Source organism: Sinocyclocheilus grahami, unplaced genomic scaffold (assembly GCF_001515645.1).
Source record: "Sinocyclocheilus grahami isolate Dianchi unplaced genomic scaffold, SAMN03320097.WGS_v1.1 scaffold681.1, whole genome shotgun sequence".
Lineage (NCBI taxonomy): Eukaryota > Metazoa > Chordata > Actinopteri > Cypriniformes > Cyprinidae > Sinocyclocheilus > Sinocyclocheilus grahami.
Genome location: NW_015505860.1, coordinates 2153 through 69731, shown reverse-complemented (window position 1 = coordinate 69731; position 67579 = coordinate 2153). Strand labels below are relative to the sequence as shown.

General features: G+C 36.7%; 2 protein-coding genes and 1 long non-coding RNA gene across 3 annotated transcripts in view; 2 read left to right on the top strand and 1 right to left on the bottom strand.

Annotated features, from left to right (window-relative positions):
- LOC107559309 (vinculin-like) overlaps window positions 1-30934 on the top strand; it is a 46738-nt gene extending 15804 nt beyond the window's left edge. The window contains exons 5-21 of the mRNA XM_016243078.1: window positions 5458-5580; window positions 5961-6121; window positions 13627-13720; window positions 14712-14859; window positions 15372-15525; window positions 16409-16584; window positions 17243-17429; window positions 19631-19759; window positions 23360-23509; window positions 25136-25244; window positions 25325-25627; window positions 25714-25838; window positions 25931-26116; window positions 28558-28758; window positions 30082-30285; window positions 30388-30492; window positions 30574-30934. Of these exons, the coding sequence (XP_016098564.1) occupies window positions 5458-5580; window positions 5961-6121; window positions 13627-13720; window positions 14712-14859; window positions 15372-15525; window positions 16409-16584; window positions 17243-17429; window positions 19631-19759; window positions 23360-23509; window positions 25136-25244; window positions 25325-25627; window positions 25714-25838; window positions 25931-26116; window positions 28558-28758; window positions 30082-30285; window positions 30388-30492; window positions 30574-30720 (2702 nt within the window). The 3' untranslated portion in view covers window positions 30721-30934. The remainder of the gene's footprint in view (window positions 1-5457; window positions 5581-5960; window positions 6122-13626; window positions 13721-14711; window positions 14860-15371; window positions 15526-16408; window positions 16585-17242; window positions 17430-19630; window positions 19760-23359; window positions 23510-25135; window positions 25245-25324; window positions 25628-25713; window positions 25839-25930; window positions 26117-28557; window positions 28759-30081; window positions 30286-30387; window positions 30493-30573) is intronic.
- Window positions 30935-32866: 1932 nt separating this feature from the next.
- On the bottom strand, window positions 32867-37997 carry LOC107559324 (AP-3 complex subunit mu-1). Its single transcript, XM_016243095.1, has 9 exons — window positions 37705-37997; window positions 36551-36831; window positions 36188-36359; window positions 35975-36112; window positions 35767-35852; window positions 35078-35211; window positions 34769-34976; window positions 34488-34632; window positions 32867-33834 (listed from the first exon to the last, which is right to left on the bottom strand). Exons 2-9 carry the CDS (start codon window positions 36821-36823, stop codon window positions 33734-33736), a joined length of 1257 nt encoding a protein of 418 aa, XP_016098581.1. The 5' UTR covers window positions 36824-36831; window positions 37705-37997; the 3' UTR covers window positions 32867-33733.
- Window positions 37998-39826: 1829 nt separating this feature from the next.
- On the top strand, window positions 39827-62800 carry LOC107559316 (uncharacterized). Its single transcript, XR_001605609.1, has 4 exons — window positions 39827-39948; window positions 48344-48418; window positions 51752-51805; window positions 62109-62800. It is a non-coding gene; the product is annotated as an uncharacterized lncRNA (long non-coding RNA).
- Window positions 62801-67579: the final 4779 nt, after the last annotated feature.

Below are 67579 nucleotides of genomic sequence, written 5' to 3'. Positions count from 1 at the left end.
TAGGGTGACCATACGTGCCATTTTCCCAGGACGCATCAAAATACCATACAGACGGTTCCTTATGCTTTCAAAATGCTCTCGAGGTATTTTGATGTCATACACCGATCGGTCTGCACACGCAAACAAAGCCAAAACCTAGATATTTTAGGCAATATAGAAATCCTGGCCAGGACGCTTCCTGGGAAAATGGCACGTATGGTCACCCTACTGTTCTCATTTCTGGGAATTAAGTGTTTAGATTATCTTGATTTGTAATTTAGTGGGCCATTGATTTAATTGCAATTAAATCAATTAGTAATGTCACCTCCTATTTGAGTCAAATGCATAGTTTTTCTTTTTGCACTGAATATTGCATTTATTTAGTATTGAACATTTTAATAGTGCAAGCCATTACAGATTTGTATAGATTCATACAGTATGACTTATCTATCTATCTATCTATACTAGGATATTCATATTAGTTTTTTTTTGTTTGTTTCTCAGGGTGGAGAATGCCTGTGCAAAGCTGGTGGAAGCAGCTCATATGCTGAGGACAGACCCCTACTCTGTCCCGGCCCGTGATTACCTCATTGATGGCTCGCGGGGCATCTTGTCAGGCACTTCCGACCTGCTTCTGACCTTTGACGAGGCAGAGGTATGAATGGGAATGGGGACTGTCTTGATGATGAAGTCAAGGATAGGGTTGCAAAGGGGTGGAAAATTTCCGGAAACTTTCCAAAATTTCTGGAATATTTCTGAAATTTACTGGAAATTTTCCACCTTTTTGCAACCCTAGTCAAGGATGATGATTAATGTTTTAATAAAAATATTTGAGATTAATGATTTGTTTTGTTCATGTCTTTTACAGTGTAGCCTAATCCTAATACACATTCAAAAGAAACTCAGTATTCAGCGAGAATGCACTGAATTGACCAAAAGTGACAGTAAAGATATTTATAATGTATATGTTACAAAAGATTGCTGTTTCAAATAAAAGCTATTCCATTGTTTCTATTCATCTAAGAATCACGAAAAAATTTATTATGGTCTCATCAAAAATATTAATCACCGCAACTGTTTTCAGCATTAATAGTAATAAAAAATGTTTATTGAGCAGCAAATCAGAGTCATGTGACACTGAAAATTGTAGTAATGGCTGCTGAAAATTCAGCTTTGCATTGCAGAAAAAAATATTTTATTAAAATAGAAAACAGTTGTTTTAAATTGTAAAAATATTTCACAAAATTACTGTTTTTACTGTATTTTTGATCAAATAAATGCAGCCTTGTTGAGCATAAGGAATTTCTTTGAAAAAACGTACTGACCCCAAACCTTTGAATAGTATTGTACACCTGCAGAAGTCATTTACTGACATTAAACTCGGAATCATACAATAAAACCTTATTTTCTTGGCTTTGTGAACAAATAGATCACAGTGATAGAAAGACATAATGTTTTAAATAAATATTAAAAGCGAAGTGTTTTAAATATTACTCTTTGGTATTCCTCTTTTAACTCCCGACCATTTCATGGCATTTTTATATTCACTTTCAAATTTAGTGCTGTTTGGATGGCGATGTGTGATTGTAAAGTGCACAGTAATCTTTTTTTATTTAAAATTTGGCAATTTTTCAGATGCTTTGCTATTAATGTGAAACTGGCAGTCGACAGTGACACAATATATTCTCCACCAAAGCCCTGCTTTGTGAAACTGACAAACCTAACATTTTTTTTTGTGTGTGTACATTGATGAGATTAGATATCATACCTTTTTCTCTGGGAAATGTCATATTACATTTTGAAAGAGGGTTTTGACTGAAAGCAAGATTGTTATCTTAACCAAGCAATTTCCTTGTGAAGAGTGATTTATGTACTGTTGATTATTTGACAGTTGGATGTGAATATTGCATGTGGGCTTTCTTTTTGAACCTCATTAGACACGTGAAAGATCCTGTGTAAAATACTCATATAGTCTGAAATTGAATTAAACAAATTGGATTTGTAAAATATTTCTGTCTTTCTGCTGAATAATAATCAGTTCTTTGAATTCTTTGGATCTTTACAAAAAAAGGCTTTTCTTCTGGCCTAACGATATTAAACACATAGTGCCTTATCATGCATTGTAACTTGTGGTTTTAATGTGCCGTGCTCCACATATCCTGTGAGCACATGATCTGAGTGAGCCACCTTGCACACAATGTGTCTTCTATCAGTGGGAGTTACTTTTGAAGTTTCTGCTTCTGCGGGTCACAAGATTTCTCATCACAAGACCAGATATGAACCCAGCAGCACAGTGTAAACGAGCTTGTATTAAAACCAAAAATGCTCCTTTTAACGAGTGAGAACATATGCATATTTAGTGCCAATGACTGCCTTACTATTATACAATAATAATAAAAAACCCTATTCTATTATGTATAATAAAAAGAAACATTTCCAAGAGAGCACAGTTTGTGTGGTGTGCATGTTCATCTACCGGCAAGATATTAGATCATCGGTTTGTGCTGAAAGCTAACTCTGAGCTTTATTAAAGGGGTCATATGATGCTGCTAAAAAGAACATTATTTTGTGTATTTGGTGTAATGAAATGTTTATGCGGTTTAAGGTTCAAAAAACATTATTTTCCACATACTGTACATTATTGTTGCTCCTCTATGCCCCGCCTTTCTGAAACGCGTCGATTTTTACAAAGCTCATCGATCTGAAAAGCGAGGTGTGCTCTGATTGGCCAGCTATCCAGTGTGTTGTGATTGGCCGAATAGCTCAAGTGTGTGACGGAAATGTTATGCCCCTTACCATACTATGATGCCGTGTGCTATCATCTTTCTCAAGGAGCTGTGTTGTTCACAGGGCACTGAGTAAGCATGATGTTATGGTACTATATCTTGAGGGTCTGTCTGTTTGTGGCAGAGACCTGCAAAATAAAACATTAGTCCACTGGGATCCCTGTAGCCCAAATGGTAGAGCATGGCACTAGCAATGTAAAGGTTTGATTCCCTGGAAATACTGATAAAATTCGTATTTTTGTATCTTCTTAAGGTGCGTAAAATTATCCGGGTGTGTAAAGGGATTCTGGAGTACCTGACCGTTGCAGAGGTTGTGGAAACCATGGAGGACTTGATCACTTATACTAAAAACCTCGGACCAGGTACATTTGATAATTTGTTTTATTTCTCTGTTACTTCCTTTTGAAGAGGTTTCATTTATTTCTGATTTGAATTTAAAGTTGACACTGTTGACATCTGGCTCATGCAAGTGGACAGTTGGCAGAGACTTTTTGCATGAATGGAATCCATTGTTATTATGGTTGAATTATTATTTTCAGATGCTTTTGTTACTTTTTTTGTTTTTTTAAAGATTACTCTCTTTGAATGATGGTATGACCATGAAAAACTGTTTATTTGTTATATATCTCCTCTTCAACTGTTTTTATTAGGTGGTATGTTGTTTGTTTTCCTCACTTAAATTAAAATTTCCTGATAATTTACTCACCCATGTTTCATCCAAAATGTCTGTCTTTCTTTCTTCAGTCAAAAAGAAATTAAGGTTTTGGAGGAAAACATTCCAGGATTTTTCTCCATATACTGGACTTCCATGGGGATCAGCGGGCTGAAGGTCCAAATTGTAGTTTCAATGCAGCTTCAAAGGGCTTCACATGATCCCAGCCGAGGAATAAGGGTCTTATCCAGTGAAACGATCTGTCATTTTCTACCGTTTCGACCGATCATTTCACTGGATAAGACCCTTATTCCTCGGCTGGGATCGTGTGGAGCCCTTTGAAGCTGCATTAAAGGGGTCATATGATGCGATTTCAATTTTTCCTTTCTCTTTGGAGTGTTACAAGCTCTTGGTGCATAAAGAAGATCTGTAAAGTTGCAAAGACTAAAGTCTCAAATCCGAAGAGATATTCTTTATAAAAGTTCAGAGTCAGCCACACCTACCTAAAACGGCTCGTTCTAACACGCCCCCACATATCTACCTCACTATGTGGGAAGATTTGCATAACACCGCCCAAATGTTCACGCAAAGAAAGAAGGCGTAACTTTTATTCTCGCTGTAGTATTGTTGACGCTGCAGCCATGTCGTGAAGACGCTGTGTGCTTCGTTGTGAAAGTGAAACTACTGTGTTTGGTCTTCCAAAAGAGGACATGACTACAAATCAGTGGTTAAGTTGTATTTACAACACTGTTCCAGAACAGTTTAACCCAAATATCCAGATGTGTGCAGTGCATTTTATGGAGGACTGTTTACTGATCCTGGGAGAGTAATGTTAGACTAAAATGCCGGCAGTTCTGACTCACGTAAGTACGTTTTCATTTAAAGGATTTGCCACTGATGATTCAAACGTGAGTTTTGGGTTATGTTATGTTATGTTTACGCGGCGCAATGCAATGCAATGCAACGCAACGCATAAAAAGACAGTATAAGTCATTATAATCAGTAATTATGTCCCCACTGGATGCAACAAATGCCTCGTTTGTAATGGGTTTTAATGTTTTTGTCTCGTCGCTCCGGCCGGGACACGGCATCAACAGTATGTGAGGGGCGTAACATTTCCGTCTCATGCTTGAGGTATTCGGCCAATCACAACGCATTGGATAGCTGGCCAAACACAGCACACCTCGCTTTTTCAGACCGATGAGCTTTGTAAAAATCGACACGTTTCAAAAAGGCGAGGCATAGAGGAGAAACAATAATGTACAGTATGTGGAAAATAATGTGTTTTTTTTTACTTTAAACCGCATAAACGCATTTCATCACACTAAATACACAAAATAATGTTATTTTTAGCAGCATCATATGACCCCTTTAAAACTGCAATTTGGACCTTCAGCCTGTTGATCCCCACTGTCCACTATATGGAGACAAATCCTGGAATGTTTTCCTAAAAAACCTTAATTTCTTTTGGACTGAAGAAAGAAAGACATAAACATATTGGATGATATGGGAGTGAGTAAATTATCAAGAAATTTTAATTCTGGAGTGAACTAATCCTATCAGCAGCACAACTGTCTTCAACACTGATTGATGATAATAATAAGAAATGGCTGCTGAAAATTCAGCTTTGCCATCACAGGGGTGAATTACATTTTAAAATATAATAAAATGTAAAACAGTTATTTTAAGTTGTAATAATATTTCACAATATGATTGTGTTTTTTTTTTTATCAAATAAATGCAGCCTAAGTGAGCATAAGAGACGTTTTTCAAAGACATTTAAAAATCTTACCGACCCCAAACATTTGAACACTGTATATTTTTTGATTTTGATACTGGATATACATGTATCGACTTGGATGTTTAATTGTTCATGCTTATTTTTACATAGATTACCCTTGTTGTCATCATGCTCACTTAAAGTTAATCTTTAAAAATCTAATATAATTACACTGTTAAATGTAATCTTTGGCAAATCACAAAATGAACATCTATTTTTGACCTCTACATCATCACTGTATTGATGTATGAATTTGTTAGGCATGACAAAAATGGCAAAGATGATTGACGAGAGGCAACAGGAGCTGACACACCAGGAGCACCGTGTGATGCTGGTCACCTCCATGAACACAGTGAAGGAACTGCTGCCTGTGCTTATATCAGGTGAGAGACAGCGAACTGCTGTGTGTGTGTGTGTGTGTGTGTGTGTGTGTGGTCTTTGTGTGCCAGCTCGTTGATATGGCAACACTGATAATTGGAGCCATTTAACCGTCTTGCGGGGAGGGATAGATTTTTCCCTTCATCCAGTTGGCTTTCTGCTGTTGGCTCAGCAATAAATAGCCAGGTTGATGGCAGCTCATCTGCACATGCAGAAAGGCTTTTAATGCCGATGTTTGCAAATTTGTCTACTCATATGGTGATAATTAGTTGCTTGATTTTTGGACACATCAGATATAAACCACACTCTCATCTTTATCTGTACAACGGTTTTAGATAGCCCATGAAAGGGAGGACTAACAAAATTGTTTTTTGATACCCATCAGCCATTAAAATCTTTGTGACAACCAAGTGCACCAAGAGTCATGGTGTGGAGGAGGCCTTGAAGAACAGAAACTACACGTTTGAGAAGATGAGCGCTGAAATCAATGAGATAATCAGAGTGCTGCAACTCACTTCATGGGACGAGGATGCCTGGGCCAACAAAGTATGAGCTTTATCATGTACATACATACATACATAGACTCCTTTCTAAAACCCCACCTTAAACAGTTACAGTAAGCTATGTTGGCTTCCCTGGGTTAGACAACTAATGTCTTGCAGTCCCTGGGCAAGTTACAAATAAATACATTTTATATAAATAAATAAATAAAGTTATTGTACTGTGTTTACAAAAGACGTGTCAGTGGCAGTGGTAGAGAGAAGTCAAAATCTCATACATTTCTTCCATAGAGAAATTTACTTTTAGGGATAATGTGTCAATCTTTCGGTGTGATTTTTACATTTTAATAAAAAAAAACAAAATAAAAATCTGTAAAGTCACTGATATTGTGAGATGGTCCTTACTGCAGAACACAAGATCCAGGGGGCATGGTTGGATTCAGATCCAACTCCTCCCACCTTACATACACCTAAACCTACCCGTCTCCACCCCCTAATCCCTAAACCCACCCATCTCCACCCCTAAACCTACCAATCTCCACCCCCTAGATGTGGATCCAACCACACCCCCTGGATCTTGTGTTCTGCAGTGAGGGGCTACTGGATATTGCGGAAATAGTAATGGTGGCAAAATATCTTGGCGTTGATCACCTACTTCGAAAGCATTGCAAATGATGTAGCCGAGTCAGTCTCCCTAGTGGCAAACTATTTGTGAGTGTATATATATATATATATATATATATATGCACAACATTTTTTTATTTTACCAAAATAAGAGGGATCATACAAAATGCGTGTTATTTTTTTATTTAGTACTGACTTGAATAAGATATTTCACATAAAAGACGTTTACAAATAGTCTACAAGAGAAAATAATAGCTGAATTTATAAAAATGACCCGTTAAAAAGTTTACATATATGCTTGATTCCTAATACTGTGTTGTTACCTGGATGACCCACAGCTGTTTTTCGTTTTGTTTTGTGATAGTTGTTCACGAGTCCCTTGTTTGTCCTGAACAGTTAAACTGCCCACTGTTCTTCAGAAAAATCCATCAGGTCCCACAAATTCTTTGGTTTCCAGCATATTTTGCATATTTGCACCCTTTCCAACAATGACTGTATGATTTTGAGATACATCTTTTCACACTGAAGCAAAATATCTTGGCGTTGATCACCTACTTCGAAAGCATTGCAAATGATGTAGCCGAGTCAGTCTCCCTAGTGGCAAACTATTTGTGAGTGTATATATATATATATATATATATATATATATGCACAACATTTTTTTATTTTACCAAAATAAGAGGGATCATACAAAATGCGTGTTATTTTTTTATTTAGTACTGACTTGAATAAGATATTTCACATAAAAGACGTTTACAAATAGTCTACAAGAGAAAATAATAGCTGAATTTATAAAAATGACCCGTTAAAAAGTTTACATATATGCTTGATTCCTAATACTGTGTTGTTACCTGGATGACCCACAGCTGTTTTTCGTTTTGTTTTGTGATAGTTGTTCACGAGTCCCTTGTTTGTCCTGAACAGTTAAACTGCCCACTGTTCTTCAGAAAAATCCATCAGGTCCCACAAATTCTTTGGTTTCCAGCATATTTTGCATATTTGCACCCTTTCCAACAATGACTGTATGATTTTGAGATACATCTTTTCACACTGAAGACAACTGAGGGACTCATACGCAACTATTACAGAAGGTTCAAACGTTCACTGATGCTCCAGAAGGAAAAACCATGCATTAAGAGCCTGGGGTGTAAACTTTTGACTTGAATGAATGTGTACATTTTCCTTATTTTACCTAAATATCTTTTTTTTTTCCATTTAGTACTGCCCTTCAGAAGCTACAGAAGATACTTACATGTTTCACCGAAGACAAAATAAGTTTAATAAATTTACCCTGATCTTCAAATCAAAAAGTTTTCGCCTCCAGGCTCTTAATGCATCGTTTTTATATGAATATAATAAATTGACAGAAATAATACATGGCCACTTCAAAAGTGGGCAGTCACTGCTGCGCTCTATTGAGACCCCTTGGTGTATCTTTGTTTTTCTCCCTGAATGAATGTGACACTCCCTTCCTGCTAATGTAATAATCTGTTCCATTTCCCAACACTGTTCACAGTCAGGCTCAGAATTCACTGACTATATGATATAAAAACACAGGCCTGATAACCAGCATAGGTGGAAAAATATCACCATATACTGTACACATGGCATCAGTGTTTAACAGTAAGATTAATGATCTGCGTTTCAATATTTCATGAAGCCTACTGAATCATTTGATCCCTCGCTGACTGATGACACCCTGCTTGCTGAGCATGCATATTAAATATTTCCATAAGAAATCACTCTACTCTGAAAATCAGTTTCCTAAGCTTTCATTTACTTTGCTGTCACCTCTGTTTTTCTGTTTGCCCTGGTATAACTCTGTAAAAATGCCTCTTTCTTTTTGCTCTTTCTTTTCTGTGTTCTTCCATTTTTTCCTTTCCTATAGAAGGTAAGCTCTCCTCTCTCCTGCTCTGTAATGCGACAAACTGCATGCCAGATCATTGTGTTGCTAACAGTATGTGTGTGTGTTAGTATATTCATTCTTGTTTTTTTCCTGCATGATGTTTGATAGAAGCCTTTTTTTCCTCAGCCTGGCTTGCCATTTTTATATGCTTTATCCCTGTATACAGCAGAAACACAGTACCAAAACAAAACAATAAATAGCAATTAGAGGGTTTGTTTTCAGATGTGTCGTAGAATGACACTGTGCCATCACTCACCCTCCACTTCCATATTTACTTCAGTCTCACTTCATCCCTCATTTGGACACTCCTGATACACAGCTATTCCCACTTTTAAAGACCCAATGAAGTGGCTTGACGATTGCAGTTTGCTTTCGTGTTTACGTATTTCCTGTTAAAATAGGAAATTACAGTGGGATATATTGGACCTCTTTTTATTAAAATAGCCAATAGCCTATATTTTACCTTTTAGTTTAGCAATTTCAAGTGGTTAATTTTTGAGCTGTGCAATTAATTGAAATACAGTTTTGATTTCGACCTCCAACGATTATGTAAATACATGTCATAGCAACCTCATTTACAGAAAATATATATTTGATATATATCGCTATCTTTAAATGAATCACTCGTATAAAATTTTGGTCATGTGGCCCACTCATAATCGTGTTAAAAAATCATGATTACAATATTGACCAAAATAATCGTGATTATGATTTTTGCCATATTAGAGCAGACCTAGTTTAGTCACGAGGCACTGGCTATTGCTAGTTGGAGGAATGTGATTTTCATGTTAAAGTAACATTTTTGAGAGGATTTTAATGGTCACCAAAAATGTAACAAAAAAGTATGCACATCTAGCAGGCAAAGAAGTGCAGTGTGGGTGCTCAATTACAAAAAATAACAAGCTAGGAAGAAAACAAGTTGGCACAGCATAGCTCCAAAAGTAGAAAAAATATTTATAGCAAGTTCTCACAAAAAGTTATGTTTCAAGCCATGTGGCTCTTCATCAGACAACGGCCCATTTTAATGGACCAAAAATGGATTTTAATGGACCACATTTTTTTTATACGCCTCTGAGTGCAAGAAGAATAATCAATATTTTTGTTCATTCTCCCTGAAAAGAAATAATGTACATTTTAAATGTACTAATTTGCATGTACTAAGAGTTCATCTGTTTTTTTAGGAGTATAGCATATCAAAACTTTGATTTTGCGTGAGCCTAAATTTCCTTTGTAAGAAAATACATATCTGAGATATACAGAGACCATTTGGTGATAAATGGTTAGCTAATCTACTAATCATTCTGATGCAGTACATTTTCAATCTTTTGAATGTAGCATACATTTAGCATTGGACCTACTTGCTTTTGTCTTAAGGCAAAATTGAATTGATACTCAATTCTGACTCTGGGCTCCCTTGTGCCTTATGACTGACAACATGAAAGATGGATTGACGTAGTTATTGCTCTTCAGCTCCCTCATTCACACAACACAAAGTCCATTTGCGGGGAATGAATTATGGAAGAAAAATCCAATGCATAGATTCATTTATTGTTTCACTCAAAACCGTAATCAGAAAATTACTTTCACTTCTTTCCTAATTCAGTAATATAAATTTTGCATTTATTTGAAATTCTCTATATAACAATTTCGAAGCTTTTGTCAGCCAATAACCTTAGTACAGTTGGCCCAAATCTTTCTTGACATTATTTACTCTGTTAGCTAAAGGGAGACAGATGTTGTCAGCCAGCTTAATAATGTTTCAGCTTTCCAGTGTCTTATTCTTGAAGAGTAAGTTCATCATTGTAACTCAGCAACAGTCTACTTCCATATTGTAATTCTCCACAGCTTGAGATATCCGTCATGAGATCAAGCACATAAGCAGAATGCATATTCAAGTGGAGATTGTTCAAACAGGCCGTCTGACTCCATCATGAAATATTGATCAGGTTTAGACGTCCTGGCCTATTTCTGAACTCTTTGCTTGTTATACAGTATGTGAAATACTAATGCAACATTAAATTCTAAAGCAAGAATTAGGTTCATTTTTATACATTTTACATGTAAATATATGTGACCCTGGACCACAAAACCAGTCTTTAGTCGCTGGGGTATATTTGTAGCAATAGCCAAAAATACACTGTATATGTCAAAATTATAGATTTTTCTTTTATGCCAAAAATCATTAGGATATTAAGTAAAGATCATGTTCCATGAAGATATTTTGTAATTTTCCTACTGTAAATATATTAAAACTTAATTTTTGATTAGTAATCTGCATTGCTAATAACTTCATTTGGACAAATTTAAAGGCGATTTTCTCAATATTTAGATTTTTTTGCACCCTCAAATTCCGGATTTTCCAGAATAGCTGTATCTCGGCCAAATATTGTCCTGTCCTAACAAACCATACATCAATGGAAAGCTTATGTATTCAGCTTTTAGATGATGCATAAATCTCAATTTCGAGAAATTGACCCTTATGACTGGTTTTGTGGTCCAGGGTCACATATAATGTAAATTTTTTCTATACACTAACGGTCAGTTTGGGGTTGTTTTTTTGTTTTTATAAGTAGTCTCTGTTAATGGCTACATTTATTTGATCAAAAATACAGTAAATATTGTACAGTAATATTGTGAATTTTTATTTAAAAAATACAGCATAAATTGTAATGCATTTCTGTGATGGCAAAGCTGAATTTTCAGCAGTCATTACTCCAGTCTTCAGTGTCACATGATCCTTCAGATATCATTCTAATATGCTGATTTGGTGCTCAAGAAACATTTCTTATCATTATCAATGTTGAAAACTGTTGTTCTTGTTTGTGAGGAAACTGAGAAACATTTTTCAGGATTCTTTTATGAATAGAAAGTTCAACAGCATTTATTTGAAATATAAATCGTCTGTAAAATTGTAAAAGTCTTTACAGTCACTTTTGGATCCTTCCTAAGTAAAAGTTAAAAGTAAAAATGATTGAAAAAAGAAGTAAAAAAATCTGACTGACCCTAAACATTTGAAATGCATTTACTACATTGAATTGTTTTTTTCTGCAATAATATCTGAAGTAAAAAGAACTATAAAAACCCGAATGAAACCCAACCATGAGCTGAATCTATCCAATAATGCACACAAATAGGAAATGACACATCAACTTAGAAATAATGTGATCTGTCTTGCTAGATGCTGAACGGTTGGCTTGAAAGCAGCAGTTACTGGATAGCAGGCAGGCAAAGCAGGCAAAGGAAATGGATTGGGTGGATAATTCGTTTTAGCTGAGAGAAGACTCATCGGTTATACTTGTGCTTCAATTCTGCTTCAGGATAACCACAAACTATATTCAGGCTTTTTTATATGGATTTATAAAAGCTGGCTGACATGAATCTAGCTGCATATTTTAGAGAAATTGTAATATACAGTATTTTACCGGTGAGATGGAGTGTAATAGACAGCATGCGCAGGTGTGAAGGGTTAATTTCCTGCCAGAAACTGCTGCTTCAGCTGCCAGAGTGTCTCCTGCTGGAAAGGCCACAAGCACAATTCTAAGTCTTTTTAAAGGTCCATTATTGTCTTGTCTTGTTGAATTAAAGACAACAAAGCAAAACTAGATCTGTAGATTTTCAGATCAGTATCTTGAGTGGTGCTTGCCACAAAACTTGTGGCCAGAATGTGTGCTGCACCAAGTCAAAAGAATGTCTTAATGATATATTAGTAGAAAGACTGAGACCCTCAGGGGCCAGCGGGGCCCCACGTGGGGCCTCAAAACACTGCCACAAGTCAAAAGATATAAAGATGCAAATATGGCGGAAGTACACTGAAAACATTTTTAGTTTTATTAATATTTTTAATCATTTAAATTTTTATATTTTTCATTTTTATTTTAAAGTTTTAGTAACTTTGCTGTGTGTTTTTGTCATTTTTAGTAGTGTATATGTCTGTATAGTTTCTATAAATTTTTACTTTTTTATTTTTTTTTATTTTTTTATTTTAGTACATCAAGTTATTGTGAAATTATAAAATGAGAAATGTTGGCAACTAGCCAAAATTATGTTTTTCTTTTTTTCTTTTTAAATTTGATTTCAAATAACATTAGGGTTATGGTTTTATTTATTTATTTATTTATTTATTTATTTTGTTCATAACGTAATTGTTATGGTTTTAGTTTTAGTTAACTATAATAACTTTGCAAGTAACACATTAAATTTAAATTCAAGAAGTAAAAGTTTTTTAACCTACTCCAGTAATCTTTGTTTTATTTAAAACTTTGTAAAATAATGCATTACGCATGTTTTCAATTGCTAAGGTGTTATCAATGGATGCTCAGGTTTTGTTAGGGTATTAAAGTCAACGTGTTTGAGAGAGGCGGGGCATAGAGGACCTACAATAATGTACAGTATTTGAAAAATAATGTGTTTTTTGAACATTAAAGCATGTCAACATATTCTGTTACACCAAATACACAAAATAATGATCTTTAAAATAGCATCATATGACCCCTTTAATAATTGCCACCAAGCAAAAGTTATAAGTCTGATTGCTTAGAAAATTCATAGCACGCATTTCCTCAATAACCCTTAATATTTTGAGGCATCAATATTGAAGGCATGACCTTGATACTTGTCCTGAACCTAATTTCACACCCATGCCCTTCATTTGTCTTTCAGTGTTGTGCTCTTGATATGAATGCATTGCCTGTGCAGATGACTATTGCTTTAGACTGCAGTAGAGAGGAGTGCCATACGCACGGCTGAGTTACCGAACCAGACGGGCTTTTCTTCAAATGTGTGCGTGGTGATTATATGGGCCGCTCTCGCACTTTGTGTGTGTGATTGAGAGAGGCAGAGGCTCCTCCTGCCCGTCAGAGGGAAAGAGGTGCAGAGACCCTCCCTTCAGCATCTACTCTTTCATATGAGCACATAAACTGCAACTGCAACAAAAAGCTGTAACCACTCAGTTCCATGCTATGACATCCTGCCCTGTGGGCCAATATGACAGACATTACTGACTAACACACTCTTTCTCTCTGAAGGACACAGAGGCCATGAGGAGAGCGCTAGCATTGATCGAGTCAAAGATGGGTCAGGCTAAAGGCTGGCTGAGGGACCCTAGCGGTCTACCAGGTAACATAACATCCATTAGCGCATTGTGATTTTTCAGCTTTTTGTGCTAGAAACACTGTGACTTTCAGTCAAAACTTCTAAAGTAAAATAAGACCATTTATTGAAACTATGCTGCAGAAATTACAAATTGTTTTGCAACTTTCAGATTTGAGCACATGCACACGATCGCTAAAATGTATGCATTAATGATGTCTATTTGGACCTGTATCTCATTTCACATGCTAAGGGAGCATGTACAATGGAGTCATTTGATTATACAGGTCAGAGAGATTGATTATACAGTGGGAAAAAAGGGGTAATGAAAAAACGAATTATGCATGTTTTTGAGATTACAATATTATTAGGGAAAAAATTAAATTAATTTAATAATAATTAAAAAAGAAAATCATTAAATGATTAATAATTAAAATAATTCCCTAATTTTTGGGGAACAATAATATGATCCCTGTAACTAGTCCTGTATGGAATACACTACTGATCAAAAGTTTGGGGTCAGTATGATTTTAAAATGTTTTTTGATGATTCCTGTGATGTCAAAGCTCAATTCTTAGCAGTCATTACTCCAGTCATCACTCTCACATGATCCTTCAGAAATCATTCTTTTATGCTCATTTGGTGCTAAAAAAAACAGGATTTAATCAGGATTCTTTGATGAATAGAAAGTTAAAAGAACAGCATTTATTTGAAATCTAAATCGTTTGGAACATTATAAATATCTTCACTGTTATTTTTACAATTCAGTGTACAATTTAATGCATTCTTACTGAATAAAAGTATTAATTTCTTATTAAGAAAACAAACTTATAGACTCCAAACTTACAAAGGTCCAAAAGCTGTCACTGGGGTGGTACCCTTTCAAAAGGTACTAATATGTAATTTGTATATTTTTTATGTACATAATATTTGTGTAATGTGCATCATTTGAAATGGATTATGTGTGTAGTGGCCTAGCACTATGTCTGTGACACCTGCTCTGGACGTTCTTGTACAGGAGATCCGGGAGAGCATGCGCTGCATCAGATACTGGATGAAGCAGGAAAAGTGGGTGAGCTTTGTGCGGGGAAAGAAAGACGAGAGATCCTGGGAACGGCCAAGACCTTGGGCCAGATGACGGATCAGGTGTCAGATGTGCGCGCCAGGTATGCCCCCTTCAGGTGCACCCGGAGAAAAGGTAGAATTATAATCAAAGCCCATTATACTGCTGATTCAACCGACTACGAGATTCCTCAGTTCAGCATTTCACACTGAGAGCCAAATGCCACCACATGTTCCTGTGGCGCTCGCGTGAGCTGAATTATGCATTAATGCAGCTGTGTGCCGTTCATAATGATATTCATCACCATTTATACAAAGCATTAACCCTGCGTGATGTTTCTCAGGGGCTGTAACTGCTTCTAATTTACAACACGAGAAAGTGTGTCAGGTTTTTCAATAAACACAGTTTAGACGTTGTTTGTTAGTGGTCTAATTCTCCAGGGATTGTTTATCCCTGACTGCTGAGTACAGGAGAAGGAAGGAATGGTGTGGTACAGTTTGGGTCCATATGTCAGGGATGTTGAAAGCTGGAGTGAAAGTGAAAGATCAGACACTGGGCTCTGACTTCATTGGAGAGACTATTAGATAGAGATATTATATTATACTGTTTCTTCAGAGGTCAGGGTGCCACCCCTATGGGTATGCAGAAAGCTCAGCAGGTGGGCCAGGGTTTGGATATTCTGGTGGGGAAAGTGGAGAATGCTGCTCGAAAGCTGGAAGCCCTGACCAATGCCAAACAAGCCATCGCCAAGAGGATCGACACGGCCCAGGTCAGTCTTGAAGCATGTTTCCTTAGTGGATTGGCGTGTTCAGTCTTTCTTGAGTGGTGCTCAGTTGGTTTTGCTTGGAGACTCAATTGACAAGGCAACAAAGTACCAAAGTTATACCCAATCATACCAATATAAACAACTGTCTCTTTACAACTGGCCATTGATGTCAACAACAAAAGATATGTGAAGCGTTTTCCCTAAAAGTTATATTTTTATTTCAGTCTATTGTTAAGATTTTATAATATTGTTCATTTTTACTTTATTTACAGATTTGAAGAGATTGTATTTGCATCCCAGAGGACGTGTGGGGTACTTAAAATGGTTCCTCTTAATTACAGACATGTCCTCATTTAAAGAGATGTTACATAAATCTGTCTGGTCTGATGTTATTTAGTGGAGATGTGCTGTGACTCATAAGTATTTAAAGGGTGTATAATAGAAAAACAGAAAGAATCCTTGTGCTGTCAGTGCTGTGACAGAAAACCACAGATGAGTTCAGATGACAGCAAACTATATGATTATATAACATTATATAACCTTATGCTGAATGACAATATGACTATAAATATCCCTTCAAATTCAAAACCGGAAATGTTGACAAGTGTCAGTCTAGTATGTTTGTTCTGATAATAAGGGAACAGAAGAGCTTACTTTTGAAGATAGTGCTAACTAACTAGTAAGCATAGTTCTAGCGATGCAAAATAAATTAAAAACACACCATTTACTGATAAAATAAAATAAAAAAACACTATTTTACTTTTAAAATGGCAAATAAAATATTAAATAAACAAACACATTAATATTCACATTTAAGTATGAAAGGATTAAGACAGTAATATCATTTGTAACGGAACTTGTTGTGTGAATGGTTGTTTCTGTACAGAGCTGGCTGGCTGATCCTAACGGTGGTCCGGAGGGGGAAGAGAACATCCGTGCTCTTCTGGCAGAGGCCAAGCGCATCGCTGACCTGTGTGAAAACCCTAAAGAGAGAGACGACATTCTGCGCTCCATCAGTGAGGTCGCAGGACTCACTGCGAGACTGGTTGAACTTCGTAAAATGTAATTATAGACCTACAGTACATATGGTTAGAGTCCTTTAATTAACAGGAAGATTCAAAGTGTTCTTTCCACTTTCAAAGGACAGATGGTTTGAAGCTTGATATCAGTCATGCCAGTCTGTCATGTTTAGATAATGTTGTGTCTTTGATCAGCACATGAGGAAAAATATTAACTTGATAAACCAGCATCATGTTCATGGTTAGGACAGATTATGTAACCAGGATAATGTGCCTGATGTGACTCTTAGAGCTTTCATAATATAATGAAATTATAAGAATATTTTTATTATAATTACAATATTATCTTAAATGTTTTTTTTTAGAAAGAAAGTATTCAAATCAATCGAAAGTGACAGGAATGACAATTATAATGTTATTATAAGATTTCTGTTTCAACTAAATGCTGTTCTTAGAACTTTCTATTCGTCAAATAATCTTTAAAAAAAAAATGTATCACCGTTTTTACAAAAATATTAAACTGTTTGCAACATAAAAAAAAAAGAAATATTTGTTTTAATAAGAAATGTAGATTTGCCATCACAGAAATGTCTCAATGATTCTTTTATTTATTTCTTGTCTTATCCTCATGGTAATTTTGTTATAAATGTGATAATTTTTTTGTGTTAAATTTCATGTTCTGCCCTTTTTTTGTGCCACAGGGGTAAAGGAGATACTCCTGAGGCTAGAGCGCTGGCCAAGCAGATTGGCACAGCTTTGCAGAACTTACAGGCAAAAACTAACCGTGCTGTGGCCAACATGAGACCTGCCAAGGCTGCTGTTACACTAGACGGCAAAATGGAGCAGGCCTTGCACTGGATCAACAACCCTGGAGTGGATGATCATGGAGTAGGTGGGTGGCAAAATGAGGTAAAACATTGCCCCTTAAACAAAAAAACCAGCTTGGTAAAACATTTACATTTAGAATTGAATCAATAACTGTTATTATATCTGTGTCTGTTATTAGTGTAGTAAAATACTCATCTGGTCATCTGAGGCTATTACTTTTCCCCCAAAGGATAACACTGGCATATTGAATGACTTATCCATTCGAATGGAACTACCCACTTGACTCGGGACCTTTATATGATGTGACAGATGGCTATTTCCTCTGTCCCTGTTGTATTTATGTTCATACTTAAAATATTTCAAACCATAAATAGCTGCTTCGTGTCCTATTCACAGCAGGTCATGTTACATTCAGGTTAACTTAGTCTTGGATTAACTCTAGACCAGAGCTGCACAGTTTAGTACCAGGGCTTGTCCCAGTTCACATGCTTACACTATGCACTAAAAGTTTGGGGAAAATCCACAATTTCGAGTGTATGGCAAGACCAGTATTGGGACATACTATCACATCATAAAATTGCATCTTGATACCACAGACCTTGTCATCTTGCTAACTTAATTACCATTCATTGTTAATTAACTTTAAAGGGATAATTCACCCAAAAATTAAAATCACCCCATGATTTACTCACCTTCAAGCAATCCTAGGTGTATATGACATCCTTCTTTCAGACGAATACAATTGGAGTTACATAAAAAAATGTCCAAGCTCTTCCAAGCTTTATAATGGCAGTGAATGGTGGTTGAGATTTTGAAGCAAAATAAAGTGCATCCATCCATCATAAAAAGTACTCCACACTTCCTTCTGAAGTGAATCGATGTGTTTGTGTAAGAAAAATATGCATATTTAAAACTTTATAAACTGTAATCTCTAGCTTCCGCTAACTGTCGCACGCACGGTCACGAGAGAGAGGCGTTCCAGCGGATGACTTTTACTTTACTTTTACTTTGTCATTTAGCAGACGCTTTTATCCAAAGCGACTTACAAATAAGAAAAAGTAATTAAAACTAAAAGCTAAAACTCTATAAATACTATATATATATATACACACATTTAAGAAAATAAAAGAAATTAAATAAAAATGACAAATGCATACAACAATATTTCAAAACTAAACATTTAAATGAAAACAAAAAAATCAAGCTAAAAACAATTCAAAATATTAAAAGAACAAAAGGTATGAGTATAATAATGATTCTAACATAACACTAAGCCAAACACCAAAAAACAACTAACTTACATGTGTATGTACAGCCACACACATATACATATACATGTACATATATATAAATACATTATTTTTTCATTTCCATTTTGTATGTTGAAGTACTGAAATAACTCAAATTAAACAGAACTAAAACTTAATAAAAAGCCTATATAGACATAATAAAAAACTAATAAAATGACAACATTACTACAACTGTAACTAAAACAGATAACTAATACAAATCAAACTACATTAGTTTATCAGTAATCCTAAAAAAGAAGAACACTGAGCCAAACACACATGCTAAAATAACAACTGACACATAGTAAGAAATGGTTATAAAAAACTGAAACAGAAGTGAAACAAGTAGTAGGAAAGAGGAGAAATAAAAAGCGATACTTCACGGTAGAGTCAATGGTCTTTACACTCTTCGGTCTTAACACGACCGCAGCAAACTAAGCTTCTTTTTTATTCGTTTAACAAAACTCAAATTGAATTCAGCTGGACACACTTTCCTGTCTATCACAACAAATGGCCAAGCAAAGCGCACGACACTGACAAGGTACGCGATACAGTACGAGACCAAACGTGATTTCAGCACGTCTCCACAGGTTGACAGGATGACGTAGGCGTAGCGTAGCAGCCTTTAAAGTTGTCCAAATGAAGTTCTTAGCACTGCATATTACTAATCAAAAATTACGTTTTGATATATTTACGGTAGGAAATTTACAAATTATCTTCATGGAACATGATAAAAGAAAAATCGATAATTTTGACCCATACAATGTTTTTTTGGCTATTGCTAAAAATATACCCAAGCGATTTAAGACTGGTTTTGTGGTCCAGGGTCACATATAAGCAAATGCCACCCTCTGCTGGAAAATATTTGCATTACACAATTTTTTTTCCCTATTCTGTTTTCATCAAAAATTATTTTTTTTGTTTTTGACTGTAAATTTAAATGACCTCATCATATCATATTTTCCCTTTAAGGATCTCAAGGCTAAGATGCAGGAAGCAATGACCCAGGAGGTGTCTGATGTTTTCAGTGATACGACCACACCAATTAAACTCCTGGCTGTGGCAGCAACAGCGCCTCTTGAGGCCCCCAACAGAGAGGAGGTCAGCTGAATATACAGAGTGCCCAGCATGCTTTTCAGTGTCATATCAAATATGCTAATTCACACAAAGCATTCCAAGCCCTAAACCTAATTGTAAAAAGACTTTCGCCATTTTTAGAAGCGAATAAAAACTTTTATTCTTAGGGTTATTTTTTATTTCAAAGGAATTCACAAAATCATTATTTTTTCTAATTATTATAGTTACTGTACAGTTATTATAGTTACTTAAAACTAAAACCGTTAAAAAATGATTACTTAAAGAAAAATTAGCGTTAATTAAAATAAAATATAATATAATAAAATTTAGTTGCCAAGGCAACATTTCTCATTTTTGGTTAGTTTAACTTGAAGTGCTAAAATAGCTAAAACTAATTAAACTAACAATAATCATTTATAAAAACTATACAGACATATAAAAACTTATTCAAATAACAAAAATACAACAAAATTACTAAAACTTTAAAATTTAAAGTGAAAACTAAATATAAAAATGAAATTTTGATTCAAAATATTAACAAAAACTATGGACCCACTTTATATTAAGTGGCCTTAAAGGGGTCATATGATGCTGCTAAAAAGAACAGTATTTTGTGTAATGAATTGTGCTTATGCGGTTTAAGGTTCAAAAAGCACATTATTTTCCACATACTGTACATTATTATTTCTCCTCTATGCCCCGCCTTTCTGAAACACGTAGATTTTTACAAAGCTCATCGGTCTGAAAAAGCAAGGCGTGCTCTGATTGGCCAGCTATCCAATGCATTGTGATTGGCCGAATACCTCGAGCGTGAGATGGAAATGTTACGCCCCTCACTATATTGTGATGATGCCCTGTCCGGCCGGAGCAGTGTTGCCAGTGTAGATTTAGTGACTTGTCAGACCCCTTGGCGACTTTTTTTCCCAAAAAGCGACTAGCAACAAATCTAGCGACTTCTTGGACAAACCTTAGCGAGCTGTGTCTCATTTGGAAGGCTGCACCCTCCGGAGGTCGCATTCGAAGGCTGCATACGTCATTGAGGCTGTCTCATTTCAGAAAAGCAAGTAGGACACTCCGAATGCGACCTTCCAGTGCGACCTTCTTTCACAGGAATTTGGAGGATGTATGAGGTGTATCCTTCGCTGCTACAGATAACCCACAATTCTTTGCGTCGCCGTAAACAACCGTTGTTCATTTGAAAAATGCCTGCGCCGGCAGATGCGCAAGCGCAAATGTGGTGTTTACAACTTACCTTAAATCGCCTCGGTAAAAACGGATAAACTTTGTTTTTAATATCCTCCTCCTTTTTTTCTTCTCTAACAGATGTCTGCTGTACATACGATGCAGCTCCTCAAACATTGAACAAAGTAAAACAAGTAAAAGCATTTTTTTTTTTTCAAATTACTTTCCAAATTTAGAAATAATTTTCCTTAATTTAAATAGTGTGAGAGCGCAACAATGCTCTAAATGTGTTGGCATAGCAACGTGATACTTCCTGTTTCCTTTTCCGCCCGTCCTACGAAGGCCATCTCATTTAATTCTAGGTTGAGGACACTTCGTATATGCATCCTACAGAGGATGCGACCTCCAGAGGATTCGAGATGAGACACAGCTTCTGTAATCGCTGGTACTGACGCAGCGGCGTGAGGTCAGCACGCACACCTTTTTCAGGATTTTTGTGCAGATTAACGTCTTGGAAGGGAGAGCTGGTTATGTAGTCTTAAAGGGCCGCATTTCAGTCACTATTTCATATTTATTCTGTTGTCTGACAACAGAAACAGTAATATATATAAATGAAACCAATTTTACTGAGAATTTGGCTGCATTAAAATACAGAATGTGAGTACAGAGAGACAAACAAATGTAAAAGGCAACAGACGCGATGACGTCATGAATATGCTAATTCGCGTATGACGTCATCTGGCGACATTTAGCGACTTTTCAAACTGGCTTTAGCTACTTTCTATTGAAAGAAGTTGGCAACACTGGGCTGGAGCGATGATTCAAAAACATGAAAACCCATTATAAACGAGGCGTTCGTTGCATCCAGTGGGGACATAATTGTAGATTATAATGACTTATACTGTCTTCTTACGCGTTGCATTGCATCGCGCCGCGTAAACATAAAACCATGTCTGCATTTGTGATCGGAGAAATGACAATCAACAAGCCCTACTCTACACTGCCCAAAAAACTCGCTTTAAATATATAAAATATAACTCTTTAAATATAAAAAAACGTACTTAGTCTTTGAGTCAGAACAGCCAGGATTGTAGTCTACTCTACCAGGATCAGGAAACAGTCCTCCATAAAATGTGCTGCACACATCTGAATATTTGGGTTGAAGTGTTCTGGAACAGTGTTGTAAATACAACTTAACCACTGATTTCTAGTCGTGTCCATTTTTGGAAGGCCAAACAAAGTAGTTTCGCTTTCACAACGGAACAGCGTCACACACGGCGGCCTACAGTGAGCAGAGGCGGGTGGGCTTGAAAACGGCGCGGCCGGCGATTTCGCCGAAGGAGCATCCGGAAGGACATGTGACGACTCCGGGCTGGACTCCGCTTCGTCCACGATGAAAGCCGATCCGGCGATCCACAGCGCAAAGTTGAAGTATTTCCTCAGCAACCAGCACGGATCAGCTCCAGGCATGACGAAGCAGATATCGTCCTCTTTTGGAAGACCAAACAAAGTAGTTTCGCTTTCACAACGGAACAGCGTCACACACGGCGGCCTACAGTGAGCAGAGGCGGGTGGGCTTGAAAACGGCGCGGCCGGCGATTTCGCCGAAGGAGCATCCAGAAGGACATGTGACGACTCCGGGCTGGACTCCGCTTCGTCCACGATGAAAGCCGATCCGGCGATCCACAGCGCAAAGTTGAAGTATTTCCTCAGCAACCAGCACGGATCAGCTCCAGGCATGACGAAGCAGATATCGTCCTCTTTTGGAAGACCAAACAAAGTAGTTTCGCTTTCACAACGAAGCACACAGCGTCTTTACGACATGGCAGCAGAAACAACAAAACTACAGCGAGAATAAAAGTTACGCCTTCTTTCTTTGCGTGAACATTTGGGCAGCGTTATGCAAATCTTCCCAGATAGTGATGTAGATATGTGGGGGCGTGTTAGAACGAGCCGTTTTAGGTAGGCGTGGCTGACTCGTAACATTTATAAAGAATATCTCTTTGGATTTGAGACTTTAGTCTTTGCAACTTTACAGATCTTCTTTATGCACCAAGAGTTTGTAACACTCCAAAGAGAAAGGGAAAAATGTAAATTGCATCATATGACCCCTTTAACAACTATGTACTTACATTTAAATGAATAATTTGGTACAATGCACTTATTGTGTTCATGCATGTTTTTAAAATTTTTTAAATTGTACTAATATTTAGAAGTTAAAGTCATAAGTTTCCAGAAAAAATAATACTCAAGTAAAGTACCGATACTCAAAAAGTGTACTTAAGTACAATACTCAAGTAAATGTACTTAGTTTATATATATAAAGTGGGGCCAAAACGATAATAGTATATAAATAAAACTAAATGATTAATTCTTTTTAAAAATCATTATAATTAATAACATGAATTATAAAATTGAGTTTTTGTATTTTTTCCCCTCTAGGTCTTTGAAGAAAGGGCGTCTAACTTTGAGAATCATGCCAGTAGACTGGGTGCTACAGCGGAGAAGGCTGCTGCCGTGGGAACAGCCAATAAGAGCACAGTTGAAGGCATCCAGGCGGCTGTGAAATCATCCAGAGATCTAACACCTCAGGTATGCAGCTCATATACAGTGGTGTGAAAATTTTTTGCCCCCTTCCTGTTTTGTAATTTTTTTGCATATTTTTCATACTTGAATGATTCAGATCAAACTAATTTTAATATTACACAAAGATAACCCGAGTAAATACAAAATGCAGTTTTGAAATAATGATTTCATTTATTAAGGGAAGAAAGCTATCCAAACATGCTTAGCACAACGTGAAAAAAGTAATTGCCCCCTTGCCCTAAAGAAAACAACTGGTTGTGCCACCCTTTGCAGCAACAACTTCAATCAAGTGTTTGCGATAACTGGCAATGAGTCTTTCACATCGCTGTGGAGGAATTTTGGCCCACTCTTCTTTTCAGAATCAAGTGAGGCCTGCAGTTCTTTAAATGTTGTTCTGGGTTCTTTTATTACTTCCTGGATGAGTCGTCGCTCTTGGAGTAATTTTGGGTGGCTGGCCACTCCTGGGAAGGTTCACCACTGTTCCAAGTTTTCTCCATTTGTGGATAATGGCTTTGAGCATGGTTCACTGGAGTCCCAAAGCCTTAGAAATGGCTTTATAACCCTTTCCAGACTGATACATGTCAACTATTTTGTTTCTCATCTGTTCTTGAATTTCTTTAGATCGCGGCATGATGTGTTGCTCTTTAAGCATGCTTCACTTTGTCATACAGGTTCTATTTAAGTGATTTCTTGATTCAGCAGGTCTGGCAGTAATCAGGCCTGGGTGTGGCTAGTGAAATTTAACTCAGCTTTCTAAAATAATGTGGTGAATTGCAGTTCTTTCATGATTTAACAGGTGGGGGCAATTCATTTTTCACGTAGGGCCAGGTAGGTTTGGACAGCATTTTTCCCTTAATAAATGAAATCATCATTTAAAAACGGCATTTTGTATTTACTTGCATTATCTTTGTGTAATATTAAAATTTGTTTGATGATCTGAATCTTTTTAATTGTGACAAATATGCAAAAATGTAAAAAACAGGAAGGGGGCAAAAAACTTTTCACGGCACTGTATGTATGTACATACATACGTATATATGTGTGTGTGTGTGTGTGTGTGTGTGTGTGTGTGTGTGTGGATGCCCAACTCTGTGCTTATGCCAGAGCTACTTTAAGAGCACATAATGGCATGCTTGACCTGATAGTTGAACATTAGCCACAGTATGGACATTAGCAAAGTCTCCAGGGGCATTCAAGCTTTTTGATGCCAAATAATACCAAATATGATGATGATCTTGAGTGAGACCTCATTCTTAAAAATAAGACTGTGTGAGAAAAGTATTGAGTGTTAAATTATGAGGGTTTCTAAAATAACTAGCTTTTGTATTGTCACAATAATAAAGTCAGTATTTTTTTCACCACTCACTATTATTTCAATTTAAAACATACAAAACTTTTTTCTTTGTTAAAAAGTGGGACTTTTCACATTACTGTAAGTTTGACAGCCTTTGTAAAAAAAAAATTTTTTTAAATAAATTTTTCGAATATCAAAGATATATCAGTGCACAGCATTTTTGCTGTTTATTTATAATTCTACCAATAAAGGCTTTCAGAATGAGTACTATTAAGCTGGTTGTGATCGAATGTGTTTGTTTGACGTGTGTATCTGTCTTTTGTTGTTCTCATGAGCAGGTCACTTCTGCTGCACGCATTTTGCTGAAGAACCCTGGCAACCAGGCTGCATACGAGCACTTTGAGACCATGAAGAACCAATGGATTGACAACATTGAAAAAATGACCAGTAAGCAAAAGCTCATATCATATGAAATACCACATTAAATATTTTGAAAATCATTTAAATATTCAAAATCTTTATTCCAGGTCTTGTGGATGAAGCCATTGACACTAAATCCCTCTTGAATGCTTCAGAGAATGCCATTAAGAAAGACATTGATAAATGCCGGGTGGCAATGGCTAACGTTCAGCCCCAGATGTTGGTTGCAGGGGCCACCAGCATTGCCCGGCGGGCTAACAGGGTCCTTCTGGTGGCCAAACGGGAAGTGGAGAACTCAGAGGACCCTAAATTCAGAGAACTGGTCAAAGCTGCTTCAGATGAACTTGGTAGAACTATCTCACCCATGGTTATGGCTGCTAAAGCCGTGGCAGGAAACATCCAGGATCCAGGTTTTTTTTTGTAAATGTTCTGGATACATTTATAGAAAACAATTTCTTCCTGTTACTGACAGAAATCTTTTTCTTCTAATGATCAGGTTCTCAAAAGAGCTTCCTGGACTCTGGCTACAGGATCTTGGCTGCTGTTGGGAAAGTCAGAGAAGCCTTCCAGCCTCAGGAACCTGACTTTCCACCTCCACCTCCAGACCTTGATCAGCTGCATGTAAGTGCTGCAGCTCTACATCATTAAAGCTTCAATTCAGGTCTTAAAGGGACAATTCTGTCATCATTTACTCACCCATATGATTCTGTCAGGTCAGTGATGATCAGGCTCCCCCCAAACCGCCCCTGCCAGAGGGAGAGGTACCTCCCCCGAGACCTCCACCCCCAGAGGAGAAAGATGAGGAGTTCCCTGAGCAGAAAGCTGGCGAGATGGTGAGCGAGCCGATGATGGTGGCGGCCAGGCAGCTACACGACGAGGCCCGGAAATGGTCCAGCAAGGTGAGAGGAACTATTATGTTCTAGGCACAAAATCATTCCTTGTAGTTCTTTAGAAATACATTATCGTTCAAAAGTCTGGGGTCACTACGTTTTTTTTTTTTTCAAGAAATTAATACTTTTATTCAGCATGGATGCAGTAAAATGGTCAACAATGAAAGTAAAGACTTTTGCGTTGTTACTAATCATTTATATTTCAAATAAACTGTGTTCTTTAGCAAAATATTAGCAGCAAATCAGCATATTAGATTGATTTTTGAAGGCTAGTATGACACTAAAGACTGGAGTAATGGCTGATAAAAATACAGCTTTGCCATCACTGGAAACTAAAAACATAAAAAAATTATTTTAACTTGTAATAATATTTCACTATAATTGTTTTTACTGTATTTTTAAATGAACAAATGCAGCCTTGGTGAGCATAAAAGACATCTTTCAAAAAAAAAAAAAAAAGCGTACCGACCCCAAACTTTTGAACGGTAATGCACTGTAAATAAAATACAATACTAAATCATTTTAAAGAATTATAATTAAAATTAAAGTGTTAATCTCACAAAGACTGTCAAGATGAAACTGATAAAGTTTATTTAAAAAAACAAATGTGTTCAAATGATTGAGATGCGCTTTGTGTACTGGTCTGCTTTTTATGATTGTGAAATGTTGCTTTTTGTTGTCTTTAACCTGAAATGTGGAAATCTCTGTGATGATTCCAGTTTCAGGGGGAAAAAAAGAATGGAAACTGTCATCTATGAAAGAAATGTTTGCATACTCTAACGTTTTAACAAGCAGACTAATTTTTTTTTACCATAGTGATGGACCAATACATGATTTTTCTACGAAACGGGACCGACAGGACTACCTGAGTTAACTATAATGGGAAATGTCTTCCTCAGTGGATGCGATATCAACTGGAACTAGCGCGGAGCTAATACAAGCTCATTACAAAGGCTCTTGTAGGTGCTAGAAGGTGATGTAAGCAGTAATACTTATCAAATCCAATCAGGTGACTGTAGTGAGAACCCACTGGGTGTGTTTGACTTACTGGTTGTGTCGTTGTCCTTTTGGGGATGTTTCTGTGCTATTTCTTCTACTTCTATAATACTTGAACAGTCCTTTCATGGCTTTGTCTCGTGAAAACTATTTGTTCTCTTGCGTTTTAACATGGTCTTTCCCTGTTTGTATCTTTTATTGTTTGTTCAGTTATGGTCATTTTCACTTTAACAAAATTAATACAGTGTAAAAATAGGAATAGCTGGATTAATGAGATGCTGAGATATTGCAGGTAGATAGACAGATATGCTACTATTCAAATGTTTGGGGTCAGTAAGATTTTTTTGTTTTTGAAAAAGGTCTCCTATGCTCATCTTGAATTTATTTGTTAAAAAATACAATAAAAACAGTAATATTGTGAAATATTATTACCATTTAAAATAACTGTTTTCTATTTTAATATGTAATGTATTCCTGTGATGGTGAAGCTGAATTTTCAGCAGCCATTACTGCAGTCTTCAGTGTCACAGGATCCTTCAGAAATCATTATAATATACTGATGTGTTGCTCAAGAAACATTTCTTATTATAATCATTGTTGAAAACTGTTGTGCTGCTTAATATTTTTGTGGAAACCATGACACATTTTTTAGGATTCTTTTATTAATAGAAATCTCAAAAGAACAGCATTTAATTGAAATTGAAATATTTTGTTACATGTCTTTACTGTCATTTCTAGTCATTTTAATGTATCCTTGTTTAATTAATGTATTCATTTCTTTAAAAAAAAACAAAAAAAACTTCCCCAAGCTTTTGAATGTTTGTGTACATGAAAAAGATAGTCTATATGACTGACTATTTTGGCAGCTATATATATATATATATATATATATATATATATATATATATATATATAAATTTTTGAGAAGAAGTAATTTATAAATATAGTAATGAATGATTGGAAAAGTAAAGGAAAAAAAAGAAAGAAGAAAAATAAGATGACAGCCAGAAATTTCAATCTCTGTAAAATAAATACTAAAATAATTATGCAGTAATTTATGAGGAGTATTTTTAGGTTTAAGTATCATTCAAGTTGAAATATAAACTCATTGTAACATTCTGTCAAAGCTGCTTTTTTGGAGAACCCATCATGAATTTTATCTTATCTTGTTGGGGGCTTTGCTTGTTTGCTCTGTCCAAAATTAACCACCCAGTTTCTATCCTCAACTTTATGCAAGAATAGATCAGTTACATGATTTTCAGTTGACATTATAAACCCTGTGGCAGACGTTACCCAGCAGGACCCAGAATGCTGCCTCTTCCAGTCATCCTAAACCCAGCTGTTCCCACAATCATGTCCTGGGAATCTCCATGCAGTGCCTCTCGTACTAACGCTGTCCTTCTTTCTCCATGCTGGATCCTTCTTTCCCCCCTCCATCTCCTCCTCCTTCCCAGCCTCCCCAGCCTGAAGTGACAGACGAGGGTTTTGAGGCCGCTGAGGCAGAAGTAGATATAGACGATGAGGATGAATTCACAGACAACGAGGATGATTTTGAGCCAGAGCTGCTCTTAATGTCTTCCAGTCAGCCAGTTAACCAGCCCATTCTGGCCGCTGCGCAGTCTTTGCACCAGGAGGCTCGCAAGTGGTCCAGTAAGGTACTCTGCTTTCTGGCCCCAGTGGGCCGCAGCATCCCATCTGCATCCAGATATTACTGTGGGAATGCTGAAACCAGATAGCTGCTGCTGCTGCTGTTGCTTCACACTTGGGTCCAGTGTGTTTTTTTTGGCAAGTTTGTTGTGCATTTCTTGGACAAACTGATACTGGCTTCACAAGTCACTTCCCTGCTCATTTCTGATAGTGTCACACCTCGGTGTGAACGAGGAGCCATTCACTCAACCGCTGCTGCCAAACACTCTGCTTTTGCCATCCTGTGAAGCCATGGATGACAGTTTCCCAATGACTTCGGAATTACACGTGTAGAAATCATGTCACATGCCTGTTTGTTTGTTGCACACTTTTTCTAACCATTTAAATGAACCATGTCAAAGCCATTGTAAGATGTTACATTTTAACACACTGAAACTTTGCATGCCTGTGTATAAACACAACTCACTAATGGATCATGCAGAATTATACTCGGAAAGTGTACCGATCAAATGTACAGTATATTCAGGTTTTTGATTTGTTTATCTTTTAATAATTATGATTTATCCGTTAGATGTACACCATATTGTTGACAAGCTGGAGGAAAATACATTAGATTCTATGGAGCCCCTAAAGTTACGTTTGCAGAAAAAAATACCATTCTCATGCAGACAAGAGAACTCTGGAACTTACTTCCGTCATGGATAAAATAAATAAAAAAGGTATCATTTTTATCTTACAATCTTACAAACTTTTTTCTTGCATTTGTGAGATACAAACTCAGAATTTTGAGAAATAAACTTGCAATTGCAAGGAAGAATATCAGAATTGTGAGATAAAGAGTCGCAATTACCTTTTTAAAAATTCTTTAAAAGAAAAAACTGAATTGATATATACCGAAAATTGTGCAAACCAAAAAAACTTTCATGATGGGAAACTTGTGCACCCACATGGGAAAAGAAGATTTACAAAATGGTAACAAGCATGCAAATGCTTTTCCGTCTGCACAGAAAAAATATGTATTTGTTGTATTTCTCACATTTAGTCCCAACAAATGTGACTTCAGGAGACATGATAAACCTATACAAATCATTTAAAAAAATGCATGACTGATGTGCACTGGCTGAATATGACCTGATTCTAAACACTATTTCTTTGTCTTGGTGACATTTTAGAGTGTTAAAGATAGAAGTTAGACACATAGCTAGAGCTCATCAACAATCGCAGATTAAAAACGGGCAAAAATGATCTACATGAACAATCAAAGTACATCTGTAATCAAACTCTTATTTAAAGTCCTTATGCTAAGTCTGCATGGGCTTTTTTCTTCTTAGGGTAATGACATCATTGGAGCAGCTAAGCGCATGGCCCTGCTCATGGCGGAGATGTCCCGTCTGGTGCGTGGAGGCAGTGGAAATAAACGTGCCCTCATTCAGTGCGCCAAGGACATCGCCAAGGCCTCCGATGAGGTCACACGGCTGGCTAAGGAGGTAGCCAAGCAATGCACCGACAAACGGATTCGCACAAACCTGTTGCAGGTCAGTGGTGCAAATATCAGTAGTAGTAGAGAGCTGATAGAAGCATATTTGCAAATTGGCTTATTTTGTCAAGTAAATGTCATGTTTCAATGTTTATTCCAGGTTTGTGAGCGTATCCCAACTATTAGCACTCAGCTGAAGATCCTGTCCACTGTAAAGGCCACTATGCTGGGACGTACAAACATCAGTGAGGAAGAATCTGAGCAGGTGAGGAGACGAGGCACATTCACAAACATCTTAAATGAAGGATTTATTGGATTGGAATTCAAATGATTGTTTGGTTTTAAGGCCACCGAGATGCTTGTGCACAACGCGCAGAACCTCATGCAGTCCGTGAAGGAGACGGTCAGAGAAGCAGAAGCCGCCTCCATCAAGATCCGCACAGACGCGGGGTTCACTCTTCGCTGGGTCCGAAAGACCCCCTGGTACCAGTAAACTGAGGACTAGTTGTTTTCAATTAGCAATTCGCATCCTTGCCTTTTCAAGCATCTTGAGATCTGATGAGGGGTGTTTGGCTCTAGTTTCGGGGAGACTGGTATTACTTATTTTTATTTACTTGCTGGTATGGGTACTTGGTAGACCTAAAATGCTCCTTACAGAGGCTATTTTTGTCCTGTAAGTTTGCTGTAGTTACAGTGTAGGAGTATACAGGAAGCAAATTTTTAAATATATATTTTTGGTATGTTGGGTTTCCAAATTCCACGTATATATATATTTTTTTTGCATGAAGAAGTTTTCTATTTTGTACTGGAGAAAAATGGCATGATGCCTCTCTCGAACAATGTTGGAGTTCCTGATGAAATTTCCTTTAAATTAGTTTTTGACAAATAAATTTTCTTATTGAAAATGTATATATTTATATTTCTTATATTTCATCAGAACATTATCACAGATCACGTTTTAGTCGCAAATATACAACACAGACAATGTTTTACTTTGCTATTCACAAACCCTTTGGCTGGTTGTTTTTAAGTTATATTTCACTATAATTAACTGTTATTTGCTCATTTATAATGACTTTTGCTTAGCTATTTATTAAATATGATAATGCCTTTTTTGATGGGTCATGCCATTACAGAGATGTATTTTGCATGGCATGGTTGATGCCAAAGATTTTGTTTTTTTCCACTTAATATCCATTAGCAATCAAATGAACACATCTATGGTGTAAATCTATATAGACATGTGAAAGCTTGGCTAGTTAACACTGAAATTCTTTATACTTCATCCACACTTAACTCTTCTTTCTGTTAAGCTTGTGAGAGAGTGAATGATTATTTAAATTTCTTAACTGAAAAGCACAATCCTCACAACAGTTGAACTGTTCTCTCTCAGCTCAGTTTACAGCTGTAATTTTGTACGTTTCTCTCAGTGTGATTCTGTTCGCGATTGTAGTATATCAATGATGGAGTTGTCTTAATGTTTTCACCCATTTAAATAGAATGGGTAACAAGACCCAGGTGGCTTGTTTATATGTGATACCTATGTATTTGGAGATGCTTAAAAGGCATAGTTTACCCAAAAATAAAATGTCTGTCAACACCCCTCATGTTGTTCTAAAACTGAAAATGTTTTTGTCTATGCAATGGAAGTCAGTGGGGTCCAGAACATGTTGTTTTGGACCCTACTGACTTTCAATGTATGGACAAAAACCAGTCAGTCATACAGGTTAATGAGTAAATTACAGATTTTGAATTTTTTGCGTGAACTGCCGTTTTAAGGACAGTAAATTTACAGTATAGAATCAAATGTGTGGAAATTGTGCAATCATAGTCAATCATTATTAGCTGAAGATGCTCTCTGAATCTGTACAGCAACACGAACACTATCATGATGCTTCACTGCCTTGCATCACTTAAAAACTCTTATCTACAACATATACATTTGAAAGAGTACCTTTTCAGCCCCCAATATAGTGCCTCGTTGTGAAAGTTTACAGGGCTGTATTTGTATGTGTAATAGCATGTTGTGGGTTCTTATGACATTTTGAAAGGGTGAAATGACTGCTTTGTGAATGTAAATATGACACTAATGTTGACTTTTTTCAGTGTCACATAGAAATCTTATGTGCCTCAGATTAATAAAAAAAATTATGTTAAGGTGTTTTGTTTGGAAACTTCATTCGCAAAATATGTCAATAAAGGGACAAGTTACTTTCTAATTTGTTAAAGGTACTGCACTTCAATAATTAGGTGAAAGTTTACAGGGCTGTATTTGTATGTGTAATAGCATGTTGTGGGTTCTTATGACATTTTGAAAGGGTGAAATGACTGCTTTGTGAATGTAAATATGACACTAATGTTGACTTTTTTCAGTGTCACATAGAAATCTTATGTGCCTCAGATTAATAAAAAAAATTGTTAAGGTGTTTTGTTTGGAAACTTCATTCGCAAAATATGTCAATAAAGGGACAAGTTACTTTCTAATTTGTTAAAGGTACTGCACTTCAATAATTATACAGAGATTAAAGGACCCATTTGATTGTAACTTCCAAGACATTCATTGCTAATACTTTCAAACATATTCAAGTGAAGCTATAATAAACAGTTATGATTCAGAAGTGGAAACACACAAAGACCTCATTTTGTTTACAAACTTTATAAATCTGAAGGCTTTTGGTTTAAATACATATTTTAAAATGCAGTTCCCTTGACATTTTACAAAATAATGCAATTGTGTGTCCTTGTGTGCAAATCGTCAAAACTTCATTAAGGTGTCAGACCTGCATATCTAGCGTATCACTGCAGGTGAGCGGAACCGAACAGATTATCACTTGTGCTCATAATGGCTCCATAGTGCTTGTATGTGGCAAACTACTTTAAGTGTAAATTGTCTTTTAAGCAGATACAGCTTTCATTCACCTCTGAGCATTGATGTGCTTGTATGGTAGATTGCATCATTGTAAATATGCCCTGCTGTAAGCATGACTGTTCCTTTAAATAAAGGCCATTTGAGTGTGTGAGGCCTCCTCAAAATATATATATATATTTTAATTCAAAGGCCACTGAACTGGCAAATAAATTTAAATGAAAAAGTTAAGGCCTATGAATATGTGCAGAAACTCAGGTATTGTGTTGTGCCAATATCAAAGACTGTAGAGCAGTATTGTGATTAATGTAATGTGTTTCTGGCAGAGATTTACCGTACCTTAAATCTAACATAATACAGTGTTAATACATTAGTGGAATGTTGATGATATAAAGTGAAACATTCCTAAACAAAATGCTCTCCCAATACTCTCCAATGGAAAGACTTTAACTTCTTGCAAATTGCCAGTTACTTCCCACAAAACAAGAAAGATCAAAATTACAGTAACAAATGTAACTGCGATGTTTTAAAAAATAAAGGGAGACTGTGCACCAGGTTGCAATCCTGTATGATTTGTCACTTAGAAAATGGCACCTCTAATAAACTTTTGGCATATCATTGTCATACTCTGCAGCTGGCCTCATGTTCTGACCTGGAACTTCCCAGCTTTGGTCACATATTTCACACCCTTGAATGGTTTATATTTTTCTCCGTACATGTCTAGACGATTGACTTTCAATCCTGTGAAGCAGACGAGAGAGTGAAATAAGCAGAACTGTATTTATATAACACATTTGAACACAAAACAGCATTTTAAGGTGCTTTACATAACATACAGTGTCTGAAAATGGGATTTTTGTTTTTAGGATTTTGTACACTATTTCTAAGTCATTATTCAAATAAGCAAGCTTGTGACATCGACCATGTGAACTCCCTCTCTACAAAAGATCAGATTTCTTTCAATGTCATTCTCAATGCTCAGTGGATCATATGATCATTTTACATAAACTTGTGAAGCTTTAACGCTTAATAGAAAGTTCAAAAGCCTTTTTTTCTTTAAAAAAAAAAAAATATATAAATCTTTTGTGTCATTCTGAATATCTTTACTCATTTATCAATTTAATGCATCCTTGCTGAATAAAAGTAAGAAGTCTTTTTTTTAAAAATGTATTAACCCTAAGCATTTGATGGTAGTGTATTTCAGCGATCACATATGCGAACATGTGGAAGGAGATGAAAATAAATGTAGAAAAAAAAAAAGTGAACAAATAATAAATTAAGTAGGGTTATAGCAGCTTATTATGCTTTTTAAAAGTGTGTTTATAACAACGGTTTATCACAAGGTCCTGCTGGCGATGAATAACGACCAAAGCTGATAAAGGACCCTAGCCTACCTGAGATGGCAAACTGCTGGATTTTCAGGTCAATGTTCAGACTTGGGTTCTCCTCTGGTTTAGGAGCTCCAGACTGCAGACTTAAACTTCCTTTCAGATTGGGAAGCTTCTGGGGGTTAAGTTTCCCTATATCCCACAACAAAATCTACAAGACAACAGTCAGAACTATTAGCCAACATCGAAGGGAAAAATAATGTTTCAAATGATCAAAAGCTGTGACATTACTAGAATAACACAACTACAATAAGTCAATGAAAATGGAAAACAGAGTTGCATCTGACCTTTGTGACAGGGTCATAGTTGTAGGTTCCCTGAGTCGCACTGAGGTTGGCACTGAGAACCACTTTGGGCATGTGTACGGTCACTACCAAACACTCCACAGTCTTTCCCATGGTCTGCTTGGGACCCACAGTGATGTCCAGTCTTCCTGAAGATCCAGTCTCAAAGAAACTGATGTTCTGCTTCACATATATCGGGATTGCTACGAGGCTGCAAAAACAGGTAAAAAACTTTTAATGGGCAATATCTAAAAATCTTTAATACATGTTTTAAGTTTATTGCTAAACCATTTACTTCAGATCAACGCTTACTTTTGCGCACTGATGTGATACGACATGAGCTGAAAGTTTCCATCGGGGGGAATGAAGGAGATAACTCTCTCACTTTCCCATCTCTTATAACGGACGCACGGATGAAAGCTCACGTCGTCCAGGAGCCTGGGGTTCTGTGGATGGGGAACATACAGTTTTGTTTAAAAAAAAAAGTGTGTTCCTTGCATAAATATGCGGAAAAGTACACGTGCCATATAGTCCCTTGATTAAAATGAGATCATAAAAGCTGCATGCATAATAATTGTAAAATTAGAGAAATGTTGATTACAATAGTTTTAGATAAAGAGTATAATGTGTATAATGCTTCATCTTTCTGTCCTCAAGATACTCAATCCTCCGGTGCATTTTTTAAATGCATGTTATAGTTATTGTGAACAATTGATCTGACTGTGTGCGTTTCATTTATTTATATTGACCTCATAATATTTAAAGAAAATGTCATAACTGGACCTTTTGGTGAAAACGGCAGTCCACTTAAACTCAGCTCCTACAAGCTTGCATTCATCTGCTTTCATTTTTGAGTGCAATGGCCACATCTCAAAATCTAATTAACAACCAATGGACAGATCCAATCCTCCACCCTACATTTTCCCAAAAATACATCATAATATGAAAGAAAAGACCTGTCGCTAATTTGGTTTCATCACAACTTTTTTAATATAACACACCATAAATGAGAGGGTAAGGTCTGGCATTCCAGAAAGCTTGACACAAGCATCAATAACTCCCTGGATTTCTGCAAAAACTGTAGTTCCTGAAACAGAAGAGTACACCAACATTAACCTTGAAAGGAAGTACATACCTCCAGTATTAAGCATTGACGTGAACAATCTAACTGTGAAATCAAACTGAAAACTAGCACCAAAATATTCTTACCAGACTTATCCAGGATGGCATCGATTTCTTCCACCACATCAAAGTAAGCCTCATTATTGGTATATTTCACACCTGCTCTTCTCCATGGAATATTGGAGAGCTGACCAGTAGGGAGGGTTTCGCCAACATTACTACTGCCTGAAGATTATGAATCATTTAGATTCTCAACATCACATGGCCATAAACAAAACACTCAGGCATGTGGTGTCTTACCTGTGATGGTGTTGACCATCGATCGCAGGATTGTGGGAGGTCTGATGAGTTCTTTCAAGATGTTGGATTCTGTAGCGAGGGGGAAGCCGTTATCCAACATTTCCTCCAAGAGCTCATAGACTATAACCACATTATCCTTGATAGTGGTCTCAGAACATTCTCCAAAATAGTCCTGCATTAATGATTATAAAGCACCATATTATTCAACACACATTCTATACAAAACATCTCCAATAAAACGCACACCAAGTTTGCTGAATAAAAGCATTAATTATTTTTTAAATCTTACTGAACCCAAACTTTTGACCGCAGCGTATGTTAGGATATATTTTCTACGCCACACCGTCAGTGGGTTATTGATACCTGAAATGTCTCTGCGACTCGATGCAGAAATTCTATTACAAAGAGTGGAGGCACTTCTGTTTGGATGACAGAAACAAAGAAGATCTTCTCACGGTAGATGTTTATGAGATAGTGATGAGGGGTGCGGATGACAGGAGGCACATTGTCAGGTTCCACTGCCTTCTCCCGTGCTTCGAAAAAATAATCGCAGATGGAGCGGCTTATGACACTCTTCCAGTGTTTCTCCAGGAATAAATCGCCAGCATTGTTTATCAGAAACAAGCTGTGAATCATGATGAGGGCTGGAATTTCAACAGGATGAAAATGGGACAATGAGAATGAGAGTCACTTTGCTAACAGCAGGTATGAGCTATTATGTTATTCCAGTGTGTGGAGAGATATATGCCTAGAAGACAATTTTTTCATAACACTGGTTATACAAACTAAATATAAAAGAGTTGTTGGGATAACTGTTGGGAAAATAATACTCATTAAACCCATATTTTATATTCATGTACAATAATAAAACTTAGTATTTAAGTGAATAATCAAAGTGTGTATGAGAATATTATGCTACGTAAACTCACACACAAATTTATATATAATAATAATAATTTGTTACATTTAAATAGCGCTTTACATGAAAGGGGGGAATCTCCTCAACCACCACCATTTACCCATTTATTGTTTTACGCCATATCTTCCTAATCTGCTTCACTATCCAAGTTAAATACTCTATATAAGAAATAAAACAATATTCTTATTGCTTACAGTAATTAGGTTAGTGGCTTTAAAGCATATTACAATATTATCCATATTATATCAACGTTTAGCCCTCTATAATCACTTATATAATAAAAATAAATAATTAATTTGAAAAGAAATTATATTGACCAGAGGTTAGGTATAAATGTTGTTCACTGTGCACTTTATGAAGCTACATTTCAGGTCCGGAGCTCTGTGCAAACAACTTTATCATACAATTTCAAACCTATCTATTTGCTCAGAAAATACTAAAAACAAAAGCATAAAGTTTTGTTTCCTGAAAGAAGATTTGCAGAATATCCTAGATCTACCTATTATTTAAGGCTATAATGTTCAGGCGAACAAACACGGGCAGTCGGTTGTTCATAACTACACATATCTAAACTTATTTCTTTCTAAATAGTACTTACCTATAGACAGCTGTCTCGGTTAATGTCCCCCGCTTGCAATGTGGCAGATGTATCACTCCTCCTTCACGGTTCATGCGTTCGAATCTAAGCCTGTCGCGAATTTATATTGAAGTAATTTTAAAACACAAACAATCGCTTCTCGTGAAAAAAGCTTGAGGTCAAATACGTTAAATGATACCTCTGCAAAGCACGTGTTTAATTAAAGTTTATATTAGCTTGGGAATGTATTTTTTGTTCCGGCAATACACAGGGACAGCTATGTGCTGTGGTAAATTTTTCTCTCCACGGCTAGTATCATTTCCCCAAATCGGTTCTTTTGAACAACTCTTTTCAAAGAACAGTCACATGAACAGATTCACTGGTTCTTTACATTATCACGTGGTTCCTGGCGTGTAGAAACACTGTTTATTACGTTTTTTGATTAGAATGTATTAAAATGGGAGTTAATTTGTCAAATTCATACATTTGCAGTAGGATTTATTTGTAACATTTCTGTTATTTGGCTATTAAAGTAACTTCCACCATGTTAGTCAAATCTTCGGTTCACTCGCGATATTTACTGACTCACTGAACAGGAAATCGAATGGTTTTATTAGCAGCTCACTCATCAGTCCTCGGCACATTACGAAACGGATGTGATGATCGAGAGACACGATTCTCAGTTCAGTGGGTCCGTGAGAACAGCTCGGGCCGTTTCAGTCCAGTTCGTGAAGGAATAGTTCTGAACGGTTTTGTGAATCGATTCAGTGAAAAGATTCGATTCAAAAGAACTATCCGCCTGCCGCGTCTCCAGATGCTTCACTCGCCAGTAACTGCATTACAGGTGGAAGCAGGAGAGATGCTGCTACGTATAAGGAGGGTCAAGATCATGTTGGCGTATTGGACTAGTTTACAAAGACATAGTATGGTGCACCCCACAAAAACTGGCTTGCAAGAATGCGCAGAGCATAATAAAAGCAATTTTTACAGTTTTGGATGGGTGGGGAATGCTAAGGCTCAAAATGCAGGTCTTAATCAGTTGCAAGTAGCAATATCAATGATGCCACCCTGGAAATGTATAAAACCATCTGTAAATATAAGCTTACAACAAATACTAAAAGAAAACACAAAAATAATGCCACAGTAGATAATAGTTCAAAACTATGTAGAGCAGTATCAAGAGGAATTATTCATATTTACAGATGGATCAAAGCAGCCGGAAACATGCCATACTGGTGCAGCATTTTTTATTCCTCAGTATGAAGTAGTAGTCAAAAACAGGACAACAGACTACCTGTCAGTTTACACTGTGGAGTTAGTAGCAATTTTACTGGCATTAGGGCGGGTGGAAGAAAATAATCCGAACCAAGGTGTCGTTATAGCCTCAGACAGTTTATCAGCATTATTAAGCATTCAATCTGGGAGAGCGTCATGTAGACAAGATCTCATTTATCAAATACTCCACTTGCTTCTCACACTTCATAATAAGGGAATGGCTGTCTCCTTCCTTTGGGTTCCTGCCCATGTAGGGGTGGAAGGAAATGAAGTTGTGGATATGCTAGCAAAAAACTCTACAAAGCATGAAACAGTAGATGTACACGTACCAATAAGTAGAGCAGAGGTCAAAACCATCATAAAGCAACATTCACTTAAAATATGGCAGGAATATTGGAACACAGCGGATACAGCACATCATTTATACAGTATACAAAATCAAGTAGTCACAAGCATGAGGAAGGGCAGAAGCCCAAGGGAGGAGATGTTAGTCTAACGTCTTAGAATGGGTCACACTGGTTTAAATACAACATTGCACAGAATAGGAAAACATCCCACTGGATTAACTTCAAAAAAACGGTGAGCAGCAAGTAACGTTAAAAGAGATTTTGAATCCAGTAGGAGGTGATAGTCTGTTAATATAATTTCTAAGAAGAACTCAGTTAATTCATAGAATATAGATTACTGTTATTTCTATTCTCTGGGCTGAGAGGGACTTCGGCTGTAGATGGAGGAGCTGAACACGCAGCAACATCGAAAGCTTGAGTTCTGATAGGTCTGGGAGAAGGGAATTCAAGTCTCTGATCCATTGCTTCAGTAGATGGCGGTAATGCTCAATTGGTGATTGCGAGCCGCCAATAAAAAAACGAGTAAGAAGAAGAAGAAGAAGATGCTTCACTCGCTCAACAAGGTGTCTAGAGACCTCTAATACAGCATGGCGTCCGATGAACCTAAACCCAAGAGGATTAAACTCGAGGAAAAAAAGCTCAGGTACAGTAAACACAAGCATCGGCTGAACAGTGTAGAATGACAGAGTCAAACGTGTGTTTGGTATTTTATTAAACACGGGGTGGTTTGTTTGCGAGCACTTTTGGGTCAGAGGTCTAGTCTGCGTGTCACTTAAAGTCCATGTGCTGTCAATTCAGTGCTTTCTCTCAAAAGCACATTGTTGTTGCACTGGAGAGGAATATATCGGGCATTTTCCCATTATAGAGCAATGCCGATGACTCAGTTCGGTTATGCTGCAAAGCCTAAATCGCAAACTCGTGATCATGTGGCATTTCTTTGTGAGTGAACAACATCCAAAGCGTTCCACAATCATACATAGGCGGCTGGTGAGTACGTATGATTAATGCTTTTGAACATCCGTTGTCCTTGAGTGTTTTCCATCGGCCACTGGAGTGCGTCCCTCCGGCTCCACGTGTCTTTTGTTATGCAGTCGGGCTCTGCTGCACAAAAAGTCTCCCTGCTGTATGCTGCCACAAAATTAAGGATCACGCATGCATATATAACATAAATACATGCATGAATACACAATGTAGTTTATGCTCGATGCACAAATGTTGGTTGTAAGTTGTGTAGATAATTTTCCGGCTGGTATTTGTCCCAAACCTATTGACACCCGCTTTCTCAGACATGCGGTCCCTTTAGCAGTGTTGTCATAACGAAATATGAGTCATGTAAGTTACCGTAACGTTAGTCATTCGTCTAATGGCTATTGAGAATAGATGTCAATGCTTGCACACTGTCATGTATGAATACGGTTAGGTCACAGCTGGATATTGGGCATTATTGTTTGTATTTGCATATTGGGTGGCAAGTGTAGTATTTACGTTTAATATGTACATTTAGGTTTATTTTTACATCTGGCCCCACATTTTTACCCACAAAAAGCTTAAACGGGGAACAACTGAGCCCCTCCTATTAGTCAGCCAATCAGCAGTCGATGCTGTTGCGCGTTCAGCCAATCAGCAGCCAGGTGCTCTTGTATGGCGCGCACTCCATGCCAAAATCAAACGACCGATTGAACGACAAACCGAACGTCTATCCGAACATCGTGTACTTTGAGCGTCTTATGGAGCGGGTGACCCACGTGACGACCTGACGCGACGTCAGCGTCTTGAAATTAGCTGGTTTTTAAACATTTAAAGAGACATGCTGCTGTGTAAAGGCTATAAATGGACTTTACAGGCAATACATATAGATATTGTTCACCTAAAACAACACTAAAATATTTTTTTTTCTGAATCCTGTGCTTGAGTATGTTTTACTATCAAAGAGCAGACATACTGTACATTTTTACTGTTTATAGTAATATACAATGTTCACAGTGTTATATATATATATTATATATATATAACAACCAAACAAATAATTTATTTACTTTTCCAACAAAGGTTACAATTTTCAAAAATTGACGTACTGTCATATTGAGAACATTTATGTCAGGAATATGAAACTGCATACTATACAGAAATTAATTTTTTTTTTTTTGCCAAAAATGATAAATATTGGGAGTTGTCATGACAGGTACAGGTTTAAAAACACTAAGAAAATATTTATTTTTTATGAATTTGTTCAATATTAAAATAGTTAAACACAAATTAACCTATTTGAGTTAATAGCTACTTTGAAGTTTAACATTAAAATTCCAGGAGTTTTTACAGTGGACAGTTGCTCTTACATGTAAGGTAAAAACTTTCAGTATGTTCTCGTGAACTGCTAGAATCTGTGAGTTTTTATAGATGTTTAATGAGGTTATAAAATTATAAACATGTTCAGTTTTCATAGGAGCCGATTTGTGCGTAAATATGTGTGTGTGTGTGTATACACACATCAACAGGGACTAATTAAATTGATCAAAAGTGCCAGTAAGACATTTGTAATGTTAAAAAAGATCATGTTTCAAATATAATGCTGTTATTTTGAACTTTCTATTCATCAAAGAATCCTGAAAAAATATGTGGAGTATCTCCTGCTTTTCCAAATTAACCGTCAAAGCATACCCGGTTTGTATATAATACCCTCTGCTGCTTTAACTTTAATAATACACTGCATATAATTTCTAAATCAGCCATTGCAAAAATCTAATTTTGACTATTTCGGAGGACACAACTGAAGTAAAAGAGCTTACATTAAGGTAAGAAAAACACAAACGTGTTACAACGTGTCTTCACACGTAAACAACACGTTGGAAACACGATCGGTTACTTGCACTTCCACCGGTCGCCATTGGAACATGTTATCAACATGTGTATGTGTAGGAACGTGTTACATATGATTTTATGCAAATTATCAATAATTTAGTTCTGGCTCATTGTTTGAATGTGGAAGACTTGAAAATCAACGAACCTTAAATACAAAGTTTAGTCTGTTTAAAGAATTTACAGTTTTAACTGATTAGGCCTAAATGATAATAATAATTTAGTAATTTTATTAAGATTCAGTCAGTATTGATATTTCTCTTTAGTGTTTGAAAATAAAAGATCATGCTTATATTTGATCCACTTTTATTAGTTATTGTTATTTGGTTGATATGCATTTATTTTTATGCATGTTTTTAATGTTTTCAAAAAACTTAAGTGGAGGAACATTGAAAGACCAATTTGTCCTCCTAAAAAGGCAATAAAACGGCATGGATCGCGGTAGTGGGGGCTGGTTTACTTTATGGGTTACTTTGAGGTCTGGTACAAATGTGACACACATAAATAGATCTACATATGCATGATTAATCATTAAAAGATTGGTATTTCTGTGTGGAAAACATGTAATAATAAAGTAAGTATTTATTTAAAATCATTTTGATGACATTTCTTTCCCACTATGTGTAATGGCAGTAAGATGAGAGAGAGCGCTCAACTCATCAGATGATCGCATAATTTAGTGGATCATTAATAGGTTATAGTACTATAGAACCATCCTCTGTAAAGAAATGAGGTGAAACAATGAAACATTTGAGAATTTATCATTATCTTTCTAAATGTGCGCTCTTTGGGGCTAAAGGCTTAATGGGGCTGTTAAGTAGCCATGTGATAAACCAATCGGTGCAGACACTATTCAATACGTGCGTCCTTCTATGTGAAATAATCATAAATACCAGTTTATGTTGTTTGATTGTGGCCTCGAAGGTCGTAGTTGTAAGCTGTAGCCCCAGCTGGCCCGTTTAGATCTTGCGTGCGCAGTGGAAATGCGGCTAATAATCAATTCAATTTCTGAATTCTGACTGGCATATAACCATCAAATCAAACAAACGTAAACGGGCAAAGGCGGGGCCCCCTACAAGACAGAGCCCATGGGCTGCAGCCCACTCAAGCCCAGTGGTAAGTCCGGCCATGACTAGAGCCCTGCACGGCCCTCAAATATAGGCCCTAGCCTGGCCTTGTCCGACAGCTCATCAGAATTCTTGGCTCGAGCCCATCTTTTTTTCCCCTTCTACCAAAACAGCTTATACTACTGTTTCGGCTATTAAAATAGTTCAGTTTTGTATGTAATGGAAAAGTGATTATTTCGTTTCTTTTTTTTATAAAGGTCATTTAGAAAAACTTTTGGAGCATTTTTTCTTCGTTAAATGTAAGTTGTTTTTTTTTTTCCTTAATTTTTAATTTTATTTATTTATTAACGACCAAGCAGCCAGCGGCAGCCAGTGAGTTGAGCATAGCCTATGTTTGATCAATTTAGCCTTCTCAAATCATCACGACTTAAAATCTATAGAAATATAACAGTTCAAGCATATCACAAATGTTAGTTTAAACATTTAACCTATAGATAAATGCGCACTGTTAGACGCATATCCAATCGTTTGTGTGGAGAGTGGAAGGCAGCTGAAGTACGCTTTGCAGGACATGGAGGCGCCAGTGCGATCACTTTCATTTTTTTTCTAACAGTGGAAACAACCTAAAATACGCCGTCATTTTTGCTCATAAAGGTAAGATTAATACATCATTTGGAGCTGTAAATGGTCTACTTTTATTTGTGGGCACTCACAATATCAACAAAACGCTTTTATAAAATAAATAGGAAAACGGGATGCGCATTCTGCCATCTCGGTCTTGAACAGGAGCGCTTCACAATGATGAACTGAAACAGCGAATTGCCTCACAGACATGATAAAAATATATATCTATAGAAAGCTTTAAATTACTACTTTAAAACAAAATAATTCAAATAAAAAATAGAAACTCTCATTATGTAATCCCTAAAGATGCATTTCTCACTAAAGGCACGTCCAATGCGGAGATGGCTAGTCATTTTTTCCGTCAAGATAATTGATAGATGTGTAAAATATAAAAATAAGCAAAAGCCTAAAACGGGGCAGAATATAATTTGCGTTTTATTTTATAATTCTATACAATTAAAAAATAAAAAACATATTATAATTTTTGTATTATAATTTTTATATATTGTCCTATATTTGTATAGCTGCTTATATTTTCTGATTTTTATGTTGCTCTGTTCTGAATACCTTAAAATTGAAAGGATTTGCTGCAATGCAATTTTGTCTGATGTGAATTATTTATTTGCCTATTAGTGTTTTTTTTAATCCATGCTGCAAATGCTTTAAAAACAGCTTTAAAAATTTCTTTATTGCATTCCAGATGCTTTTAAAGAACTTTTCACTATAAATTGTATGGGTAGCTTGAATATAAAACATTGTCATGAATTCGTTGTATTCCCATTTGTAAAATAGCCTAATTAATTGTTGTAGGCTAACCCGATCTCTTGATAAAGGTGCATATAAGCTCGATTTTCTGTGTTTATTTGGCATAATATTTATATGCAAAAATTGACTTTCATGTGCAAAAGACTGATAAATTCATAATTAATGGCATGGCTGGTTCAGTCGACAGAAATATAGGACACATATAGCTACTATAGTATTCTTTTATGTATAAAATATCTTTATTGTAATGCTTGTAATGTCCATTTATAGTCTTTACACAGCAGCTTGGCTCCTTAAATGTTTAAAAACCAGCTAATTTCAAGACGCTGACGTCACGTCTGGTCGTCACGTGGGTCACCTGCAGTGTAAGACGCACAAAGCTCAAGACGTTCGGACAGACATTTGGTTTGATGTTCGATCGGTCAGTCGTTCGTTCGAACGTTTGATTTTGGCATGGAGTGCGCGCCATACTCTTGCGTCTCTGTACTAACATTGCAGACCGATGTCTGACTGTCATTAAACTCCATTGAGCATCACCGCAAGCATTCCTCATGACTACAGCCAGGTAGGACTACACTGGGTAGTTAGACACCTATTCAGCTATATATGGAATTTGATAAGTTTTATAATTTTGTTAGCCCATAATGTAAATAAAAACAAATTTTCCAACTCAAATAGCATGGCTCGAGCCCATCTTTTTTTCCCCTTCTACCAAAACAGCTTATACTACTGTTTCGGCTATTAAAATAGTTCAGTTTTGTATGTAATGGAAAAGTGATTATTTCGTTTCTTTTTTTTATAAAGGTCATTTAGAAAAACTTTTGGAGCATTTTTTCTTCGTTAAATGTAAGTTGTTTTTTTTTTCCTTAATTTTTAATTTTATTTATTTATTAACGACCAAGCAGCCAGCGGCAGCCAGTGAGTTGAGCATAGCCTATGTTTGATCAATTTAGCCTTCTCAAATCATCACGACTTGCCTAAAATAAAATCTATAGAAATATAACAGTTCAAGCATATCACAAATGTTAGTTTAAACATTTAACCTATAGATAAATGCGCACTGTTAGACGCATATCCAATCGTTTGTGTGGAGAGTGGAAGGCAGCTGAAGTACGCTTTGCAGGACATGGAGGCGCCAGTGCGATCACTTTCATTTTTTTTCTAACAGTGGAAACAACCTAAAATACGCCGTCATTTTTGCTCATAAAGGTAAGATTAATACATCATTTGGAGCTGTAAATGGTCTACTTTTATTTGTGGGCACTCACAATATCAACAAAACGCTTTTATAAAATAAATAGGAAAACGGGATGCGCATTCTGCCATCTCGGTCTTGAACAGGAGCGCTTCACAATGATGAACTGAAACAGCGAATTGCCTCACAGACATGATAAAAATATATATCTATAGAAAGCTTTAAATTACTACTTTAAAACAAAATAATTCAAATAAAAAATAGAAACTCTCATTATGTAATCCCTAAAGATGCATTTCTCACTAAAGGCACGTCCAATGCGGAGATGGCTAGTCATTTTTTCCGTCAAGATAATTGATAGATGTGTAAAATATAAAAATAAGCAAAAGCCTAAAACGGGGCAGAATATAATTTGCGTTTTATTTTATAATTCTATACAATTAAAAAATAAAAAACATATTATAATTTTTGTATTATAATTTTTATATATTGTCCTATATTTGTATAGCTGCTTATATTTTCTGATTTTTATGTTGCTCTGTTCTGAATACCTTAAAATTGAAAGGATTTGCTGCAATGCAATTTTGTCTGATGTGAATTATTTATTTGCCTATTAGTGTTTTTTTTAATCCATGCTGCAAATGCTTTAAAAACAGCTTTAAAAATTTCTTTATTGCATTCCAGATGCTTTTAAAGAACTTTTCACTATAAATTGTATGGGTAGCTTGAATATAAAACATTGTCATGAATTCGTTGTATTCCCATTTGTAAAATAGCCTAATTAATTGTTGTAGGCTAACCCGATCTCTTGATAAAGGTGCATATAAGCTCGATTTTCTGTGTTTATTTGGCATAATATTTATATGCAAAAATTGACTTTCATGTGCAAAAGACTGATAAATTCATAATTAATGGCATGGCTGGTTCAGTCGACAGAAATATAGGACACATATAGCTACTATAGTATTCTTTTATGTATAAAATATCTTTATTGTAATGCTTGTAATGTCCATTTATAGTCTTTACACAGCAGCTTGGCTCCTTAAATGTTTAAAAACCAGCTAATTTCAAGACGCTGACGTCACGTCTGGTCGTCACGTGGGTCACCTGCAGTGTAAGACGCACAAAGCTCAAGACGTTCGGACAGACATTTGGTTTGATGTTCGATCGGTCAGTCGTTCGTTCGAACGTTTGATTTTGGCATGGAGTGCGCGCCATACTCTTGCGTCTCTGTACTAACATTGCAGACCGATGTCTGACTGTCATTAAACTCCATTGAGCATCACCGCAAGCATTCCTCATGACTACAGCCAGGTAGGACTACACTGGGTAGTTAGACACCTATTCAGCTATATATGGAATTTGATAAGTTTTATAATTTTGTTAGCCCATAATGTAAATAAAAACAAATTTTCCAACTCAAATAGCATGGCGTTTTAAGAGAATTTGGTGATGTTTTGGCTAATGGAAGCTCACAAGATGTGATGCTACATAGTCTTCTGGATAGTTTGCTTATTTACCGTGTTTCTGGGATGGCTGTTTTTTTTTTTACTTTTAGTTGTACAGAGATTTAGTCACTACAGAAATTATATTCATAAATTTCTTTATGCACTGAACAGCACCCCCTAAACATCTGTTTTTAGAGCACCACAAGCTTCACAAACTCCCACACTGACACGTGTGCTTATTCACACGTTCCCCATAACCTGCACTAAACAATTGTCTTTCTTTGAATGTAGCAGTGCAAATGATCATTTAGACACATTTTGTTGCCTGCTAATTTGTGTCCATAGAAATCATGGCTCATTCCTTGTAGTATTTGGAAGTGCTTTCTTATTTGTTTACATTAATAATAAAGAATAATATGTTATGGAAAGACATGCAGGCTTTTATCATTACTCATTGCAAAGTAATTTTATCACATCTGTCAACACTCGATTAGAGGCAAAGTTTTAATCTTAGGGTCTCCACCACACATGTTTCATCCAGGGTGAATGAACGGTCAGTCACTTAGCCTCGTGTTTGAATGCTTGGTTTGTTAGATCTGGTGACTGTCTAATGCTTTCTTAAATGTTTTAGTGCCTAGTTTGAAACATTTATGACATGCTTTTCTGCTTTAAAACTATTTGTCTGGCTAAACAAACACAGAGTATTTCTGCATCTGATAGACAAAATATCCAGCTTGTAGCTCATCATGGATTTCATTAAAAAGCAATGCTTTCATGCTTTTTCGATTGTGTAATGTGCTGTAGTTTATGCTTGAATGGATCTTCTATGTTTATGAATTTCTGTTATGTAAAGTCCCTCAAGACAAAAATGCTTGAGTTATGCACATTTTTTCTAATTGTTATGGGAAAATGCTGAACATAGTCTGTTTGGTCAAAGAAATGTCCCTGGTATTTTTAGAAGACACATCATGCAAGTGAATCAGAAAGGCCCTGTGCTTTTGACTCTGCTTACGTCTGTTGTCAGAACTACTCTGATGTTTTCCTAATGTCTTAACTGGACACGCATGTCTTTGTTTTTTGCAGTCAAAATGCCCTTTTCGGGATGGGAAACCCCCTGCTTGACATCTGTGCTGTGGTGGACAAAGACTTTCTAGACAAGTAAGTCACATGTCTCTTTAAAATCAATTGGATTTTAATCTTAATTGATGACATGGCTAGGCACTGCTGTACGTTTGCTTTTGTATCAGTGTGTTGTGACGTGTGAACTAAAACCGCTTTTTTATTTTTATATATATATTTATTTATTTTTTTTATTTTTTTTTTACATGTCACTGAGTGGTTGATCTTTGGTCAGCCCATATTAGAATTGAAGAGACGCTGGAAGCCCAGTAGCTTTTGGGTTCATAATATTTTTTTCTTTCGTTCTTTGTAAAGAAATTAAACCTACTACGTTTAATAGGCCAAGTGTCCTTGTTCTTTAAGGAGGCAGCATGTGCCATGGACACTTCGCGGGTGAGAGGATATCTCCTGTTTGACACGTAGGCCTACTCGCAGAGTGCCATTCTAGCACTAGTCATAAAACAATACCCTCTCCATTACACACAAATGTATGAGCTGATCAAATCAAATTGTAGAATGCACCAGGTAGGGCTGGGCGATATAGCTAAAAAAAAAATGTATCAACGATATAATGTTTCATATCGTTCGGTATCGATAATGATTGACTTTTTTTTAACCTTTTTAAAACAAAGAGCAATAGAATTTTTAACCACTGTAATTATAAAATTAACCCAATTTATTGAGACAAACAACAAGTATTTTGTGTTTTAACAGTCAAACACACAATAAAAATGAAACAAATATCTAATTTCTAATATTTAATATGTAGATTAAATAGGTCTTAAGGAAACTTTTGTCTTGTCTCCCGAGGATGCAATGAGCAAAATAATGCAGTGCATTTAAATTGTCAACGCAAGGAAATACGTCTATAAAAAAACATGCATTACGTCTACATTACCTCATATAAATCAAATATAATTTTGTAAATTGCGTAAAAACAATTATGAACAAAACAGCATCATGTATTTATGCATTGCTTAATCCAAAGAACCGAAGCGCCGTTCACTCAGATTGCATTTAACCTCCACAAATTCGTGACGTGTTTTATAAAACTGTTTTAACTTTGCATGGCTACATCTCTTGTGTGAGGCGCGAGTGCAGCAGTCATATTTGTCCGTCTAAAAAATGCCCTTAATATGCGTTCTGTGTGAATGGCTTGGTTTCGGTTTTAACCCATTCAAGATCTTCTCCGCATTGAGCTTCTATATTTCTCTAATATTTTTAATACTTGACGCAGCAGCGGCGCGTCTCGTGGGCTAGATTAACAAAACATTAAAATGCAACAACGTCACTTACTACATCATCACCGCATATGCTCCACTGAAGACGCTCCCTGACGCACTCCTAACATTTGATTGTACTATTTTTTGCATTCAAATGCAAATGTTTATTTTAAATTCGACTAATATTCATTCTTTATTCACAATCTCCTCATCACAGGCAGGCACAGCACTCAATTCAGCATGTGTTTGTGTGTGCTGTCTGCGTCACTCGGAGCAGGTGCCTATATCGTACGCTATATCGAACATTTTTTATATCGTTATCGAAGAAGGTGTACTGTCGATAAATATCGATACCGTTTTATTGCCCAGGCCTAGCACCAGGTCACATTTTATTCTGTAAATATGAACGTTTTTTTAAACAATCAAACTATAGTTTATTGGCTCCTAACTCTCAGCACTATTGCAAACAGGTTTGGTAATCTTAAACCTGCTGGAACTGTGGCAGACTTTGATTGTGATGATTTCCATTTGATTTATTCTAAGTGTAGAGCAGTTTGTTTAGTTGCATGATCTGTTGTTTGCAGGGCAGAGTCAAATAATAGCTTACTAAGATGCATTAAGAGAGATCAGTGAGCTGCCTATTTAATGATTAGATATTGGTCCAGCATATGATTGACCACATACCAAATATAAAATGACTTTCAAGATAATGGAAAATAGTTTTAGCTGCTTGAGCAATTTGATTGGTTGGGGGAGGGAGGGGGGTATTGCTCCTTCAGGACACCTAAATCTCAGTCATATCACTTGGTCACTTATGTTCTCTTAAAGACATTATTCACTGACAAATTCAGATTTGACTCCTTAGGTTAATTTGTTAAAATTTAATTTGATTGAGAGAGAATCACAACAAGATCCCCCACAGTTTACCTGCATGTACTGTACACTCCCGTTAAAAAGTTTGGGTACGATTTTTGGTTTTTAAAAGAAATGCTCAACAAGACTGCTTTTATTTGATCAAAATTCAGCAAACACAGCTATATTGTGAAATATTATTACAATTCAAAATAATTATCTATTTTAATGTATTTTGAAATGTTACTAATTCCTGTGATGGCAAATCAGATTTTTTTTTTAGCAGCCATTACTCCAGTCTTCAGTGTCACGTGATTCTTTAGAGATCATTCTAATTTGCTAATTGGTGCTTAAATATTTCTTGTCTTCATCAAAGTTGAAAACAGTTGTACTTCTTTATATGCAACTGTAATGCATTTTTTCAGGATCCTTTGAATTTGAAGTTCAAAAGAACAGCATTTATTTGAAGTCTATATATAAATGTCTTTACTGTCTTTGACAGTAAAAAAAAAAAAAAGCTTGAGTAGTAGTGTAAATACTCAAGTCATTCAGTTGTTTTTTGCCTTTGTCTCCAAATAATTGTTATTGTTGCTTCATAAGACCTCCAGTAGTTACAATAAGTCAGTGTCTAGTTCCATAATCCTCTTCAGATGTACAAATTCACCTTATTAGATGAGCTGTTATGACCGTTTGTACCACTAACACAGACTACAGACAGTCATCAGATGGTTTCCATTTTTAAAAGCACACCAAGTTCATGTTCTGTTACGAATGACTCATAATTGCCCATGTTTTGTAAATACAGTTTTTGGATGGAATCAGACACGGAGTCCAGTTTCAAATGAAATAGGCAAATTATTGTACTCGCTTCTAAAGACGTTTTTAGTTGATGAAGTGATTATGGCTCAACGAAAGCAGCTTTATTTTGTTTTAAGGCTAAGACCTTCACCTACAGCCGTCTTACTGAAATGAGCTGTTGCATGTGCTTATCTTTATCTCGGGGCAAATGGATCTGTTCTGTGTAGATTGTTCCATGATAATATCTGTTTGAGAGAACATTTTAAGATGATTAGCTGTTTGTGATGACAAAAATATGGTACAGATTTGTTTAACATGAATTACTTTAGACATAGGTTATATTTTGACCATAATATTTTATGCCACTAATGTTGTTTTAATGAATGGAGTTAAAATAAAAAAAAATTAACGAAGAAGAAATTATTATTATTACTTTAACTTTGACTTGTTCTTGATGAGTAGATCTGATATGACAAAGATGCTTTGTGTGTCTTAACAGGTATGGACTCAAGCCAAATGACCAGATATTAGCAGAGGAGAAACACAAGGAAATGTAAGTGTGTTTCACCAGTGCTATATTGTTTGTTTTAACACAGGCCCTTTTGGTATGTTCAGTGATTATTGAAGGCTGATTATAGACATTCACCCCTTCATGTGAATAAAAAAAACTCTGTCTAGAGTTCATGAGAATAGCTCTCATTGTTGCATGTGGCATAATGTACTTCCCTACTGTACCTTATTTAGTAGCACTAAATAAGTAGCACGTGTGTTAAATGATTTTATTTGCATGACTGTATACCAACAAAGAAATTACACTCCATTTCATCTTTAGAGGATGTGAGATCTCCTCAGGAGGGAAGTGCCGGTACTATGCATTACCAGTTTTGTTGCCATCTTGTGAATTGATGTTACTCCATGTTGATTAGCATCTGATCTAAACAATTGCATGATCCTCTTTAATGCAAAGATTAGAAGGATGCTTAGCGCATTAGTAGGAGACTGACAACTCTGAATTATGTTCAGACGGCTGGATTCATCTGATCCCAGTTCTCTTGATCTAATCATGTGTCAAGCTGCTATTTGATTAGTCTGAAATTGTACTCTTTGGTCTCAGCAGTGAATCCCATAATGATTAGACCCTCAGAGATCGAGACAATGATTCATGTGATCCTGAGAGTGTGGCACCAGTAATTTCAGCATCAGGGGAAACTCGCAGTAGCTTTAGGGTAACATGCGCTTTTGTCTGAGCATCTTCATGTCATAGTTGCATCATAAAAGGCTGATATGCACTAATCCATCTCAGATCTGCACTCGATTCTGCTGTCATTTCTGAGTGGCTAGAGCAAGTTTAGAGTGCTTTTAGTCAACATACAGTATGTCCTGCTTTTGGTAATGGGCTTAGGAGTCAACTGAAAGCCTTAGGAAGTAGAACAGGGATGTATTGTTTACTGCATGTAATTGCCTGTAATTTGGGATATATTTATCTTGTTTTTCTTCAGTTTAGTTTGTTTTGAGAACTTCATTTTTACCCAGTATATATTCCTCCTTATTCATCTTGGTTTGGAAATTGTTGTTGTCCAGTTATATTTGGTCAGAAGGTACCAAGTGGATTCTGGAATGGACAAAGTTTGAGAAGTGGGCTTATTGCTGTTGCAAAAGTGGATATTACACACTGTAAAAAAACAAAATCTGTGACATTTATGGGAAAATACTGGCAGCTGTGGTTGCCAGACCTTTACCGGAAAAAAAATATGGTGGCAACATATTTGGTTTTGCAGATTGAACTTAAATTTACAGTAAAAAAAGCGTGTTTCATTAATTGATATAATGCTAATATACCAACCTATTGAAGTACTAATATCTATTTCAACGAAAAACATCAAATGTGAAGTGTCATGCAGGAAATTATGTGAATTTTTCTCTGTAATTTATTAAAAAAAAAAGTAATTTTGACAGTATTTTACTGTAAAATTACATGTGTGGTTAGATCTGTTACAGTTACTTACCATATATAGCACGGAAATGTACGGTTTGTAAAATCTTGTTTTCATCCAGATTAAATCATTGGTAAAAAAAAAAAAAAAGTATTATCATAAGCTAACAATGAATGGGATTTTAATGGCATTTATTGCTCGTATTCATCCATGATACATTAATTAAGAATTAGTATTAACCAAGATTAATAAATGCTTATACAGTGCGAGCCTTTGTAAAATCTTGTTTTCATCCAGATTAAATCATTGGTAAAAAAAGAAAAAAAGTATTATCATAAGCTAACAATGAATGGGATTTTAATGGCATTTATTGCTCGTATTCATCCATGATACATTAATTAAGAATTAGTATTAACCAAGATTAATAAATGCAGTAAAAATGTTCATTTTTAATTCAACTGTTAACATAAAGAAACTTTAAAATGTCAGCAGAAAGTCATATAAGAACAAATTGTGGGTTAATGATGATAGCATTTATTTATTTGGGAAAACAACAAAGAAGGATTACAGTCAAAAAAGTGCCATTTATTCTTTATCAACTGTGTGAAAACACTCTTTTATGTACAGTAAATGTTCAATATGAATATGGAACACAACGATGACTTGAATATTTTTGTTAATGTTTAAGTTTCTGTTTTCCACTGCACTACGGTCATAGGAAATGTTTGGCTATCCAGATCAGACTGTGTTTGTATGTAACAAGCTCTTCTCAGAAATTCTTTCCAAAGGTTGTAGTGTTGTTTTTGTTTGGATTCATAGATTATAGTGTGTTTAAGTCGAGACTGAGCAGAAAGACATGGATCAGACAGAGACCTTTTGCACTGTATTGGTTTACTCGGCTGCTCTTCCTCTCTCTGTGTGCGGACCTCAACAAAGCATCACTTCAGCTTGCACAATGTAAAACATATGATCATGAGGGGGCCCTTTCATCACGCTTCAAACAATATAGCTTATTGTCTGTAAATCATTGGGTTGTTCCTTCTTGGTTTATGCACACGGATGCCTGTGTGACATTAACACTCATTCAGTTTGCTAATGATTATCTCCTGTGGGCCAGTGACCTCAAACCATGCTAAATGTTTGATTCGGCCACGAAGTGTTGCTTTGCAGTGTTTGGATGCTTAATCTAGGTTGCTTGTGATGATACCGGTGGGAACCAAAGCTCTTGTCATCGACTATTATGTTTGAAACTGTGGGCCTCTCTTCAGTGGCCTTGTATGAAGAAAAATTAATGTGGCTTACCACTGAGAAAAAGCAAGGACCACCCTACATCTCACTGTGTTTAAAGAATTCAGATGCTTAAAGTGGTCCAAGCTGACTCCACAAAAAAAAAAGAAAATACAAGAAAAGGCCTGTAATCTGCCTAAAGCGGTGTGGAGAGGTGTTTGTCAACCTCAAAACCTTTAAGCATTTGATCCAAAGTACCCTTGTGGCAGCTCTGAATGTCACTTCTTTCAATGACTTTCACTGTCGACTCGTTGTGCAGTGCTTTTTTTTTACCACTCTCTCTTCATGTATATGTTCCTTTTTTTTTGTTTGATTTGTGTTGATGTGCGTTTAATTTATTTATGAATGCATCAGGTTGAAAGGGTCTGATTTGGTGAGTCTGCGTTATGAATGCACTTCCACTCTTCTCTTTCATTGTCCTTATCAGAGATTTTGGCCTGACACCAAGGCAACAGGTGGAGAGGCCAGACATGCTCTTCATTATTCACAACATTTCATAAACCTGCTATATATGATGTGCATTTAAAGCACATTCAACCTGGTCTCATGCCCTCTGTCTGGTTGTTTTTCTCTGACCCACACTAAAACCAATAGTGTAATCTTTGTTTATTGTAGAACTGTTGGAAGTTGTAGTTAGGAAAGTGCAATATATCATATTACCTTTATAATTTTTTGGCTGATATTAGGGATCTTTTTTATTTTATTGGTATTGGTCAATATTGGATATTTTGCATGATCATGCCCTTTTTTACGTTTACACTACCTTTGCTGTCATATAGCACTCACTTAAAGTTAATCTTTGTCAAATTACTAGTTCAGTTTTATTTTTTTTACTGTTAAATGAAAATTACCCTCTGTCTGGTTGTTTTTCTCTGACCCACACTAAAACCAATAGTGTAATCTTTGTTTATTGTAGAACTGTTGGAAGTTGTAGTTAGGAAAGTGCAATATATCATATTACCTTTATAATTTTTTGGCTGATATTAGGGATCTTTTTTATTTTATTGGTATTGGTCAATATTGGATATTTTGCATGATCATGCCCTTTTTTACGTTTACACTACCTTTGCTGTCATATAGCACTCACTTACTTCAAGTTAATCTTTGTCAAATTACTAGTTCAGTTTTATTTTTTTTACTGTTAAATGAAAATTTAATTAAATTGAGATTTTGCAAATCTCAAAATGAATGTCCAAATTTTATTCAGCACATGCTGTAATGCCTAAAGGAATTGTAGCATTTACATTTTTTATTTATTTAGACAAAATAGTGTTGAATATTACCCTTTTTATTTGAAGTAAAATACATGTAAATATTCGTCAGCATTTTATTTCATGAATGCAGTCACAGCTGAAGGGCCTGCAGTGTGTAGTGCCAAACATCTGCCTTTAGCCATGACTATATTCATAATATTGTCCAACCTCTCAGAGCTTACTGCTTAAATATAGATTTTTGCATTGCATAATACTGTTCATTTATATTCTTGGTCATTTGGACTGAAGAGTGCTTGAGTTTTATATCACAGACAGATGCCCTGGCATTTTGCTGTAGTCTGTCTGGGAGTACGTTGGCATTCATTGGTCCCTGTGTGATTTGCAAGGCCCTGAGGCAGCAGAGTGCAGTCACCAATCACTGTACTCTATGCAGTGGTTTATTTTCTGTTGCCAGAGTGTATATTTACTAAACGTTCCAGTCTGTCTGGTTTTGTTTAATCTGTTCATAGAGCATTGTATCAGTTGGGGATGGGAAGGTCATTTAGGTGAAGGGAAAATAATGGTTATACTGGTCTCCACGAAAAATGACCTTAGACTTTAGACTTAGAAAAGTAAAGAGAGTTCTGAGAAAAGCTTTTGTTTTCAGATGCCACTTGATTTTTTTAATGCAATGAAATTATTTTTGTCATTCTAAAAAAAAATAAATAATAATTTTTAGAAATGCTTGTTAGAACCAAATTGTGTAGTAACAGCATCTACCAGCAGAGTCTTAACTGCCATGCTAACCAGGAAAAAAAGACCCTGCGTCCCAATGTTCATACTATCCATCCTAAATAGTAAGTGAGATTAGAATAAGTGTGTCCCAAAGCGTAGTATGTTGAAAATAGTTTGCCAAAAGTCCCCGGATCGTCTACTATTTCAGGTAGATTTTTGAAGTGTGGATCTGTGCACACTCTAATGGGTAATATTGCCCACAATCCATTGCGCTTTGGCCAAGGATTCAGTTCAGAACTACAAACACATAAAACGTTAAAAAAACTACAAACATGGAGGATGTGCACGACCAAAGGTTGAAAGGTTTAGATAAAGGGGTTTGAGTTACTAATAATCAGCATTTGACCTGGTAAAAATATTTATTTAATGTTATCTGTTATATTTCATCTGCAATAACAATGTGAACTTTCAGAAACCATTTGTTTGGCCATTAACTTTTAAATGCATCATAATGCGAAAAATATGAGCAGAGTTCTCCGCATGAAGGTCTGTGGCTCGCAGATCAATATGCTGCTACTTTTCTCTCCAATATGGTAGGAAGTTAAATGAAATGAAATGTGGAGGATGTTAACAGTGACAAGATGATTGACAGGCCAGTTTACAGTGACCGGGTGCGTGTAACCATGCGACAGAGCGGTCTGTTAAAGACGCAATTGTATGATGTGATAGTATGTCCCAAAGCTACTCTTCTACTACACACTCAAAAGTGTGTACTACTTCTTCACCAAAAGAGTACATACTTTAAGGGCGTAGTATAAGCAGGCACATTGGGATGCAGCATTTGACCCCTGCAGAAATCCAGACGATGATTAAACTCACAACACTGCCATCTTGTGACAAATAATTTATGTATTTTAATTTGTGTAGTCCCTATTTTTTTTTTTAAGTCCTAAATTTCTGGAAACAAAATACTCTGCAGTTTTAATGTTGTTCATTAATACTGGAAATTAAATTTTGCATGGTTTTCTTTACATTTTTACAAGTGAAGAGACATGAAGGCCAAGTATGGTAACCCATGCTCGGAATTCTTCCTCTGCATTTAACCCATCCAAGTTAGCGCACACATGTTAGGAGCAGTGACTAGTGAACACACACCATGGGCACGCACTCATTTTTTAATTTTACGTTTATTTTGTAAATTTATTTATTTATTTTATGCTCGTCAAGTCCCAAATATCTAGAAAAATTACTATTTATAGCTCTGCAGTGCTTGTTCTTATGTCATTGTAACAGAAGTCATCTGTGTTTTAAGAGGTGGCATGTGTGCCAGTGTATTAAAGTAGTGCACAGCTGCCTCTGGTCTAGTAACAGGCATGTTTGGAAAGGGATCAGCTAAAGTGAACAGACACCAGGTGAAGTACCACTGGCAGCCAGCAGGTGGAGGCATATGCTCAGGCATTTTAACAGTTTTACACCGCACCATGCCACAGGGTGGCTTTTGCAGGGAACAGGAAATCTTATCCGGTTTCAGATATAGTTTTGTTCATCTAGGGACGGACAATTGAGTTGCTTCCCAGGCTGAAAGGCAAAGCTTGACTTAAGTTATTTGTTTTTAAATTCTTGAATTGAGTCATTTGTATATACTGAAACGGTTATTGAGAACACATCACATTGAGTTCATAAATACCAAGACAATCGCAGAACATACCAGCTCTGATCTGCGTCCTTTTGTTCTGTAGTTTGTCCGAACGCCGTGCAGCCCGCAAGCAATCTGCCTCCCCCCGGAGAGAGCTGAGTCGGACTGTTTCTTGTGTCTCAGATGGGGCTGGTTTTGATGAGTGTGCTGTTCTTAATTTGAGAGCAGGCAGGAAAAAGAGCTGTTGCACACCAAAAGCTAAATTGCAGGTGCGCGAAAGATTGGGAAAAATAGTATATTTGAGGGGGACAAACAGTTTGCGAATTGTGCACGCTTGCAGTACGAACATTTACTCAGCAGTGTTTGGTGCAAAATGCTTTGTCAACATTAAAGAAAGGGAAAAAATAGATTGTCAGGGATGCTTAGCTCTTTAAGTTGGAGGAGACTGCTACAATTAATCATAGGCGCTGCATTCCTGCCACTTCTGTCGAGAGCTATACGCTCAGAAAAACATAGTTCACTTAAATGAGCCACAAACTTGTACTGTATGTTCCTGTTAGATTATCCCTGTGTGAGCCGTCCTTACTCTGCCTTCCCATTGGCAGACACGCACTAGTGCTCATCCAGCCTTGGCTGGAAGCACGTGTAAAGCTCCACACCTCAGGATCACATTCCAGGGGTCAGGATGGTGACTTTACCCCGACCTTACAGACGAGGAGGGAGGGTTAAATCAGGTGGTTTGTCTACAGGATCCAGAATCTCATCCGGCTCAGGATCAATGGTCCCTGGTGGCTCCGACTCCAACTCTGGCTCCTGCCTGATTCATTTCCCATCAGCCATCCCTTCGCAGCCAGTCCTCTAAGTGATTTCCCCTAATGGCTCGATGTCCAAGCGGTAACCTTTTAGCGCTCAGCTCTGCATCCACTTCTGCCCGGTCTCTGCTCGGTTCATCTTGAGGAAGGAGAGAGAGAGAGAGGATATACTTCTCTCTCTCAATTTCAATTTCAATTTAAGAGTGCTTTATTGGCATGACAAAAATTATACATTTGTATTGCATGTATATTGTATACATTCTCTCTCTCTCTCTCTCTCTCTCTCTCTCTCTCTCTCTCTCTCTCTCCCCTTCTTCTTCTTCTCAGTCTTCATCACCGTTCAAGCCCTGCTGGACATTATGACTGCTTAGATTTATGTGCTGTGAATTACGGCGGCAGTAAGCTGTCTGCCAGGAAAACTCCAGACTGTACACTGTGGCCCAGTGTAGAAACGCAACATTGGCTTTTATGGCCACTATGGGATTTTCCATTGGTCTTTGCCCTCTCAGGTGGGAACATATATCTTTTTCTGCTGAGATGCATTAGGTAGGTTGTAACCAAGTGTTACAGGGAGTCAGGTAGAGTCGTTTTTTTAAAGTCTGGTTGTTCTTTAGTCAAAGCTGGACAATCTCTAATTGCTAAGCTGCGGGCCGCGGTGGAGCCCAGCCAGGCCGTCTGTTTTCCTGCTGCACTAAATGCTGGCCTGATGGTGGTGGGCTGGTCCCTCTCCACGCTCTCCTTACAAGCATGCGTGTCTGCCATGTTTACGACAGCATTCGGATGCCTTTCCCTCTTCACTCCTGGTGTAGTGTTTGGTTCTATACACTGAGCTGTCGGGTTTCAAATTGCCACAAACCCCAGCTTTGACTTTAATCATCTCGAATCACTCTATAAAACTGACCTCAGACCTGCTGCTCTGTGCTTACGGTTTCCCTAGCACCTCATTACCAACAAAGCCGAATGATTATGTGCACTCTATTGCCCCCTAGTCCTGGCTGGCCTGCAGTTTAGCTGAAATGCACTGTGGGGGTTCTCCTGCAGGTGGAGCTGTAAGTCACTGCGCTCTTGAGCGTCAGCCAGCTATCATCATGGAAAATATGCTGGGTGTGTAATGAAGTATTGTGCTTGAGTGTGTTGTGTGTTGTTTTTCCTAATGTGGTATTGTTGAATGATTCTCAAGATTTGAATAGCTGTGATAAATGTCATCTCATGCAGGATTTGTTCAGTTTCAGCAAAACAATTCTAGAATACTTGCATATCTAAAGATATCTATCTATATACATATATTTAGGTATGTGTGTGTGTGCATGTTTGTGGTTTGAGGACACACATTTGTATAATAACATGGGTATGACATGGGTATTATGAGAAGGTGATTTATGAGGAAATTTTCAGTGTCCCCGTAATTCAAAAGGCTTTTAAATAATTCAGAATGAGTTTTTTTTTGAAAATCTAAAAATGCAGAAAGTTTCCTGTAAGGGGTAGGTTTAGGGGTAGGGTTGGTGTAGGGCAATAGAAAATACGGTTTGTACAGTATAAAAACCATTACGCCTGTGGAGAGTCCCCATAAACCAAAAAACAAACCTGTATGTGTGTATAAATAAATAAATAAATAAATAAATAAATATAAATAATTATACACACATTTATATATTAATGTAATATTTTATAAAGACAGTATTATATAGTTTTGAAATATATGTAGTATGTATGAAATGTTTTATATAACGTTTAAATTATTATTATTCCTTTGTTTTTGTTATTGTATGGAAGAGAGCAGCTTGAACATTCTTCAAAACAACTGCTTTTTTGATCCACGGACAAAAGTAAGTCATACAGGTTTGGAATGACATAAGGGTGAATGAATTACCAAATTTTGTTTACTGTCTTATTTATTATCATGTTTTTAGGGAGCAGATCAGAGGCACTGCATTTGCACTACAGAAATGGCACGCTAGAAAAAAATCAGCCCATGTATTTTGCTAAAGGAAACCAGCAGTTTCAGCATTCATTTTAGCAGTTAAAAGTATTGTAACGTGTAACCTAATTTAAACAGTTGGGCCATGTGTATAATTACCCTCATTTATCTCTGACTGATTCACAGCCAAAAGTTCCTTAAATGAGCATACTTTTACAGAAACCAAGATCCTACAGCCATTTTGTGGGAGTAAATTGGACTGGAAAATTCTTCAATGCCTTTTTTCTTTATCACTGATGAAACGCTGCAGTCGTGCACTCGTAGATGGTTCACATTAGGCCATGTGGTGTTCTCTGCATGGATATGAATTATTGACATGGAACATCATAGCTGAATGGATCATCCCATGTGTCTCCCTTAGGAGATCAGCTAAAAGTCTTTTTACTACAGACTGTCACCACAGACACATCGCTTCAGACTAGATGAAGGATCCAAGTCACGATGGTGTGAGGGGTCCTGCCCTCTGACCTGAAGATGATCTGACATCACTATAGCTTTACCTCAGGGTGATCTGGTAATGCGAGTCCAAGGGCTCAATGATGTCTGTCTGATAGGGCGACAATGGTGTCATGTTTCCTTCGAGCTTCGTCTGCACCTGCGCTGCTCATCAAAAACAGATTATTTCAGATTTGTACGTCTTGTCATTAATATTTGTAAAGTTAATGAACAGATTCAGATTGATAGATTGCCAAGGAAACGGAACACGAGGACCACGTCTGTGACATCACGGGGTAATTAGGCCCACGAGTGCGCACGAATCTGCAACTGCGCTGATTTGCATTTTAATATGTTGTTAGCATAGGTGAAGGTTTATCTCTTGATTAGATTCCAGTGATGTAATTACAAAGCAGAGTTTTACTTCTCAGAAAGGGCACCGCGCATAAACATCAATACGATTACCAGTAATTGTTTCAAAACAAATAAGCGGTTGGGTAATCAGTCATCGGGCCGCCTCTGAATTGTTTTGGAAGACGGCCTCCACTGCAGCACATCGCATTCGGCTCATTTTAACATCTCCGTTTAAATTGGCTTTCCACTTGTCAGAGTAAAGAATATTTTAAAGATGAGTGGTGAAGGCTCAGAGGTAATCAGTGCTTTTAATGATCTTATTTGTGCGTGAGTGGCTCTGTAGACATTACTTAAGAGTCATTGAGAGAGCTGAGACACTGCATTTGAAAAGCTGTCCCCTGACAGCCAAATCCATCCATTTATAAAAGAGGAATTATTATTGACTTTCTCTCCTCTCTCTCTCTCTCTCTCTCTGTCTGTCTCCTTAAACAGATTCAACCTTGGGAGAACAGGCACAGTGGAAGCTTAGAGAACAGAATAAGTAATGACACTTTCGTCTTCCTGGGATGTGGCTCACCGTGAAATGGGCTATTGATTTTAAACAGATAAACTGTTCTCTTTTGTGTTGAGAAATTACTGAACAATTTAATTAGGGCTGAAACAACAATATTTATTACCAGTTTTTCGCTCCGATCCACCCCCTCCCCACTTTTTTTTTTTCCCATGAAGTCCTCAGTGTCCTTGTAAACTACCAGAATAATTAAACAAACCGTGTTGCTTCGCTTGGTGTTGCTGATTAGCAGCCTTACCCAAGAGAGGAAGAAAAGAGGGAAATTATATCCATTGATCACGCTGCTAATTCCTGAAGGTCTGGAAGAATTGCCGCACCAGATGACTCTGTTGAAATGAGGATTGACGGCCGCTTTTACATTTGGTGTCGTCCTGCATTGTTTGTGTCATCCCAGTTAGTCTGTTAGCTATTTGTCTAAATATAGCCTTCAGTGCCAATCAAATGGAAAACTTGAGAGATTTCGACAGTGAATTCTTGTGGAGAAAACGCTTGTCTTTCAGATCTTCCTGTAGTTTTGAGTTTTTGAAGTACTGATTCCTGTTGGCAAATGAGTCTTACTATCATTGGTAAACTCAATCAGTTTTACTTAGTTTGATTACATGTGGGTTTTGTGTGTGAGGAAAAAGTGTATTTACCTTATAAATAAATAAATAAATTGGTATATGTTTTTATAGCACTTTTCATACCTAAAATGCAGCTCAAACACAAGGTTAAAAAATAAGATAAAATAAACCTGATTCAAATGTATTGAACAATTATAATATATATTATAATATATATTCTCATTTCTAATATGAACTTTTTTTATATAACAATTTTAAAGCTTAAATATTCTTTGTTGTCTTTCAGGTTATATGACATCATAAAATCTGCATGTGTTTTTATGGTAAAATAATTATATAATTCTTTTTTAAAAGGGTAAATGCTGCTTGTTTTAAATGAGGTACAACACCTCATACCACAGGACAACTTTCCAAAAGTATTTCATGTCAACTACCTATTAGTTGCTGTTGGATTTGTATTTAAATGAACTTGAATTACAGCTTGCACCGCCTTTTTTTTTATTGCAGACTGCAATTTATCAGCCGTACACATCAAAAGCTCTTTACCCAGGACGTCCTGACATTGATTGAGTAGCATCCCATGGGAGAACTTTGTGTCAGATATAAAATACTAACTTGTTTCAGAGCACGTTTTATGGCGGTTAATGACGTCCTCTGGTTTCAGCGGCACAGGATGCCCCGTGACAGCTGTTTAGGGTGGAGAATATGTGTGTGCTCTCTGCTAAATGATTAAATGTTTAAAAGGCTCTTGATTGTAGCCAAGCCACGTGATCCCCTGGGCCCCTGCGAGGAGGGAAAGGTCCCGAGGCAGCTGCTACTTTTGAGCAGGACTCCTTAAGCCCTCTGAGAGCAGGGCCCCTCGCCGTCTGTGCTCCAAGGTGCTGAAAAACAGTTATGCAAGCCCAAATCCTGTGAGCCCCTGTGTGTCTGTGCCTGTGTGTGTGCGTGTGTTCGATTCCAGTCCGTTGGAGTCCCCTCGTGTGAAATAAACACCCAGACTGCTCAGATTCCCCAGTGTGGGTGACTAGGAGCAGGTGTCTCACCAAGCTTTATTAAGTCCTCCCCATCTCTCTCCATTAACGTGGGGAAGAGGGCCTCACAGGAGGCCGTAGACACTCTGTCTGTCTGCGATTCAGATGTAAAGGGCCATGTAGGCATGCACGTCAACCGCTGCATTCCTGGCTTAATCACACTGTTTCATGCTTTATGTAGCCTTATTTGAAAGGAGGGTTCTTATCGCCCTCAGCCCACAGGAACCTCCCCTCCTCTTTCACCTCAACCTGAGACCCATCTTCATTCTACATCAATCATGCATGTTTGGTTTTCTAGAGCTATTGGTGACTCCAGCAGTTCATGTGCACAGAATATTCAGGGTGTTTTTTTTGTTTTTGTTTTTTTTGGACCGGTGGACCCAATTTTTTCACAGCTGGTCTATTTAATTTGTCCTCTTTAATTTTTATGCACCACCTCAAATTATTATTGCATTTGATAACATTCGCTGGAGTAAATGATATTCTGGCAGGGTTTGCTAAACTGGGGTTTGTGAGGGAACTGCTGGAGAATTGCAAGTTGATGAAAAGCAAATTATTAATTGTGCCATAATGTAAATTTTATTCATGTTTTAATAAATGTTAAAATAAAAAGTCAAAATAAAACACTTAGAAAATATTTGATTGGTTTAACTGCTTGCCATGTAACTATTAACCAACATAAGAAAACAGTGAACATACAAATGTTTCGTTAAATTATTGAAATACTAATCTAAAATCACAGAGGTGGATTTTACATCAGTTGGGTTCAGCTTACAAAATTTGAGAATCCCTGTTTTATGACAATAAATTGTCTTGCTAAGACGAATTCCATAGCTAGCATTTTATGTGCTTTAAATTGAAAACGTTTGACTGGAAACGTTGTGACAAAAATACTCAATTCACAATTTGCCATCATGCCTAATTTCATACCAAACGCGTTTCTCCCTGGTAAGCAAGTACACTAACTTTTGATAAAACTTTATTGGGGCAAAATTTTGGGGTGTGATATGACACCACAACTTATCTATTTAAAAATTGTCAACTTGTGTAAATGATTTCCATGCTAGAAACAAAGTTAATTATTTAATTCTATGTTTAATATATCATGGTTTTTAAAATTTAACGATCAGTATTTTAAGATAGATTTTCATATTTTAACATTGAAGATCTGGGTCTGGGACAATGGTAAAACATTAAACTCTATAAAAAAAAATTAAATGATAAATAATGAAAACATAAGTTTCCAAGAGCGTTTTAATGGGACCTTCACAAAAAGAAAGGCATTAAAATCTGTAATACAAATCATCCCCTGGGACATAAATGTGCTTGTAGTTGTAGAAACACCCATATATATTGTACAACACAAGGCTTTCTACACCTTTCAAAGCTGTTACAGCTTTTTCCTAACATATGACTTCGTGATAAAGCAGATCCCCTCCCCTACTAGGTACGTGTAAAGAAAACCCTCAGAGAACTGTGTGTAAAAGGCAGCGGAAATTTCCAAGCCATTAGCATCAAGAGAGGGCAAGATGGAGGTCCCCCCTCCTGTGGAAAAGTGCACCATGCAGGTTAGCGTTTAAACTAGCATGCAGGCCAAGAACAGAGAATACTGATGGAGACATTAGTCAGGCTGCAATTGGGGGTTTATTTTTAGAGGGTGGTTACAGCTTTTTCCTAACATATGACTTCGTGATAAAGCAGATCCCCTCCCCTACTAGGTACGTGTAAAGAAAACCCTCAGAGAACTGTGTGTAAAAGGCAGCGGAAATTTCCAAGCCATTAGCATCAAGAGAGGGCAAGATGGAGGTCCCCCCTCCTGTGGAAAAGTGCACCATGCAGGTTAGCGTTTAAACTAGCATGCAGGCCAAGAACAGAGAATACTGATGGAGACATTAGTCAGGCTGCAATTGGGGGTTTATTTTTAGAGGGTGGCATTTAAAGCCAGGACACTTGGTTTTGCCTGCCTGTTAATGACTCATCTGGGGGGAGAGAGAGAATGTAGCCACCGGCGAACTACACTCTGTTTTGGATTGTCATGCACCAGCCCGTGGTGCTTGAGCTTCAATTTATAGATTTCAAATTGTTCTGTGCAGTCTAAAGGCAAATTCCTCCTGGTTTCAAGCGTTATCGCTCAAGTCATAGCAGCATTAGCTGCATGACCTTTTTTTTTTTTTTGGCCATTAAATGCATTAAATGTAACTTGTTTTTTTCCCCGTCTCTTAAGTATACATTTTCTATGTTAAATCAAAATCTTGAATCCGTTTTGTGACAGCCCTGTATAATTCACTTGTTTATTGAGAGGCTAACAATGACGTGCAACCATTGACCACCTTGTTTCTATTTAAACGTGCGGCCCTGGCGAATGAATGGCTGCTTTGTGGCTTTGGTCAGTGAGATGCTTGTAAATAGCACATCTGACATTCACTGTATGTAGTTTACCCTAAAAGAACATTAGATTTTTTTTTTCTGTGAAACATTATAGGAAATATTTTAAATGTGTTGGTTGCTTTTTTCCATGCAATTGCACTGAATGGACAATGGCATTTTATGCACTATATTAGTCTGTTAGTCTTCTGAATGCATTTGATAGCTGTGTATGAGGAACAGACTGAAATTTAACACTCTCTTTGGGAGAGTTCAGCGAGAGAGGTAGTGATGCCCGTGAATTAAATTTTTTTATTTTTTTTCTCCATCCAAGTCTGATATTTTCAGTGAATCAGATTGTTTGGTTCACAAAATTCATCTCATTGAATCATTAATGAATCAAACTCATCAGATTCTCAATTCAAGAATCACTCTGAGCTGATGATTTACAGCTCACTGAAGGGGATTATAAGTGAGCAGTTTTGATTTAATTCTATATGTTGATCAAAATGTTATTGTTGTGACTTCAGAAGACTTGTATACCATTCAAAAGTTTGGGGTCAGTAAGATATTTGTAATGAAAAGACTTTTATGCTCACCAAGGCTGCATTTATTTGATCAAAAATACAGTGAAGTTATATTTTTAAAATACTTTAAAGGGGTCATATGATGTTGCTAAAAAGAACATTATTTTGTGTATTTGGTGTAATGAAATGCGTTTATGCGGTTTAAGGTTCGAAAAACACATTTTCCACATACTGTACATTGTTTTTCCTCTATGTCCCGCCTTTCTGAAATGCGTTGATTTTTACAAAGCTCATCGGTCTGAAAAAGCGAGGTGTGCTGTGATTGGCCGAATACCTCAAGCATGTGACGGAAATGTTACGCCCCTGCCATATTGTGATGATGCCCTGTCAGGCCGGAGTGATGATTCAAAAACATGACAACCCATTATAAACGAGGCATTCGTTGCATCCAGTGGGGACATAATTATGAATTATAATGATTTATACTGTCTTTTTACGCGTTGCATCGCGCCGCGTAAACATAAAACCATGTCTGCATTTGTGATCGGAGAAATGACAAACAACAAGCCCTACTCTACACTGCCCAAAAAACTCGCTTTAAATATATAAAATATAAAAACTCTTTAAATATAAAAACCGTACTTACAGTCCGTGAGCCAGAAAAGCCGGCATTGTAGTCTACTCTCCCAGGATCAGGAAACAGTCCTCCATAAAATGTGCTGCACACATCTGAATATTTGGGTTGAAGTGTTCTGGAACAGTGTTGTAAATACAACTTAACCACTGATTTCTAGTCGTGTCCATTTTTGGAAGGCCAAACAAAGTAGTTTCGCTTTCACAACGAAACAGCGTCTCACACACGGCGGCCTACAGTGAGCAGAGGCCGGGGGCTAGCGTGAGGAACGGC

What these genes read in the sequence shown, in the direction of transcription:
- LOC107559324 (XM_016243095.1), bottom strand. Translation starts at nt 36,823, where the DNA reads ATGATTCACAGCTTGTTTCTGATAAACAATGCTGGCGATTTATTCCTG. An exon ending in TGCCATCCTGGATAAGTCTG is followed by an intron (nt 35,853 to 35,974) that starts GTAAGAATATTT and finishes CTTCTGTTTCAG; the next exon opens with GAACTACAGTTTTTGCAGAA. An exon ending in CCAGCAGTTTGCCATCTCAG is followed by an intron (nt 33,835 to 34,487) that starts GTAGGCTAGGGT and finishes TCTGCTTCACAG; the next exon opens with GATTGAAAGTCAATCGTCTA.